The sequence below is a fragment of the Protopterus annectens genome, chromosome 17.part0 (genome assembly GCF_019279795.1).
Source record: "Protopterus annectens isolate FY-2018-M chromosome 17.part0, PAN1.0, whole genome shotgun sequence".
Taxonomy (NCBI): Eukaryota; Metazoa; Chordata; order Ceratodontiformes; family Protopteridae; genus Protopterus; species Protopterus annectens.
In genome coordinates, this window is record NC_056751.1 from 457,017,919 (window position 1) to 457,090,007 (window position 72,089).

Here is a 72,089-nt window from a genome sequence, read left to right on the forward strand (position 1 = left end):
AAGTTATTTGGGAAAAAACAGACTACCCCGAGCAAGCACATTTGCAGTTATCAGACAGGAAGATCCAACAATGAAGTTTTAAAAGGAACTGTACTTTTTTGAATAACTCAGTAAAAGGATTTTTTCAGAGGGAATGAAAAAGAACTGTTGGTTGAATACTCTCTTGTACAGATGTTTTATTTTTTATACCTAAGATTCACAGAGATATATCGCTGGTGCCAGAATGGCATATAATGTTAGTTAGGGGTTCATTAAGTGAACCCTCTTCAGGATTTCTTGAAAAATGCTTAAGACCTTTGTTAAAGCACATTCCTCTAAGACTGAAGGATACCAGTGATTTTCTTAAAAAACAAAAAAAAAAATCATTTCTAATATGAGGCTTATATGTGCATATTGGATGTAACAGCATTATATACCAGCATTCCCCATGAAGAGGGGCCAAGGGTAGTCAGTTACTTTCTAGATAAATCAAGTGCGTATGTTACGGAAATGTAGCTTGAGCACAGCATAATTTGTCATTAGATACCACAGTAGGGAGGGGGTTGGGGAAGTGGCAGGATTATATGAAATCGGGCAATGTGGTAGAGATAGTGTGGAGAGAGGGAAGTTAAGGGTTAAATGTTTAAAGGAAGGTATGCGGTAGGTAGGAAGTGAAGTAAGTGGTGGGGAGGAGTTATTTAATTTATTTAGTGCTTGTTAGTTGGGGAATCAGATTCTGGCATGGGTTTGCTGAGAACAGCAGGTTTACATCTATGATGACCAGTAGCAGATATTGTGGTACAGGCAGGCCTCAGCTTACTCAAGATGAGCGAGCTGCAGTGTGTGAGTTATAGCAGAATAGCCTTTTTGCTTGTTTGTTGATATGGGGTCGGTAGCTTGTTGCATTTGGGATGGGGCCTGTGGGTTTGCTGTATTGTATTGTGCTAGTGGTCTCTCTGAAGTTTGGGATGGTTTCCCCTTTTGGTCAAGTGGGTCTGTTGAAAGTTTTCAAAAAAAAAAAAAAAAAAAAAAAGTAACATTGGTGACTAAGGTGATTTTCGGCAGATGTGCCCAGGTGGTGTTGGGAAGGTAGGCTTCTGTTTGTTGGTGCGCTGGCTCACCTCAGGTTCATTAGTGGGGTTTGTGTTGCTCGAGAGCTTGTTTGCATGTGTAGTCTCTTGGAAATGTTCAGAATTTTGGCTGGACCATTTATTGGACTGTGTTGATGTGTGTGTCTTGTAAATGCATGCCTATGTTTGGTGGTCCAGTGGGAGTTGCTTGATCTGGCTGTTTGCATTGACACTGGTTGCAGCCATTCTCATGGCAACATGATGTGCTAGAAATCAGTCTATCTCTCTATTTAATTTCTATCTCTCTCTCTCTCTCTCTAGATATATATATATATATATATATATATATATATATATATATATATACACAGAAACACATACACACACACACACACACACACACACACATACACACACACACACACACACACACACACACACACACACAAACACACACACACACACACACACACACACACACACATATATGCACTATCTGTTTCTGGCTTTGGGTAAATGTGCTTAAATGCATGGCTGCTTCTATATTTGAATTTTGCTTTGCAGTTTTGGTTGGGTCCCAAAGCATGGTGTCCCTCCTATGCTGTTGCTGGTGGTTTATTAATAAAGGCTTAGACATTGTACTTGGTCATGGTTTTTAGGAAGGAAAATATTGTGGTCAGTGGGGGGATGATCTCCAGGCTTGGTATGTTGATTTGGATTGGACACACAAATTTGACTTGCATTTCAGCAAGCTTTTTTTCCTGGTGAAGAGAAATGCATGTGTATAAGAAGAAAGTTGGAGAAGAGCAAAGTGGTACAAGGGAGGGGCAAGAAACGGGAACATGTTGAGTTTATTCAGAGGCTTTTGTGCATGTTCATTTATTGCACATGCTAGTTATGGCCTGTTTGTCAAGCTATGTGGTTCTGCAGTTCAGTGGTGCTGGGGGTTAACGGTTAGGACTGCAGAGATGGAGTGTGGTGAACAAGTGGTTCTATCCAAATATGTTGCTGATACATATAATGCTATATGAATTGCAGAGGGAGTCAATCCTGAGCACATTGTGGGTGCTGTGAAGAGCACTTTTGCTTAACAGGGATTGACTGCATTATTAATTCTTGTAATAGCATATGAAATTTATTTTTAATTCTTAAACTTGATTTTATGAGGATATAGTTGAGTACGTCTTTGTAGCTTGCTTTCTAGGGGTGGCAATCCCTGTTTATACTGGAGACAGTATAAGTAAGTAGGTGTTAATCTGGTATTTTATGCAGTCATGCATCCTTGGGTATGCTAAGTTGGAATTCAGGTTCACTTCTAGGCGTACAATGGTGTTTGATAAATTATAAGAACTACCACACTCCCTTTGTTCTACCATCAGTTAATGAGAATTAAGATTGTTGGTATTGATCTTGCATGTTGGTTGGCATAAGACTTACGATATTTACTTCACAGACGAGAAGCACAGGCTTTAATTATCTGTAAGGGGAATTACCTTGTCTTAACCATAGTCTACAGGGGCAGCTTGAACTTCAACAATAATAGTTCTAGCCTACAGTTTTTTTTTTTTAATCATTTCAAGTCTTTTGTTTTGTTTTTCAGATGATGTCGAATTGTAGTTTGAAGAAGAGATGGGCAGCTATCGTGGCTCAGGTGGAGGAGTTATTCAAGGAAGTACTAGAGATTCCACATGCACCTTAGGTGTCCAATGTGACTAGAGGCAAGAGATGAGCAGAGTTAGACTTCGGCCACCAGAGGGAAGCTTGCCAAGAAATTGACGACTAACTCTGTCAATGAAGGTGTATCTGCAGAAGGACTGAATCTGGGAATAGCTGCAGATAATGATAATTCATTGACCACTCCTGGGAGTGGGGTGCTATTTAGAGAGGTTTAAGTAAGGTGCTGTAGGATTTGGTTGATGGGGATTGTGTTGTCAGTAAGGAGTCACTCGGGTTGGGAGAGCAGGTGCAGGATGATTTGTTTGGCTCAGAGCTTTTGGGGAATGAAGGCCTTTTTTCAGGGAGCTTAGGATCAGCTGTGGACTGTTTGGGTCAACTTCAGCAGGAGATGCATTTGGATTTTGGAGTTTACCCTGGGGATTGGTTAGCTTCAGGCATTGTCGATGGGTGAAAGAAGTTTTTTTTCTTACCCAGCACATTATGACTTCTGTGAAAGAGAAGATATGGAAATGGCACTGGGTCAGAGGAGAACAGGCAGATGTAGAGCCAGAACTTGGGAGAACTGGGTGCTAAATTTTGTTTATTATATGGTGGTCTGTCTCACGAAGGACTGCTCACAGGCTCTAGCACTGTTAGCTCATTTTTTTACAATTCATGAAGTGGAGAGGTTGCATTCCAGGAATGCGTGGTTGTGGTACAGTCCGTGGTTCTGCAAATGCAAGGCTGTTGATCAAATTCTGAAATGAGAGGTGATGCTTGTGGATACCTGACTGGCTATGATGGTGGACGGCATGAGTGAGAAGCTTAGAATAAATAGGTTTGGGGCTGAGAGGGGTGGCATTTGTTGGGTGATTAATTCTTTTAGTTGTGTTATGCCAGCATGCAGATTTTCTCATTGTTCGGTTTGTGCTGGGGGCATTCAGCTTTGCAATGTTGGCTCTGATTTAGAAGTAGTTGTGGGCTGGGAGGTTATTGGGCTCTTTTGAGTCTCATCTGTTTGTTAGTTTGAAGGTATCCCCTCTGAGGTTAGCTCCCAAGAAGTTACCTGGGGTGGTTATGATTCATCATTTGACCCTTCCACAGGGTAAGTCCATTAATAACTATATTCACAAAGATGATGTAATTTATTTTGTGTATCTGAATAAGAAGATGAGGATTGGGTATTTGTTTATGTAGTTTATTATACACAAACACATCAGGATGGATGCAGGAACATTAAACTTAAACAAACTAACTAACTGTTAAAACCAATAGCGCTAACCCAGGAAGCCAACACAACTAATACACAAAAAACTTCCAGTTGTGGTTCAATCCGAGGCATGCACTACGATCATAAAAACAAGCATACTATATTGAAGGTTACATTTATTTCATCTTGATTACATAAGGGATTTCTTCAAAACAAAACAATCTAAACAGCCCAATGCTTATAAGCACAACTGGTTAATCACATGACCCACTATTAACCATCCGTTCATTGTCATCTTTTGTAACAATCTAAAAAATACATCCATAGGAAAACACTGCTTTATTATAAAACAATTTAATTCTGAGTTAAATAAAATATAATGCATGTTCTAAATACATTTTTTTTCTTTTTTTTTTTTTAAAACCACCTTTGAATCTCAAAATAATAATAATAAGTTATAAAAATTTATGGCTGGAAACAGTAAAATAATTCATATACATTTGTCCACTTATGTGAACTCTAATGCAAAAAAAAAAAAAAAACGAAAAAAAACATGTATGTATGTGTGTGTATATATATATATATATATATATATATATATATATATATATATAGTTCCACTTCATATCATCAAATTATCATTTCATTGAATTTCCAATCATCGAGACCAAATCGTCGAAAACTCATTTCGCCAAAAACTCATATCATCGAATATCAAATCATTGAAAACTATAAAGCAGCTAGAAATAACACCCCAAACACTGTTTACTACATTTATGCAGGGGGCAAGTCCCGCTGCATCCCCACACCCCCCCAATAAATTAAATATTCCAACTCCAAGGTCGCACTACAGTGGGGTAGGAAATTACCTCTTTCCCCCACTGTAGTGCAACCTTGGAGTTGGTATATTTAAGTTACGGGGGTGTGGGGGGTGCAGGGGGGCTTGCCCCCCTGCATAAATGTAGTAGAAACTCTATGGGGTGTTATTTCTAGCTGCTTTATAGTTTTCAATGATTTGAGATTTGATGACATGAGTTTTCGGCGAAATGAGTTTTCGACGGTTTGATCACAATGATTTGAAATTCAATGACATGATAATTCAATGATATGAAGTGGAACCATATATATATATATATATATATATATATATATATATATATATATATATATATGTGTGTGTGTATGGGTCCACTTTTAAATCCCGAAATACCAAAAAAATCTTGGGTTTTGAGATACCGAACTCAAAACATCAAGATTTCGGTATCTCAAAATTTAAAACTGGAAAAAAAAATAAATTAACTAAAATAAAGTGTTTGCAGGGTGGAAAGCCTCCCTGCACCCCCCCCCACACCCCTCTGCTTAAATATGCCAAATCTGTGATCTCGCTACAGTGAAAAGAACGGCAAGTGCAACAGGAGCATTACCATTCTCTTCACTGTAGTGTGATCTCGGAGTTGGAATATTTAAGTGCGGGGTGTGGGGGGTGCAGGGAGGCTTGCCCCCCTGCAAACAGTTTATATTAGCTGTCTTTATTTAATTTTTTTTCCACTTTTAAATTTCAAGATACCGAAATCTCGATGTTTTGAGTTCGGTATCTCAAAACTTGAGATTTTGGTATTTCGGGATTTAAAAGTGGACCCATATTATCTATATGGGTCTACTTTAGTTGACCGAAACGCCAGTTCGCCGACACGCAAACACCGAGACCAAACAACCGAAAACACACAATACCGACAACTCACAAAACCGAACACCATTACACCGACACACAAAACGTAAACTACACATTACACACAATTACATATCCACTAACCTTAACCCAAACCCTAATCCTAAGGTCTGACACTACCGCACACTTACACTACCCACACCCTAACCCTAACTCATTTAACCCACCCCTAAACCTAAAGCCCATCACTATTGCACACTTACCCTACCTGCACCATAACCCTAACTCACTTAACCCACACTAAAACAAAAAGCCCGTCACTATCGCACACTCACCCTAACCGCACCCAAACCCTAACTCACTTAACCCGCCCCTAAACTACACTCCGTCACTATCACACACTTACCTTACCCGAACCCTAAGTCCGACACTACCGCACACTCACCTTTCCCGCACCCTAACCCTAAATTCCTCACTATCGCACGCTTACCTGTCCGCTCCCTAACCCTAAATCCCTCACTATCGCACACTTACTGAGTCACGCTCACACATTCCCCATGTCGGTCTTTCGGCTGTCTGGATATCACCTTGTCGATCACCTTCGGTTTTGGTCGTTTGGTCTCGGTCTTCTGTGTGTCGGCGAAGTGGCGTCTCGGTCAACTCAAGTAGACCCATCTATATCTATATATATATATATATATATATATATATATATATATATATATATATATATATTTATTCTCTGCCCATATTTTAAATGTAATGTAATTTAAGTGGGACTTCATATATCACATGCTCTTTTTTTCAAGGTTCTCTGATTCATTTAACCCTGGCAGTGTAGTTGCATTTAACCTAAGCTGCCAGTTTAACTCTGAAAGTGTCAATTCATTCTCCCAACCCCGGCTGTTCTTTACAAATTTTAGGATATCAAAATGAAACTTTTTAAAAGAGAGACAACTAATACTATGTTTGTACAGGGTGTTGTTCAGATTTTTATGTTGAATAGTGTAGTTGTGTTCGTAAATTCTCCTATGCAGACTTCTCTCCGTTTTCCATACATAATAATGTCTACTATTTGTAAACAGCCAAATACACTAATCCTGTACTTCCACAATTCCCTGTATCTAGTTTTATTTGTTGTGATGGTTGACCTACTGTCACACTCCCCCCTTCAAATATGAAACTGCAGTACTTACATGCACCGCATTTGTAAGTACCTTTCCTTTTGTGCGTTAGTGGGTTTTCTAACCAAAATTTTAAGTTGGGTTCAGTCTTGTATTCAAAAAGTGGTTCATCCCCCAAAGTGTTCTATATATCTGTGTTATTCTTAAACATAACCCAATTTCTAGTCATAATTTGTCTTACCTCTCCATAATAAATAACCATAGAGTTGATGGAATTGGGGTTCGAATCCTTGCGGTTATGGCAATGTTCCAATAACCCTCTACCTAAAAGTGTTATATGTTTTGTTCCCCATCCTTCCAACACATTTACTTTTTTATGCGAGTTAATGGGAAGGGTATCCTCTTTCTGAAAACCTTCTATAAAGTAAACCTAATTCATGTTTAACATTTTCTACATCTGAGCACATTCTTGCTGCTCTTATCATCTGGCCTTTAACTAAATTCTTTTTTATGTAGTGTGGATGATGATTTTGGAAATCTAAAAAAAGTATTGAAGAAAGTGGGTTTTCTGAATAATCTAGATCCAAAGTTTTTTTCTTAACAATTTTTAAACAACAATACATCTAAGTATTCAAACCTATCCATAGAACTTTTGTGTGTAAATTTAAAATATGGAAAGATTGTGTTAATATATTCAACAAAAGCTTCAATTTCACCACTCTTATTCTTCCACACTATAAACGCATCATCCTGGTAACTTAAATATACATGCCACTGCTCATTATATTTAGATTTTGTTACATACTTAGTTTCCCATGCATACATAGCAAGGTTAGCATACATTGGGGTGCAGCTTGCACCCATAGTAACATCCTTAGCTTGTTTAAAATACTCCACCTCAAAAAAAAAATAAATAAAATTGTTGTTCAATACACATTCCATAAGTTCCATAAGTAAATTCAGCATACTATATAAATGAGAAATGCTACCATTCAAAGGTCTCCAGCCGAAAAACCAAAAATATTCGAAAAAACAGCCAGATGGAGACCACCACGATATGAATAAAACTAATTTATTGTGTAACAAGTGCTTTCACGTGCATCCAAGCACGCTTCCTCAGGTTTATACAACTTTACTCCATTAGATAGCTTTTATATACTTCTAGACCATCTATTAATTAACTTTAATCTAATCAACTGATGAAATCAATTAATTAATTAAGCTGTTAAAACCAATAAGGCAGCTTAAGGTAAAACAAGCATAGATAAAGATATATATTAGTTATTTAAAGCACAAAACAGTATTATTAAAATATATTTATACATACATATATGTGTACATAACATCATAAGAACATCATAAAGCATCCTAATCAAAATTCAATAGAAATAAAATAAAATAAAAAATAAAATAAAAATAAAAGTAAAAATGAGTGTTATAATATATAAAGTAAAAATATATATACATATATATATATATATATATATATATATATATATAAATAAATGAATATATATATATGTATTATATGTGTTTGTATTGAAAAAATGAAATAGAGAAAAGAAAAATTAGAATACTCTAACAAAACTGCATGTAGAATATAATAAGTGTATTAAATGGATTATAATGAATCATAACCTAGAATTAATCTTAAATACTAATCACAAATTACAAATCACAAATACAAATTCAGCATACTATTGTCAAAATTACCTAGTGCTTGAATAGCTTCATAAAACAACTCCAGTCCTGTTTGATGGGGTATTGATGTGAATACATTAACTACATCAGTTGTGGAAAAATAACTTCTTCAGAAAAATATTCCTTTTTATTTTTTCCCAGAAAGTCCCATGAATCTATCAAAATATGCTCTACAGGACATAACAAATCTTTTAAAATTATACCTATAAAAATTCCTAATGTATAAGTAGAACTATTGTGAGCTGCTACTGTCATTCTCAAGGGGACATTTTCTATTCTCTTGTGAACTTTGAGTATTCCAAAGGCATTTGGTATCGAAGGATGATTGTTATTCCAAAAATTAAGTAACATTTAATTAACTACCCCCTGGAATAATGAGTTTTCAAGAAACAACAGAATCTTTCTATGTGCTATATTTATCTCGCTCATTGATACAATAACTTAAGTTCCTGTATCATGTAGCATGTCACTCATTACGTTAATATAAGCTGTCTGATTCATCAGTATCACCCCCCCCCCCCTTATCTGGTTTCATAACCCAGATGTCTCGATTAACTAACTAACTGACTAACTGTTACATACATTACTGCTCTCACTCTGGCTGCTCACTCAAAATGGCACTCTTGCTTGCACATGCTCAGTACTTATATGCAAATGCCCACTGACTGGAATGCTTCTTAAAGGTACATCACACACTCTGATCTACATCCTACCTCTTTACTGATCTGTCTCACATTGACACTTGAATAGGCATGCAAATTATACAGACAATAATAAACAAAACAACAGTCATATACATGTTGCCATGTATCTGAAACTAGTTCTGGAAATGCAACCTGATCTGGTAATGTAATAGTTAGGACTGGATTTAGCAATAGGGACAGTCACTGAGGAATGTTCTACTTCAGGACTTTCAGGGATGTTTTCAGGAACAGGGAATGCTGACAGAATGTCCTCTGGAACAGGAACATTGTATAGTCTCTCTAAGAATTAGAGTCTTTATTACTGGCAAGATGCTGTAACAATGGCTTGGATACCACTAGTAAATTCTTCTGATTGTGCCTAAATTCAATTCCTTGCAATTCCATGATGTACGATCTCAGCTCTTGATGCAAACTTTTCACAAATCCGATCCAATCAAAACCTTTTGTTGTCTGCATCCTCACCATCTCCCATTCTTTTAATGGATTGAGCAGTTTGCTGGTCTTATCATAGCAGGACTTCTTGGACAAATGCCTTTTTAAGAGTTGAGCTTTCACTGATTTGTTGTTCTTAGTACAGGGAACCAATAAATTGCTACTGATTGGTAATGGGGTTCTGGTTTGTCTCGACACAAGTATCCTGGTAGTCAAACCAAGATGATTTATTTATTTATTTATTTATTTCCAGTTTGATAACCGGGGAAGTCCACTGGGCCCGAAAGCCCATTTTCAGTGGAGGCCCGGGGAGAAAAGCTCCATGATAATACATTACACACAAAAACACAGCAGAACAGATCTAAACTAATACACGCAAAAACACACTCTGTTCTAATAGCATAATACTTTAACAATTTCCAAACAAGAAAGAGGTGCATTGGGCACTATACATAAGAAAAAGATATATTAGTGCAACTGTGAATGTTAGTAAAGTAGGAAAGGAAAGGAAAATATAGATAGAGTTTGAATGCAAGAGCAAGGATGCATGGGAGAAACGAATAAGAAGCAAAGAAATTAAAGGAGAGGTGTCAGAAGAGGATAGAAAAAGAACAGATAACTAATGTTCAAATTGTGGTTGAGTCCAGGAGACCACCTAGAGAAAAAAAAAAAAAAGTCAAAAGATTTAAGGTGAGAGTAAGCATAGCACTTGAAGGAAAATAAAGGGTTTATTCAGGGAGGAAGGAGGAGATAATGAAGAAGAGAGGGGAGCTAGGGAGAGAGTCAGAAAAAGGGGGAACCAAAGGGGTGGGATGGAACTAGGATAAATAGAGATCTAGGTAGGAAGTATACAATTACATTTCCAATTTTGGAAAAGGTGAGAATGAAGAAGAGATTTAAAGTGTTCATAGTTTGTAGTGGCTCTTAGAAGGGAAGGAAGTGAGTTCCATTTTTTTGCTGTAGTACAGGAAAGTAGGAGTTGGCCAGGGGGTCGTTTGGGTTTGTAAACTGAAATAAGATTTTGGTGGTTAGATCTTAGGGGCCTTGGAGGATTGTATATGGTGAAGGTATTAGATAATACTGGGCAAGCAGTGGGTTTAAAGATTGGTTTGTGTGCAGTAGTAAGTTGGAGGAAATTGAGTTGATTAGGATTATCATGAGCAATGTTTCTGAGGTTAAACAAGTTTAGAAAAACATAAGTATTGTCTCTCATGGATTTCTCTAATTGCTGTTTTGCACTTTTAACTGCACGTTCAGCCAAGCCGTTTGACTGCAGGCACACAGGACTACTCATAACATGAACAAAGTCCCATGTTTCAGCAAATTTTTTTGAACTGCTGACTTGTAAACTGTGCACCATTGTCAGAAATGACTGTGCAGACTACCATGGACAGAAACATTTCTCTTCAACTTAGTAATGACAGTATTGGATATTAGGTTAGGAAGTAGATCAATCTAGAAGCAATTTGAAAAAGAGTCTATTAATACCAAGTAGTGTTGACCATTCCACTCATAGATATCTGTGGCTACTGTCGACCAAGGTAGCTCTGGAATCTGGCTTAACTGTAGTCATTCATCTCGTTGGACTGGCCTCTTTGAGAGAAATCTTGATGAGTGGATGGGAAATAGAAAGTTCACCCCGGGGATCACGCCAGTGACTCTACTTGATAGAGGCACTGGGAACTAACATCAGGCAGAACAATGCCAGGGCACTTTTATGGACTAGACTTGTAAAGGTTCCAGGGCCATTAGCCTAGTACATGCCTGTGAATCTATGATGTGGTTTTGTACTATCAAAACAGAACTAGATGAAATTTCTTTCTCAATATCTTTTGACATAGGAGGTCAAAATACTGGTCCTCTTGCCATTCATTTGATAGAATCAATTCCTGGGTGGCCACAATGCAAGATCTTAACATACTCTTGTTGCAGGATTTATGAACAATCACTTTTGGACCTTTTGTGATGATACCATTGTCTGACAAAATCTCATCTCTGTATGGAAAATACTGCTGCACTTCTACTGGTAAACACGATAGTTTTGAAAGCCATCCTTGACTGATAAAGAGGATGAACTTCTGGGGAATTGGATCTGAAGTTATGTGAGTTCTAAGCTCATCAAGATGTGTGGAGGAAAAATGTCTCACTTCCTTGACTTCAAAATCAGATTGCTCATTCTCATGCTGTTCTGTGGTTTTGCAGGGTGATCGAGACAAAGTATCAGCAAGATAAAGAAGTTTGCCTTTTGTGTAAACAAGATTGAAATTGTACTTTTGCAACTTGAGCATCATGCATTACAGTCTATCAGGAATTGTATGCATAGGCTTTCTCAAAATAATGACTAGAGGTGGGTGGTTAGTTACTACCTGGATAGGTAGGCCATAAAAAATAATCACAGAACTTCAAACATGCAAACACAATTCCCAAGAGTTCTTTCTCAATCTGGCATATTGCATCTTGGTTTGGGTAAAAGTTCTCAAAGCATAGGCTACTGGTCTATCCTCTTGAAGAAGGACTGCACCAAGACCAAACTTAGAAGCATCACAGGAAAGAGTTACTGGTATGTAAAGATCAAAGTATCTTAAAGAAGGCGGATTGGCAATTTTCTGTTTTAGGACATCATATACTCTCTGGTGTTGTTCTGACCAGGACCAGATTACATATTTGCTTTTTAGCTCTGTTAGGAGTGCCAAAAGTTAGCTCAAATCCAGAATGAACTTTCCCCAAATAGTTGACCATGCCAAAAAAATGTTGTAAGGCTTGGACATTATCTGGACTAGGCATCTCAAGAATTGCTGTTTGCTTGGAAGTATCTGGTCATAAGCCTAAAATGGTAAACAAATGACCTACATAAGTAACTTCTCATAGCCTGAATTTAGACTTCTGTGGATTCAGCTTAAGATTCACGTCACAAGCTCTTTCCAGAACTTTCTTCAGGTTTCTTTCATGTTTGACTTCACCATTGCCTCCTACAAGGATATCATCCGCTATAACACCACATAGATAGCCAGAAAAAAATTGTTCCATTGCACATTGAAAGACTTCACTGGCAGAATTTATTCTAAATGGCATTTTCAGAAATCTGTACCTTCTGAATGGCATACTGAATGTGGTTAGCAATGAAGATTTTCGATCACGCATAATTTACCAAAATTTAATTTATGCATCTAAGGAAAAAACAGTGGCATTTGACATGAGGGCAGCAACTTTCTAGATTGTGTGCATAGGATAATAAGGCCGTTTTAGTGCTTTGTCCAAGTCTTGTGGATCAATACGTATTCTAATATCATCTGAGCTTTTCTTGTGAGGTACTACCATGGAAGATACTCATTCAGTTGGTTCTTCTACTGGATAAATTACTCCTAGCTGCACTATTTTGTCTAGCTCAGCTTTGACTCTATTCTGCATAGCTACTGGAACTTTCTGTGCTAGTCTAATAACTGGGCTGACCTCTGGGTCTAACTTCATGGAGTACACAACTGGGAGTTTGCCTAGTTTGTATGCAAAAATATCAGCATAGTCAGAACAAAATGCTATTGGCGAAATCTGAGTTGCTCTCATTCAAGCTTACATGATGAACTTCTTTATTAAATGAAATCAGTTCCATTTTCAAACTGTCTCTGAGGCTTAATAATGACTGTGCATGTCTCTTGACTACATAAAACTGCAAGTCATAGCTGTTCCCAGCAGAGTGACATGAAAGCTCTACGGAGCCTTCGGTTTGAATTTTTTCACCACTATAAGCAATAAGCTTAGCACACTTTGCCAAATCAAAGTTGTTCTTCAGCTGTTGCTCTAGCAAACATTTCTGCTGACATAACATTGCACTTTGAGCCAGTATCTACTTTAAACTCTATGGTTCGCCCATTAATCAGGACAGTGCAAAATATTTTACTTTTTGCCCATAAATCTACTGTATTGACTGTTTCACCAATCACAGATGCAACATCAATATAAAAAGTAGGGTTACGGCTTTCTAATTGATCATCTTGCCTCTTTGAATGCTCACTGTGAATAACATGCCTTATTTGATTTACAAAACCTTTTGAAATGATTCCACTTTTCCCAAGAATGACACGAAAACCTAAGCACTTTTCTTATTTGGACTCATGGATTCCACCACAATTGCGACAGTTTGCTATGAGGGCTGCTTCAGGTTCTGCTGAGTCACCCCTATGCTTCGCTGCATGCACCCTAGGCCTTGCTGAAGCTGCTCTGGGTTTTGCTGAAACTCAGCCTATAGTTGCCACACGCGTTGGCCTGTATCTTTTAACCTCATGCTGCATACTATCTACATTAGCTTTGGAAGGCACTGAAAGCATACTTTTCTCAATTGTAAGCATATCTGTGTTCTTTTCTGTGAGGTCATATATCTGACAAAGCTCAATGGCCTTGTTTAAAGTTAAATCACTGTAAATCAATATCTTTCAGCTTTTCCCAGTTAGGGATTGCCACTGTGGATCTCTGGTCTGCCGACTGATTGGTAGTGAAGTTGTTATGGTGTCAAGTTGCCAGCCCAGCACCCAACCTTTACTGAATGCACACACACACACACACACACACACACACACACACACACACACACACAAACACACACACACACACACACACACACACACACACACACACACACACACACACACACACACACACACACACACACAAACACACACCAACCTGCATGTTTTTAAAACTCACTCAACCGCAGGGAGGACATGCAGACTCTGCATAGAATTTGCTCGATCTGAGAATCAAACCAGATAACCTCTTGCAGTGAGGCGGCAACCCTAAGCACTGCACCACCGTGGCCAAAAGTGAAATCACTGTCTCAAAGCAAAATCTTTCTCACTGTGTCATTATTAGTACCACACACAAGCCTGTCTTTTATCTTCTCTTTTGTCTAATCACCAAATCTGCATGTTTTAGCCTTATTTCTCAGTTCGGTTATATATGCTTCAAAAGTTTCAACTGTTGTGCTGGTGCTGCGGTAGCGCTGTCGCCTCACAGTAAGATGTTGTCCTGTTCGATTCTCAGCTAAAGCGACTTCTGTGTGGAGACATGCGTGAATGGGCGTACCTTCGTTGAAGGTTGTGCGTCAGAGCTGGCAACTCGGCACGTAAATATCTACTGCCAATCATTAGCGGACCGGAGTTCCGCTGTGGCAACCCCTAACCGAGAAAAGCCGAAAGACACAACATGCTTCAAAAGTTTCACCAGGCTTTTGATCTCTAGTGTAAAATAAGTGTCTTTACATTGTAATATTTATTTGTGGGTTACACATTTCTCTAAATTTACATTTTAAGCACTCAGAGTCTTTCCAAGTTTCAGCTGGTACCACAATGTGGCAGTTTTCCCCTCCCCTGCAAACACAGCAGGTGCATACACAAATGCACTTTGCAAAATATTCTTTGCAGTGGCTGTACTTTGTGAAATAACTCTACTGTAATAACACACACTTGTCAACACTTTGCACACTTTGGATACTTTCAATAGCTTTAATTAATGCAAAAAAGTAGTACACTGTGAAAAAATATGGTCTTCTTCCTTTTCTTATACACTTTATGTGATTTGGATGTAATTTTAAACGCTTCATAATTATTTTGAATATTTTTATCAGTATGTTGCAGTTTTGAACATTTCATTTAATTAGAAATTCACTTTGAGCATTTGGAGTGCTTCACTTTATATTCCTTGTGAAAAAAATCATTTAAGTGAGTTTTATTATCTGGAATTTGTTTCTGACCTGTTTGTGAATTGTTTGAGCAGTAGGGGTGATCCACTCCTCTATATTCCTCCACTTCTAACTGTGAGCTTCAGGTTTTGACTCTAGATCCAATTCTGACACCATATTGCTCATCTTGTGTATCTGAATAAGGCAATGAGGCCTGGGTGTTCATTTAAGTAGTTTATTACACACAAATACATCAGGTTGGATGGCAGAAACATTAAACCTAAACAAACAAACTAACTGACTAACTGCTACATACATACATGCTCTCACTTTGGCTGATCACTCAAAATTAAACTCTTGCTTGCACGTGCTCAGTACATACATGCACATGCTCACTGACTGGAATGCTTCTTAAAGGTACATCACACACTCTGATCTATAGATACTCACAGGTCCAATATGCATCTTTGCATGATGTGGTGGAGGTGATTAAGAGGTTTGTTGATCCTTGGTTGGTGAAGGTTAATATATATTCAGCTTTTCATTTGTTGCCAGTACAGGAGGATGAATTGCCATTACTTGTTATGGTGGTTAACAAGAACTTTTACTTTGATAAGGCCATGCCCATGGGTTGTGAGGTGGTGTGTGCCACTTTTGAGAAATGTAGCTCTTCTCTTCACTGGATATGGCAGCAAAAGGTCAGTAGTCAAAGGGCTGTTCATTATTTTGATGATTTTCTTTTGGTAGGTGATGGAGCTGAGGAGCAGAAGCAGGGATTCATGCATATGTGCAAGGACTTGGGTGTTGCTCTTGTGGAGATGAGGCTTGTTTTGTCTCCCTAAAGATACTCTGCAGCATTTAAAGGGTGAGACTTGGTGGTTTCAGACTAAAGATTAGGTGTGAACTAAGGACATCATGGAGCTTATGGGTCTCTTGAATTTTGCATGCCATAAAATTAGTCCAGGCAGGGCATTCTGTAGATCAGTAGCATTTCTGCTAAAGAGAGGGAAAAGCAAACCCCATGGGTGCAAGTTATTAAGTTAGTACAAGCAGATTTGAGTTTGTGCATGACATTTCTTGATCGTTCCAATGGCATTTCCATTTGGCAGAGAGAATTGGTTACTCAATATTAGCTGCAGTTTTTCACAGATGCTATGGGAGGAGAAGGAATGGGGGCATATTTCAATGGGGAATGGTTTGTGTCATCATGGCCAGAAGACTGGGCAGAAGAATGGAGAAAAGATGTATTATTTCTGGAATTAATGCTCATTTGGATGTCTTCAGTGGTTTGGCAAGACCACTTGCAGGACACAAAGATTGTTTTCAGTTCTGACAACTTGGCAGTGGGACAGGTTTTAAGGGCAAAAAAAGCTACATCTATGTTGCTCCTGTCAGTTTTAAGGAAGCTTGTTTGTCTAAGTTTATTGTTCAGTTTTTCCTTTTCAGCTACACATGCACCAGGTGCAAGGAATTCAATAATTGACAGCCTTTCTCATTTTCAGCGTAACAGGTTTCGACAAATGGCTCTGCGGGATCCAGTCAAACCAGTGATACTTCTGTCAGAGGTGTGGTGTCTTGGTAAGATGTAGTAGGATGGCTTATTCAGCAACTGTGTGCAGTTTCCACACACAAAGCATATTATAGGACACTGGCTGTCTTTGGTGAATTTGTGGTGAAGCTGCTGGAAGAAGACAGATTATGGTCTTTTAAGTTATTGCAGCAGTATGTGTCTAGTGTATGGTTGGAGAGATGGGTGCTTAAATCAGTTAGACTACATTTATCAGCCCTTAATATATTTATTAAAGTAGTGGGGTTGGAGGACCTCACTAAATCATGGCTGATAGTTTGGATACTGAAAGGATGGGATTGCGTACATGGTAGAAGGAACGATTTGCGTCTAACTTTGACGAGGTCTGTTCTTAGGGTGTTGTTGTCCAGTTTGTGTTTATTAGTAGGGAATTCAGTAGATTACCCATTTTGGGCTTTGTTTGTGGTGTGGATGAGCTGTGGCGTTCTTTGAACATTTAGGGTGAATGAGCTGCTGGGGTCACTGTTCTGGAAGAATGTTATAATTTTTTTTCTTTCACAGTGTTGGTTTGGTTAGAGTGGTCTTAATCAGATCAGGTGGGCAGAGGTACTCAGCTCGTGCTTTGGGTGTGTGTTGAGGAGTTCCTTTGTCTAGTGGCCCGAGGTAAAAAACTACAGCATTCCCTTGGAAGTAGATCTCAAGAGTTTGTATTTCATACGCAAAGTGGTAACATGACAGATGGTGGGCCAATTATATGTCTGATGTGGAAGGTCTTTTAATGTTTAGCTTTCCAAGGTGACAGATTTTTCCACCCATTCATGTTGGATAGGGAAGGCATCTGTCTTGGCAAAAGAAGGGAGGTTGGGGAAGTTATAAATAGGGTGGGGTGCTCATTATCTGGGGCATTTATTATCATATATTAGGTAAGTGGGAGTTCAGTTGCATTGGGAATATTATTGTCTTATATTAGGTAGGTGGAACTTAAGTTTATTCATGCTTATTATTATTTTTTCTCTCTTGTCTCAGGCAGGGGTTGTTGTAATATAGGGTCATTCCTTTGTGCATTGGATAGTGAGGCATGCTGAGATTAGATCAGATTGAGTTGAGGTGGGGTTATCATAATATGGGTGGAATGTGATTTCATAAGGTTTACAGGTCTGAAGTGATGTCAACTCTTGGACAAGTTTGAAGGTATACAGCTTAAGATTAAAATACCATGGATTCTGGTCCTTCCTTTAGCAGGTAACAAAATAGGGGAAGTTTCAGACAGGCAATTAGTGGCTATGATCATGGGGGATTTGGTCAGTCTGAGGCATATGTTTCCATTTATGATTATAGATTATAGTTTGGTCAGAGATAGTACCACGATTAGTCTGGAGGCATGCTGTTAAGTTTACAGCTATTAAGTTGGCAACCCATTTTTTAATCATCAGCTTTCCAGAGTTTGGACTCAGCTTGGTGTTTATGTTATTAATGCACATCTTTCATTATTGATGAAGAATTCGGTTATGTCATTGTAGACTTTATAGAAGGGGGAATAGCTTGGCATCAGGCTGGTGGGCAGAGAACTGGGGCTGCAGTTATCCCTTCATCTGTTCCACCTTCTCATGTATTTCTATTTGAGTTGATATAATGGTTATTTGTGATAGAATTGAGTGGTATCACGCTGCTTCTAACAGGAGGTTGGGTTTAAGTGAACAGACTGGTTAACACTGCTTTGTGTTAATATGTGGATGAAGGTGAGTATCATTTGCTTCCATAGATACTGATATTTGTATGGGTTACATGGGGAGGTGGAGATGAGAAAGACTGTGAGCTCACTCTTCGGCCAGTATTATTTAGTAATATTTGATTGGTTTGGCAATGAAATATAAAGTAACTTAACTATTTGTTGATTTCTTTAAAGATCAAAAATCTGGAATACAGTTCACTGCAAGGTATGATTTTTTCTATATGGCTTTACTACAGATGAATATTAGTAAACTGATTGATGATGTTTTCAGTATGACTATACGTATTAATCAATTTAATAAAAAATCTTCATTGTTTTCCAAAAGTTGTCATACATGTATTACAGATATATCTAAATTGCAATTTATTAGCAGCAAAAAAATCTGCAGTAATGTTCCAGAGTTTGTTACATTAGGAGTGTTGATGGAACAGTGTTTTTTTAAAAAGGGAAAATAATTTAAACAGCATGACTTAGGCTAAGGTCTCAACATGAGGCACACCCAGAGTTAATACATTACAGCATAATATTGGAAGGAATAATGACACCTTTTCTCAGATTTGATTTATAACCATCCATTGTACCAACAGATGTTTATTTAAAAAATGTTAACAGACATTGGTATTTGTTAACAAATTATAGATTTTATATTAATGCAGTAGACAACAGGTGCTATTTTGGTTTTCAGAAAGACAAAGCTTTGGGACAATATTTTTCAAATTATAAAACATCTTTTATTTATTTTACATTTGTTGACTCGGTGTATTTGATTGAGCTAAGTAGCCCTTTTTCAGCGAAGGCCCGGGTAGAAAATCTCCACTTAAAAAGCAGTTACAACATAAACAGAAACATTATTATAACAATACAATATACATAAGAGGATCATTACAATATCTATAAGTCTTACTCATAATTAGAAAAAAAAATTGTGATCAGTAGTCTTTTCAAACTCATAAGTCCAACGATACTTTAATTGACTATTCTGTATGTGGTAATTGTGTCAATTATAACATGGTAGCAAGAAAACATTTCTCTTGGACCACAAAACAAATGAGATTTGCCATCTTTTCATTTATAATAGTGACTGGTTGGTCTACATGGTCATATGTGGCTATGGTTGTAACCATTTGAAATCATGTCATTTCCTTAACATTAAATCTCATCATCTGTTGTGTGGGGGGCTCCATTCAGTTCAACCCCTTAGCATTGCAAGGTAGTATACTGACAGAATCTCATGGATAATGTAGGGTGGATTAATGAGTTTGGTGCAGTGAGACCAGATGGCCTCCATCATCCTTCTCTCACTATGATAGGCTTTTGGAATCTGGCCCTTAATGAATTCAGGAATTATGTCACTCCATACCAAGTATTACATACAGAAAAACATTAAATTACTAGTTTGCAGGGAAATGTGTCCCTCTGTAACCCAAATTTTTGCATGATCTAACTGTGATGTCTCAAGTACCAAAACTGAAGTGCTTAATTTGTTTAGAAAATCATAGAAAAAACATTTCCTTCTCTGATAGTATACAACTTTGCAGCTAGAACACTTAAATAGTGTGGCTATATAGTAAGGCAAAATTGCTTGGCAATATGCTGTTTTAGTGGTTTGTGATCAGCAAATATTTTTTTTGTCCCTCTCTGCCTTCACTGCTTACTGATCATTAGCCTCCTACCAGGCAATTGGACTATTCATCTCCCTTATCACTAAAGATAAGGGTCATTTAGGCAGTCATTAGTAGTGGTACAGGAATTTTTGTTTTGCTCTATATCATGTGTTCACTCAGTCGTGTGGAGTGCAATGGGCATCAGTGATGAAATGTCCTTGACTTCTGTAAGGAGCTGACCTCAGAATTACTGCTCCACATAGCCACATCAAACACAGTCTGTCTCTTTTCTTGGTTTGCACCAGGGAAATCAGCTTACTTACATGTGCCCTCAGAGCATGTACCCTCCAATCAGCTGACTCATGTGTGCCCTCCAATCAGCTTGCTTATATGTGCCTCTGTGCATGTGCCCTCCAATCAGCTCACTCATGTGTGTCTCTGAGTGTGTCCTCCTCCTCCATTTCAACAGATTATAATACATTCTCTTACAATATAGTTATTGTGTCATAAAGAGTTAAAATCCTGACTGCAAAACTGAGAACTCAGGACTGTTCAATGAAATGGGCACTGGAAAACAATGCTAGGGTGTGAGAGGAAGCATCCAGTGATGGTTGAACAATTCATTGTGAGAGTGAAGTGGTCCTTCAGCTACATGCAGACAATCAACGGCAGACAGGTATACAGCATGCAGAATACAGGCAACAAAGTGTATCTGTCTTTAAGAGAAATAAAAACACCAAAACAGAAAAAGAAAAGTAAATCCATATATGTATGCATACAGCAAGGAAGTGTTATGCTGAACATTTATTTGCCTTGTCAGCCTGTATTTTTTTTTTTTTTTAGCAAATCTTCCCCATCACCAATACTGAAACCAAATTACAGTGTTATCTGTCAGTACTCAGCCATAGGCTCACCTGCATGACTTATGGTGTCATGTTCTGCTTTAGTATCAAGTAAACAAATACTCACAAGTGGGAAGATTTACAGAAGAATGAATGATAACCTGCGGTGAGGCTGAGTAGAAGCTCCCAACGTCTGGGGCACAAATTCTATATATCAGTTGTCTGCTGAAATTCAGAGGACCATTATTAGGATCAGGGGAACTGCAGAACTAAAATAATCAGTTAGGGGAAGTATAGAATTGTTATGAGGTTTTGATGCCCTGTGACATTTTCCCCTCACAAGGTGCCATGATTTTAGAGCTGATTATATAAGCAGCAGGAATACAGCAGTGCAAGTCCCAAAACTGATTCTGTTAGAGGTAAAGGCACCCTGGAAAATACGTGAATCACATAAAGCATTTCATTTATTTATCTTTTAAATCATAGTTTATGTATGTATGCATATATGTATAAAATCAAATATGTATATATTAGGACTCACAGCTTCAGGTCTTGCTTTTGACATAGGAAACAACATTTTAAAAAGATTCTGTTATGCACTGGACAAGTGAAAGACACACATTTAACAAATATGGACCCTAAAGTTGATAAACTATATGTGACAAAGATATGCTAAATGTAAAAATGTCCTCAAAATATGCCAAGGCTGTGATATAGCATATTACATCAGATGATAGCTGAAGCATTCATTTAGAATTCTCAGTGATCAAGCAAAGATAAGCCTTACATGTTTCTCTGGGTTACTATGTGTGCAACAAAGAGCCTGATGATGGGAATATTTAAACAGCTGTTGGGAACATTAATGTTACGAAAAAAAGGAAAAAAGTTCTAATAATATGAAATATAAACTAAAGGATGGACACATCAGAGCATGCTGTCATTACTAAAACAATATAAAAACAACCAATCAATCTTACACAGGTAAAAGATTATTTATATAAGCCAAACCAGCCTCAGAACTGTTACTACTAATTACCTGCTGTTAAACTCAGAAAGTTCCTTCATTAATGATAACATTACAGACCTTGCGGGCATTCTCAGGGGTATCATAGTCCTTGACAGGACACTGTAATATAGTTATTAATAGATTTACTGCTGCTGTAAATGGGACCCATAATACACTGCTTCAGAATAAGTGGTGCTTCAGATTACAGGGGAAGAATAGCATGAGAATGCTATAGTCCAACTACAAGAAACAGCAGAGAGGGGAAAGAAAGTGTTATAGATAAGAGACAAAGCATCAATACTTACACAGCTCAAGCAGGCATTTTGCTACAAAAGGAGAATGGGAGGTTATGGCATGTTGGTTAATGAAGTCTGTATTGAGCTTCAGAATTCCTTACAAAATGAATGCAGGAAGAAACACCAATAATAATGGGCCCCTTAAATTACAAACTGAGTGCAAACAAGGTAGTGTTTATAATATGAGCAATTAATATAAACTTTCTGACACACACAAAAATTGAGATGATTCAGATCATAATTAAATATCCCTTCATCAAGATATTTAGTTCTAGTACCTTAAATAAAACTTGTGATAATTCTGTAACATATATAGTTGGTTCTGTTTACCACAGCTTTAACTTCCACTTATAGTGATGATTAAAGGAAAGGTAAACTGATTTTTTTTTTTATATCCTCTACTTTAAAAGAAATTAGTGAGGATGACTAAAACTTTAAATGATTTTCCTATAAGACCCATATAATAATAATGCAGATCGATAAACATACAGTGTAACAGTGAATCTTCCTGCTTTAGTGTGATAGAGTGTAATTAAGGGAGACTCTTGGCATGTTGCAGTACCAACACAGGCTTAACATGGTACTCCTAGCAATCAGATGAACATGGCAAGGCAGTCATTTTAATTTGCTCATAGGCGCAGTAAAGTAGCATTTCATGGAGACCATTTATATTAATGAGCAATGGTCCCAAATAAATTAATGCAAATGAAGTAATAATGAGATGGTAATGAGAAATGATACTAACAACTTGTCTTCCCATCTGTTTGTGATTCACATTCATTATTTGACATGTTTCTGTATAGTCCAAAAATACAACCTAAAAGGCAGAATTGTGCCTTTTCTATCTACTTTGCAATCAGTGAAGATGCTTTCTCTTGCTTTTAGCTTTGCAATTTCCCAGTGTGAGTTGTTTGTCTTTACTGAGCCAAAACCACTTACACCCAGCATGGTTTACTGGCCAAGAAACTGGAGAAAGAGATTGAAAGTTACACGTTATAACTTTGATAATTAGGAAATCCTTGATCGATACAGAATGCATGGGGATATTGTAAGCGTCTTAGTGACCATGTTTGATTTCCAGTTGGATATTGTGGGGGTGTTTGGCCTTCCTATCTTTGCAGTTACTAAGGCATGTATAGCCCTCACTAAACGTCATAAGGGGACCTTCAGGAGAGGGAATGGGGACACACTGGGTAATTTGCAAGTTTCAGTCTCGAGGACACTTCAAAAGTTTCTGAACATACTCTTGGCACATGTGGATCAGTATATCTATTTCCCAGTTTCACCTGAGGACAAAGCCTACACTGTGCATGCCTTGTTTCTCCAAGGTGTTTGGTATTATAGATTGCACCCATGTTACAATTTGAGCCCCTTCTGAACAACAGGGTGAGCGGTACTGAAATAAGAAGATCTACCATTCCATCAACTACCAGGTACTGTGTGATGCATGGGTGTGCATCACCAACTTGTCTTCCCAGCATCCTGGCAGGAAATACAGTTCCCATATTTTGTATACTAGCTCACTTCCTGCCTATTATGATGTCCAGTGGTCATCTTGTTGGTAAGTGGAAATATGTGTGTGTGTGTGTGTGTGTGTGTGTGTGTGTGTGTGTGTGTGTGTGTGTGTGTGTGTGTGTGTGTGTGTGTGTGTGTGTAATACACACACACACACACACACACACACACACACACACACACACACACACACACACACACACACAAACACACACAGCTTATAATTTTTCAAGTGATGTAGCATATCCACAGGCACCATGGCTAATGACAGCAGTGAGAAAACCAAATGGAGCTGTGGAAGATAGCTCTAATATAGCCCTGTCCCAAACTCATATCATCAATGAGTGGGTCTTTGGTATGCTGAAAACCTATTTCATAGCCTGACTGTGTCTGGGGGCTCCCTTCAGTATGACCCAACTACTGTGTACAACAGACTTACTGCATGTTGCGTTCTGCACATTATATCATGATTATGTCAGTCGGGTGGCGATGTGACCTCTGCTGTCACTGCAGCTCCCAGTTACAGTCCTACTATGACTAATAATGACCAGCTGCCAACAGTAAGGGACATGTGACAGACTTATACTTGACATACAGCTGTGCAGATAAAGAGGGGTGTCTAGTCCAGATTTATTGACCATTGACCATGACATTCAGGATAGTGTTTCTTGTTTTTTTTTTTAATAAAAATGCACAAGAGTTAATTGATGCATGCAGTGCTGTGTGGCATGTGCTATACTGTCACTATTAAACAATCCATCTTATCTTATTTTTTTTCAGGACGGATAGCACTATAACTATTTATAAAATGTATGCCTGACTCTTCACTGACAGTACTTCAGTGATATCATAAGGCATCTTATAAGTGGCATTTATATTTAAGGTACACTTATAATTTTAAGTGATTTGCATTTAAGACAAGTTCATACCTTGCACTTGAAGGGAAACTGTATCACATTTCTTTTTATTGTGCAATGTTAACTCAGATTTATGTATGACATTACAAATATTTTATTTTTCTCATAAGTTACTGAGCGTCATATTATTTCATTATATCATACACACCAAGTTGTATTCTTAGAAATACAAGCCTATCGTTTATGCAATGCTGAGGGAGAAATAGCAGTAGTTCTAATGTAGATGGTCTAATACTCATACAATATTTGTTTTATCCAGGTGTGTATTATTATTCACTTTATAGTCTGTAATATTTGTTTTATGTTCTCTGTAATTTTCAGCCGTACCACTGCTGAACTGAAATTTTTGATAATGGAAGGTCACTTAATGGTGTTATATATCACAATTTGCATGTAATGCCCTACACCTTTCTGTTTCAGGAAATGTCTTTAATTGCAAACAATAACATTATTGAAATTAAATGCAAGGACATGCAAAGCCTCTTACTACTGGGTTATACTGTGTACACAATTATTCTGCATTCATTTTTAATTGAATTGTTTTGTTACTGCTTTGCATTAGAAATCAAGCATCAACATCAGTGTATTGAAAAACACGATAGTTAAATGATACATGTCACACAGGAAATGTCTAGCCTGAGTTACAATACGTGCATGTGATCTAGAGGAGGGGCTGTCATGTGAGCTGGATGGTGACCTGCTGTAATGGCGAGACTTACTTGATACAGGTGATCTTAAACATAGTAATTTCACAGTGCTGCAGGACTGATGGGTTTTATTCTCTGTACATGAACACTCATGTCAACTGTACTAATCCTGTTCCATTTGTTCAACCTTAGTGTTTCCTCAGCTTTGTTGAGAGGCACTTACAGTGTGATGTACTATAACGCTGCATGTTCATACAGTACCCAATATCAGTCTTCATCACTGTTTGTAGCTGACAATGATTTGAGTGTGCATAGGTACTGAATAGTGTTGCGTGAAGGTGGGGATGGCTGTTGTGATGGCCATCATACTACCCATGAGTGTGACCATGGAATTATTCCTGCTCTCTATAATTTGCATATTTTGCTCTAACTCATTACAGCAGAGTGTGCCTAAAAGCATTTCTGCAGTTACCTCCTAATGACACCTCTAGGCATCAAATACTGCTTGTTCATATTTGCAATAATAATTCCAAAACCATGCTACATGCAAGGTGTCAGAAGATTATATCTTAAAGCATACTTGATGGCGAACACAAATGTATTGATGTTTGACCTCTATCTAATGCAATTAAATGGATAATGAATATTATTTGAATACTGTTTATTTGTATTGTAGTAATTTTCCTATTTCTCTAAATATCTCAGTATTTAGGTAAGACAGACAGGACTGCATAACTTGTATGAAATCTCACAGATGTATGAAGAAATTCCTGCTGGCAGTAAGTGTCTTGCTTGAATGGTTACTGATATACCATGAGCTGTTTTAAACGACATTACAAAATGAATATTCACTGCCTTTATTTTGGCTTATAAAATCCTTCTAAAGCATCAAACTGAATGAATGCCACTAGTGTAAAGATTAATTTAGCCAGAGTCGTTTGCCATTTACACTTTTCTAGTAATACTTAGGTTCCAGAGGTATGAATATTTGTTTGAACTGTAACGTGACAACTTCATTTTAAAGGCTCAAGCCACAAACACTTGGAGTTTAAAGTATTCATTCACCAGAGGGAATGAGTTAAATTAGCCCTTATAAATTGCACTACTCTGACCATCTCTAGTGGACTCTCTGTGACTGTCGACTGATCCTAAACAATATCATGGCACATTTGCTGTTGTGCAGCCAGTGCTGTGTGTATTTACTGAGATAGCTGTGATTTATACCTGTACCTGGATCCCTTTCATTAGGCGTCAAAGTGGAAAATTCTACCTTGGAGTTTGTGCTGTAATCTAGATGGTATTCTTCTGGTTTTAGGGACACTGCTAATTTACAAGTTTTATATGCAGATTATGCTGAGGTAGACTTACTTACAGTAATATTTGAGAGTGTATGGCAACAGATTCATGTAACTAGTACTTGGGTAATTGAAGATGTGCTGTGCTGAACCAAACTGTCCTTGGGCAAACAAGCCCAAGATTTAACTTCTCAACACCATCCTGTAGATTTGTCTTATACGTCTGTGACTATGGACTTTCAGTCATTATATACAAAGATTCCAAACACTTATGGTCTGGAGGCATTGAAGAATTATCTATTACAGTAGAGCGATTATGATTATATATTTACAGATTTATGTTTGTTCATGGAAATGGTATTAGAGAATAACATGGTTCTAGTTCATAAATGGTATTACTTGCAGAATGATGGCATGGCTATGGGCACATCTAGTGCCAATAACAAAAGCAACATTGTTATGGTTAGTGAGAAAATGCAGCTATAATTAAAAGTGAATGGTTTAGCATCTATATTTTATTTTATCAATGATTTCTGGATGACCTTTTCCTGGTATGGAAAGGGAGTGATAGCAAGTTTCAAAAATGTTATGAGCATGTCAGCACTTCCCTCCCCTTCCTGGAATTTACTATTTTAAGCTCCTATGGCAGGATATTTTTTTTTAGATGTTGATATTACTAGGAATAAGGATGGTAGTATTACCACTGGTGTTTATAGGAAATCATGTCACAGAAATATCTATCTCCACAGGCAAAGCATGCATCACATACATGTCTTTCAAAATATAGTAAAAGGTCAGGGTTTGTGAACATCAAGGCTCCATGTGAATGATAAGGATTTCAATGAAAAACTTGTTATGCTGAAAGCCAGATTCCAAGACAGGGGTTATTATAATAATGGTATAACCCCTTATTTGAATGAGGTCATTATTTCAAGAGATAATTTAAATAAAACATATTTTTCTGAAAGGGTGGTCAATATTGATAGAGGTTGCGATCAGAGTAGGAATGGTATGGTGGGTTTCCCACTACATTTTAGTAGTGATCCTGGTGCTATCATAGGTATTATTAAGAAACACTGGCCACTCAACTCTTGAGCCTACAATCAGGGACATAGTAGATGGCTGCCCAAAATTTTGGTTTAAGGACAAGAAAAACAACCGTAGGATGATGTGTCACCCTGGAATATGAGATAATGATAGCGAATATTCATTCAATGGTATGAGACCTTGTACTTCATGTAATTACTGTTCTTTCATTAGCTTGGAATCTGAATTTTTGCATCCCAAACACTGGGCACCAGTTCTACTTTAAAGTTATGGCTGACTGTGGCACAAGTCATGTGGTTTATTTAGTTGTATGTTAACTGTGTAAGGCTTTTTATCTGGGTAAGACCCATAGAGTTTTATGGCAACGTATGAAAGAACATACCTACCATATTAAAATTGAGTCTCAGAAAAAAATATTGGTAAAACACATCAAGGATAAGGCTTGAGAACATACATTTAAGTTTATGATTGTAGATATTATTAGGGTAAGTAATAGGAAAGGTGATATTAGTACTTGTACATAATCTGTTGAGGCCAAATGGATTATAGAATGCAAGAAGATAGGGGTATTGTGTTAAACGGCAGTGTCTTTGAATCCTTTCTTGAAATTAAGGGAAATACGATGAGCTTAATTTTTATATTTTTATATATTCTTATATATATTTTTATATTGTTTTCAGTATACATATTATGTGACAATTTATGTTTTTTGTTTGTGAGATTTTATATTACTCTATTATGGTCTAATTCTGTCAAATGCTGCATCTGATTGGTTGTATATAATCACGATGTTTCAATTAGACAATTGATAATATGTATACAGCTTGTTACCTTGTTACTCAATGGTATGAAGAAGCAATGTGTTACATTGCAAAAGTGCCATCCGTGGGTCGCGACATCATCAACAACGCTGTTCTCATTGTACACTTTTCTTCAGCACCATAAAAGGCAAACTGCCTTTCATAACAAATAGTGTAATGACAGTGCCATTTTAAGTTAAGACAATTCTAAGACTGACATTGACACTTAGATACACTAATAATAAATTTTTAAAGTAATGGCCCTGCATTTAATTCAGCACACACATTAATCTGAGACTTGCAACATGGTTATCGCTCAAGTATACATAAATTCATAATAGTCACTATTTCTTTGTTATGACAGAAATTCTTTTTGTTTGACACATATTGCATCATACTTTTTTTTTTTCATAGTTCTTAGGGAAAAGATGAAAAAGTAAGTTTTTTAGAGGGCTGCAAAAGATTCTGCACTTGGATTGAAGACTTTTTTTTTTTCTGTTCCCCCTGGGCTGGTCAACCATGTAGCCTGTACTGTTACTGTGCATATACGACTTGTATTGCTGGGTTGAGCATTGGTCACATGTTCACACCAATAAGGCATTTTTTTATTATTATTATTTTAGCCCTAAACCCTCCACCACTGCAGAGGCACAGGCTCACAGATGTGAGGGCCTGCTCTGCCTTCCAATATGAGGGTAGTTGCTTCTGCACGTGCATAATGAAGGCTGCTGTTTAGAAGCAGCTTGGCTAATGTGCTGCATACCACAAACTTCCATCTTTGTCAGTTGCTTATATTTCAAAATGATGTATGACTTCCTTTACCACCCTAGTTGGGTATACCTGCATGGGCTGCACACCTGTACTCTCCTCTTTTGGCTACTACAGCACATGGCTTGCAAGTCAATCCTAGGTGATGTAGTTCAGAGGAAGGGCTTCAACCCTCTATGCCATAGATTCTACTGAAGATTCAACACTTCTTCTTTTGACTTTTCCCGGTTAGGGGTCACTACAGTGGATAACCTGTCCTATCATGATTGGCAGTGGAGTTTTTTTTTACAGTGTCGAGTTGCCAGCCCGGCACCCAACCTTTCACAGAAGGCACACACATGCATGCACTCACATCTAGGGCCAGTTTAGAGTGTCCACCTACAGCATGTCTTTTAGGATGTGGGCAGAAACTGGAGCACCCAAAGGAAACCTACGTGACCACAGGGAGAACATGCAGAATCTGCACAAAAGGCACCCCAGCCGAGGATCAAACCGGAGAACCTCTTGCTGTGAGGTGGCAATGCAATCACTGCACCACCATAGCTGCCCACTGAAGATTCAACACTGCACGTGTAAAATCAGTTTCACAGCTCAATATGAGCATTTTCAGTAAATTTCTTTATAATATAGACTAACTATAAATTCATGATGTACACCAATAAAAAAAAGTACTAGAAATTTGCAAAATTACTGCCCACATTTAGTCAGAACAGAATGAGCCCTTATTTTTTTGCATAACTGAAAAACCAACAGGATCAGAACTACTAGACCCAGGATGTAAACTTTGCTTGTGATTTATATAGGACTTGTTTGAGGGACAGGTATGTATCCTCAGAGAACTCCCATTCTCTGGAATTTGCTTCCCATCAGTCTGAAGCAGATTCCCTCCCTACCCCTATTCAAGCCTAACATGGACCAGATGGTAAATTAGAAAATCACCTGGTCTGACCCTTATATCTCTGAAGGATAGAGTCAGTACCTAAATTATGTCCTAACATACACCTGATAAAAAACTCTAAGGCAAAATAGCCCTTGGAATACTGTTAGGTTGCATAGCCAGGCTTATAAAGGCTCGAGTGGTTGTTAACCTTGTATATAACTATGATCCTATAAACCTATGGTGAAAGTAGCCTTGTAATATTTTTAATTTCATATATTTTAATCCTAAACTTCAAACACTGATTTACCTGACAGCATTTAGCGAATAAAGGAGTCATCATTTCTTAGTGCACAGGCATATATTTCTATTTTTTTCTTATGCTCAATGCTTGCTGATCATTTAGCCTTCACACAATTGGAGAGGGTCCAATTCATAATCTTATAGATTCATAGGTAAATACTAGGCTATCAGCCTGCAGACTATTACAAGCCTAGCCAGCAACCAGGTAAAGTCCTTAACCATTATGTCAACCTCTCCCTGCAAAGGAAATGTAGGAGCACAAAAGCAGTGGTCAAATTGGGATCCCCAACCCTGCATTCAAGAGGCAGACAGCTATGCACATTGACAAGCAGCAGTTATGATGTGAATTTCACCCAAGATCAGGGTGAGAACCTTATGTACTGATGCATCATTCAGGCAGCCATGTTGATGATCCAGAAAATTGTATAAGGGTATAATGTCCTATTTGCAAACCTGTGGAGGGGGTGCGTGTGTGATCCATATCACCACAGGGGCTCACATTGCCTTTGCTATGTGAGTGTACGCTTCTGTACAACCATGTTGAATTTTACCACTAAGTGGTAACTTAGTGGTCTTAACATCTGATCTTTGGTTACACATTTGTATTACTACCTTCCTCCTAATGATTTTGGCAATGTTAATTTGACTCTGCTACATGACTTCAGGAAGGGTCACCCATTTGCCCCTGCCAGCTACATCATTGGCCTTAGCTACTAGTCAAACTCAGATCATCTAAGACATGGTCAGGGCCTCATCCTTCTATGCCTCTCCAGGTGGTTATTACCTGTATTTTGAACTTCTCATTGAGGAGAAAACCTCTATCACATCTTTGAAATTCACTGTCCAGAGATAAAATAAAATCCAGACAGCTTTGTAGATGGCCAGTCAGAAGAACAGAGAAATGATCAAGCAATTCTCTTTTAATTGTATGATCAGACAAATATCGTGTGCTGCCATTCCTTTTATTTAGCTTTTGCATTTTGGTTTGATTCCTAACCCTTTAATGCCACTTTTAATGCGTCTGCTCTATGTTCACACAAATCAACTTATATCGATATCCTTAGAAGGGTCCAATGTTTGCCGTGAGCATGGGCTTACTGTATGAGCCTATTCTTACATGTCTGTTTACAGCCAAAAGTAAATTCAGGGTGCTCTGCAATAAGGACCAAGGCAGAAAGAAGCATGCACAGTTCTCATTCATTATTCTTCCCTTCCTGTAGAAATGTTACGTAAAGAATTTTGTACATTTTGACACCCTATCTTTATCTCATGTTACCCATGTTAGATTAAGAATGGTGATCTTATCTTAATTGTGGATAGTTTGATTTAAAACAATTAGTCATTTTTATCAATTTATCTAGATCTGAGGTATTATTACAGTTTCAAATGAGTCACATGGCTAAAGCACACCATCTTGTAGAAATATTCTGTGCTAGATGTAAATATAACAGCATTTCCCATACAGTGAACAAATTCTCTTTGTGTCTTGACTAGCCAGTATTAATAGCATTGTCATGTACTCAGAAGTGAAAATTTGTATCAGATTTCTTTTTTCATTGACATGTTTCATATTATGGTTCTGTCTGCTATTTTCCAACAATAAATTTTGGACAAACTCTGACCCTTAGTTACATTGGATAGAGCTTGTGAAATAACACATTCCCATCCAGCATCTGCAAAATAATATACCTCTATCAACTCAACAGTATCCTCAGATTCCTGAGCATTTGCTGATAAATCAAGTTTAAAAGTATTATTTCCATGCTAAACAAACACAGACATCTTATGAACAGAAAATGTTGTTATGATGCGCAATGCTGCCATTCAAAATGCCTTCCCTACAAATGGCAATAGTCAGTACATTCAAAGTATTTATATCTTTCCTGTGCTCTGTCATAATTAAATAATTAAAAATCTTGACTTATATGTGTCTACAAATTTTATTGCATAGCTTTTCATATTTTGAAGATGGTCAAAAATGGAAAGCAGCAGACTTTTTTTGTATTTTTTTTTCCGTAGACATACCCTATAATTCAGATACATGCCTAAGAAGCCTGAAAAAAGGCCTACCACTGTGATAGTTACATGGCAGAAATGAATTAAAATGATTAATTAAGAAGGTGGTATTTAGCACTTTGAGTATTAAGTAATTAAGAACTGTGTTCCAGTAAATGATAAGGATGACAAACACATGTATCACTCATGTAGTTACAGAAATCTTGAGCGGCAGTAGCATGAATGTTGTATGAGCATGAATAAGGGTGTCCATATGCACAATGTCTCAGCACTACATGAACTGCTGAAAGTTACAATATATGGTTCATAGCAAAGTCCCTATTATTAATTTGTGTGTGTGTGTGTGTGTGTGTGTGTGTGTGTGTGTGTGTGTGTGTGTGTGTGTGTGTGTGTGGACCTACATATATTTAGGTCAGTTACCTTTTGTTTTTACACAAAGCTTCGATGGACATGCATGTAAGGGTAAGTCAGGGGACTGGGAAGAGGGTGTATGTATTGAAGCAGGGGCACATGATCAAATATGAAAGAAAAACAAAAACCAAAAGGAGATATGGTAACACAAATGAGTTAAAAATAGATAAATATGCTAAGAGATGGAACATAAGCAGTAAAGGGACTACAACTGCGGAGGAAGGTGAGAAGGTGATGCACACAAGGAAGTGGTGTCCCATGACTGAGGACAGACCAGTATCACAGATCCTGCTCTTTCTGCATTAAGGAGATCCAGAGTGAGGTATATGACTACCCTCCCTACTGGCTACGCCATCAGGTGGCACACTAGGCAGTCCGGGGATAATCAGAAAATGATGGTCAGCAGGTTAATCTAGATAGCAAGGTGCTGGTCCACCACTTCTGCCATTAGCTCCTCCCACTACTTCCAACTAACAAAATTTGACCTACCAGCAATGACTCCAGATGGTGCAACAGCATCCCTTTTAAGTGACTCACCATCAAAGGCTACTAATACTCAACCTTAGAAATGGCAGATGCACCAGATTAACTTGGCAAACTGATTTAGGGAAAAGGGTAGTACAGCAGCAGTGATCCATTTAGTCGTTAAACATATTATTAAAGTGATCAGTATTTTCAGCTCAGAATTTTAACAATTCATTTTATGTGACCTCAGTCCATGAAAATAAAAACATTTTCTTTCAAGTGTACTGACAAACCATTCTCTACAAATGGAGTACAAAATTTTACTTTCTAAGTGGAAATAGAACACTAACATCCATCATATATAGGACACACTGATAATGATGATTCACGGAATACATAAGTGAGAGGAATTGACAGTATAGTGACTGCAAAATGAATGGCAAAAAATATAACATTAAGTAAAAAATGCAATATGTAAGCTTTCCAACTTGGGTATTTCAGTACAATGTTTTTGTTCCTTCTGTAAATATAAAAAGAATTTGGTTTTCTTTCAGAAATTGTTATGAGATGTTATAAAATTACATTATAAATTGTTACAAAAATAATGTCCACAAGATACACACAATTATATTTTCTGTCAAATGTAAAGTGCTACATGGCCAAAAATTCAACTGTGTTAAAGATGTCTTTGGCTTTTCCCAGTTAGGGGTCGCCTCAGCAGAACTCCAGTCTGCTAATGATTAGCAGTAGATATTTATGGTGCCGAGTTGCCAGCCTGACGTCCAACCTTTAGCGAAGGCACTCCCATTCACGCATGTCTTTCGGAGGCCACTCAACCGCGGGGAGGACATGCAGACGCCACACAGAAGGCTGTGTTAAAGAGGTCATTCATGAAAATATCTTAACAGATTTATGCTTGAGCTTCAGTTTAATTTTGAAGAGAAAGGATGTGTAGTACATCAGGATAAAAGTCTGGTTTAAACATGCTATGAATATAAAGAGTGAAGGCTGGAAGCTTAATCATTCTAAAGGAAAGGATCCCTCCAACAAAGATAACAAAGTTTCATTGCTTTGCAGCAAAAAGAAATTCATGTCTTCAGACATCATAAAACTGCATAGTAGGGCTACAAATGCATGCACTAAAATATAAAGCAAAGAGCTGGGATGTAGTTTGACAGCTTATGCATAAACTGGCATATATAATGCATCTGAAATAATTTCACAGTCTGTGAACAGGTCAGCGATATCCTGTCATAAACCAAATGTGTAAATGAAGATAATGAGGCGATGCTATGCATCATAAATCACAAAAATGATGCAATCATTTGAATTCTGAAGAACAAATTTACCTAAACAAAATAAGTTTAGTGATAATAACATCAAGGATGTAATGAGACCAGAATTGAAGAAGATGCATTACCCTAAATAATATGCTGCCAGATTAGCAGGAATACGTGCAGGCATATTATTAGTATTAAATGAACAAAATGAAAACAATGAAAAACAGGAAATGATAGCTTCTTCAGCACAGAAGGATATTAGATCCTAACAGTTCATGCAAGGTATTCACTGAATATTTATTTTACCGGTCCCTTAAATTTATCCTCTATCCATTTTCTCTTGTGTTCATATCTTTGACACGGATTGTAATGGACTAGCATGTATAAGCATTGGCTCATTATAAAGCTCTGTCATGCTTAGGCATTTCTTGATATAAGAGGCCTCCTAATCTTTGTCTTAAATGTGTAATTCCCTGATTGCTAAATTAATTCAAGGATCACTCCTGACTGGTATGCTGTAATTCCAAAGTCAGCTCACAAACTTCATGTCTTTGTTGGACAGTGGCTATTGCAATTAGACAAACCTCAGAATAGCAAAGGAGCCATATAATTATGCTATGTCTGATTATAGCAGGAGGGATGGTGTTTTATTAGTTGTTAAAATTGTCATTAACAATACTCCTCTGCAAACCTGAAGTAACCCCTTCTCTATCCCCAAAAAATGTATCACTCTGTTATAAATCGTGGTTTTTGAGTCCCACACACACTTTAATTGTCCAGGATGTTACAAAGGAGAGCAGAGAACTCAAAACATGTATTATCAGGTCAAAATACACATTGTATTAGCACCATGTCAATAAAATAGTAATTCCTGTCTACTTAGCAGTTTTACTAGCCCCTTCCTTTAACATGTGGCCTTCAGCTGAAAACTGGAATTAGTGTTCCCAATGTACCACTATTACATAGACACTTGGTAAGTTACTACAGCTGGGCCTGTTGCGACTGGGCTTCTAAAGTGCACATGCACACAGGAAAACAAACTCTCATTCACTCACAGTGTTCTTAAGGCCACTACTTGGGACTGATTGTCTTGATGTACACATTGATCTTGATGGAAATGGTACTGATAGTTGTCCTTCCACTTATATAAACACCACTGCCATTAACAATTATTTATAATTTAAAAGCGGGCATCCAATATACATTAAGAAGAACGCCATATAGGTGCAATCGTAATACTGGATTATGAGGTTTTTCTTAAGTCAACTAGATAAATGAATTAGCTTTTTTAAATTTATGATAACATTGTTGATATCCATTTGTGGAACCAGCTGAAATCTGTCTAGGCTAAGAAGTTCTTTATGATTTTAAGTAACAGTGGTTCAATGGCTATTAATTATGAGAGTGGTAATAACAAGAAAAATGATAATTTGAATACATCTGATGGTATTTACAATATAAAGAGAGTTTTTATTTACAGTTGCAAGAGCATCTTGAGAAGTAAGTAATCATCTGAAATTGTGGTTCCAGTCCCATTTTGTTAACATAACATCTTATAGTTTAAAAGCATTTGGTGAGCAGGACATTTAAATGTGTGAGTTAATTCAAAATGTATTTTTTTGTAAAAAATGCAGAGTAATTCATGAGTTCCATCTGTCCCTATTATTCCATACAAACGTCTATAGAGAGCAAAAGTTTTTCTCCTGCAATACCACCATGGAGATAAATCTAGCAGTGTGCACAGGATGCATGGCCTTGTGTGTGGATAAAAAGTAGACGACTTTCATTCTAAATATATAAACACATGAGTGACATCAAGATCTAGGCTACAATTAGTGCTTTACTTAGGCACAGGACAATATGCAAACATTTCAGAAGATTAACTTTTTGTGTTCTTTTTTCTGTACCACATGGACACGTAGATGTTATTTAAAATTAATTGAGGTGTCAAATGCATCTGAACTCTCATGTAGGTTCTGAAATTAAGGAGACTGTTAATATTTAATGCTTGTTAAGAACAAGACCTTGTTTGATTATGGTTGTTTTGACTGATTTCTGAATTTTTACTGACATTCTTTTAGTGTATCTTTTTTGTTGTTGTTGTTGCTATATATAGATATTTTTGGACCCCACCCTTTGTATATCATTTTACTGACCTGGTGCCAGTGCCCTCATCTATGTGAGATTTAATTATTTAGTGTCTTACCCTTATGACTTACTTCATAATTGCTGAAGTTGTTTATGGAACCTACCCTCACCCTGGGGTCTTGGCCATCTTTACTTTCATCCAGGAGGTTCTATCTTAAAAGCCCTACTTACTTTCCCTTTCCCAAGCCCCTTGCTCAACCTATGTCGAAGGGTAACTCCTTCATATGGACCATACCTCCCCTTATTAAGCATCGATGATTGCACTCTCCCAAAAAAGGTACAACCATTCCTCCTTTCCAGTCCATCAGATTCCCAAACAGCTAATCATACTTGTGTCAGCTGGGCCATAGTCAGTGTTTTATCTTTCTATGTCACTGGATTGGCTTTCTTTTCATGCATCAATAATAGTTTCATATTTATATCACTTGGTTTATTCCTTCTGTAACTCAAAGATTGTTTCATTTTGGAAATGAAGGAACTCAGCTGTTTTGGAATAAATCTGTCCACCATCAATCATTTGGTCTATTTTTGACTTTTTTTTTCATTTATTCTAGAGACGCATGTACTGCTGTTACCATTTATTTGCTGTATTTTGACCACTGAGGGGTTATAGATTTAAGGCATCTAGTTGAAAACCAATTCACGAAGCAGGACTAAATTAAGGTGTTCACTAACGGTATTCTTTGTTCTAGGTAGAAATCACTGTAAAGGTTCATAAAGAGGATATGGCACTGGAAATTGATATGCAGGATACATGAGAGGTATGTTTGACTTTGTCTGAGACTAAAGACTGTCTACAGATCTCCTAAGGGGCTGTACAGTTTATGTAAAGAAAAAGAGTTTGCTGTAGCAACTGTCCTTAGTAATCAGCTGGTGGTAAATAATGCTTTATTCCAGTTAAACCAGATACAGACTACTGTATGCCATATTGGCACATAAACTTAGCAATTCAGTATTACGATGGTTAAATATTTACAGCAGGAACACATGTCCTTATCTTTCTTGGGGAGGGGTACACGTTTGATTTTTTTCCACATGATTTTATTCTACTTAGAGTAGTATAATTTTGAAGATAATTTTTTTTTGTTTTGATAAGCCTATCAGTAGAGTACATTTAAAAAAGTTTTTATCACATGCTGTTTAAGCATATCACTCCATCATACTTGAAAGCATGGAACTATTTCAGCAGAAAAAGCAATACTTGTGTAACAGTATATATGGGGAAGCCTAACTTTACTAGACAATGTGCTGCCATGTAAATCAGGAAAGAGATGCATTGAAATCCTTAAAAAAAAGAATGATGTTCTTGAGTGCATTTTCACCCAAGTACTATATTAGAATTTGGAGATGGAGTAATAATATTGTGAGGAGGTTTTACAGGAAATGTTTTATACTAACAGAAAAAATTTAAATAAATCCTCAAAAAAGTGAACTAAATAAGACTAGATGGAAATAAAATATTATATCCTCACTGAAACCATGTTTTAAGTAAAGAAAAATCATTTAAAAAGCAAGGAAACTGAAATTACTAGCTGATATAACAAGTTCAAGTAAACTTGAAAAATCAAACTTAAGAAAAAAGTGCAACAACTGATTATACCAGTGCAGGAAATATCAATAAAAATAGATTTTTTTACAAGAAAACAGATAATCTACAGCAACACGGAATAAAACAAAATGTACTGTTAATCAATATAATATGTCAGCATCGCACACTAATAAACAATACAGAAATTCTATTAGATGAACTGAATAGATGAGTTAAGGAAGAGGAAGATGAAACAGAATTTCTGTTTAGTAAAAAAGTATGGCTAATGGAAAAGATGGATGACTTAAAAAACAGAGAGAGAACCCAAATAATAGGAAAAGATGGATGACTTAAAAAACAGAGAGAGAACCCAAATAATATAAGAATAATTGTCCCAGTCCCCTTCAATAAATACCTATCATACCGAATGACATTTGACGACCTTCATTAAATGTCCACAAATACAACTTTAGCCAATAATATTTATTAATCTCAACATAAACATCCATATAAGTGTTAACTAGGGCAGTGTGACCTCGCTCACCCTGACCAAATAAGCAGCACCCTTACCTCTGCTTGCTTATTTTACTTATAAAGCAGTGTCCTGTTGCTCACTTCCTTTACCACTTATTGAAATAAACATCCAACCAAATAAGCAGAGTCCTTACCTCCGCTCACTTATTTTTCTTATCAACCAACATTCAACTGCTCATTTTCCTTTTCCAACTCATTGAAATGAACATTCAACAACAGAGGGGGAACATTAGAGGGCAAGCCTGTCTTTCTTCTCCGCCCTACCCAAACTTACAAAATAACCACAATCCCCTACTAGTCCGCAAAAAAGGAAGGGAGGACAGGTAGCAAGTTCATGCCAAAATGTAATTCCTTACCCAGTACACTTGCATAAAACCTATAAAGCCCTCCCTACCCTTACCTCATTTCCTCCCAATCCTCCTAAATTCACATTTCACCCCCCCCCCCACTACCCTTCTTCCCCTACCCTCTTAATTCCCACTACTATTTCTGCCTAACCCCAATCTGAAGCGGTCCCTGGACAAATTGGTTTGTTACCAAACCTCATTTGTCCTGGTCCCCTTCAATAACCACATGTCACACTGAATGACATTTGATGACCTTTATTAAACTTCCACAAACATAACTTTAACCAGTATTATTTATTATTCACAACATAAACTTCTATATAAATGTTAACTAGGGCAACATGATCTCTCTCACCCTTGGCAAATAAGCAGTGACCTTACCTCTGGTCACTTATTTACTTATCAAGCAGCATCCCATCACTCACTGCCTTTACCACTTATTGACTTAAATGTCCAACCAAATAAGCAGTGACCTTACCTCTGGTCACTTATTTATTTATCAAGCAGCATCCAACTGCTCACTTCCTTTCCCACTTCATTGAAATGAACATCCAACAACGGAGGGGGAACAGAAGAGGGCAAGCCTGCCCCTCTTCTCCTTCTCACCAGCCTGACAAAGCTGTTCCCCCTCCCTCCTACCAAAACTTCCAACAACCTAACCGTACATTAAAAATGGGCTAAGCCGAACATCATTCGATGTACTCCATCCTCTTTAAACCAATCTGGATCCCTGTCATCAGCCTCCCAAGCCCTATCGTATAAATATTCAAAGCAGCTAATTGTGTAATTGGATCAAATAGACCAATGATCTTTCTCCAAAACTAAAGTAATAACCATAACACTGTATAACCTCTGTATATTAACTAAATTCTCAGTTATCCTAACAACCAGTAGTAGCCTCATAATGATTCCCAGGTCATTACCTGCCAAATTTACCAACAGAACACTACCTGCCAAATTTACCAACAGAACACTAAACCCAATACCACACGAAACCATGCAAGGGCAATTGCATACCATCATGCATAACTATAGCCCTATTTTACTACCCAATGTATATAATATTGATCAAAATGAGATTTCCTTTCCAAAATCAATTTAATAGCAATCCCTCTATCACACCAACTCTCCAGTATAAGCAAGAAAACATTTAACGACCATCCTAGCATTTTCTGACCAACAAACCATCCCTTGAATGAAATAAATACATCCATAACATAAATGCCACATGAACTGTAGCCCAATGAACCTCTATTTACCAATATCTACCCTCACAACAAAACCTATCTTGACAAAAGCCAATGTCCGTCAATCTTTACATTATCAAATATACCCCGACCCTTCAAACTAATGAATCACCCACCAAGACTTAGTAAGTTCACATAGCCTTGTCACTCGTGCAACTATGCTACTCACAGCTAAATCCTACTTGACCAACTGAACTGCCTTACCTGCTTCCCAAGCCTGACAAATAACTAAATCTTTACCACCAAACTCCTTCCCACAGCCAGCTGCAACATATATTTAACCAATTTGGCAATGCCTTACCATATGCCTTTCCTGTAAAATGTGCCACAAACTCCTGAAATACAAATGTAACCAATCTGGCAATGCCCTACTATAAAAGCCTTCCTTAAAAAAGGATGCCGTAAATTCCTGCAACAAACATTTAACCCTAACGCAACCTGACACACCTCCTCTAATAACATGAACAACACAAACCATACCATCCACAATATTAAACAGATGAAAATGATAATTCCCAAGAACTCCCGCTAAACCTTCTAAGCCAGATTAAACTGAAACACCAAATATTCAACATCCCCCAATCCTCCTTCCTTCCTGCTGTCCATCAAGCCACATATCAACTCCCCCCAAATTATGCCCCCAACCCAACACCTGTCACATTTGTAAACAAATGAATATCACCATGAATAACCCTATCCATCTGTCAAAAGGCCATCCCACTAAAACGCTCCATTAAAGCACCACAGTGGTAAAAACAATGCACCAACTTATTAACCAGTACCCAAAATGACCTGAGTAAACTAAGCAACATGCAACTTCAGTAGCACAAAAAGCTGAACAAGATCCTTAATCCGCTGCTTGTTCTCGACCTTCCCCTGAAAGCTTTTCTTCCATGTGTTATCTTTGTAAGTTTCAAGTGTGGTGCTTGTCATCAATGTTGTTATATAATTAACCGGGGGTCTCTATACATTCCGTCTAGGAGATTTAATATTCAGGCTTCCCAATATTTCAACTGTAGGACCAAGGGGGTAGTATTTTTTGGCATTTGTATGAAGTGCTCAAGTTTTTATGTAGGGAAAACAGAAAGGCATTTGAATAGGAGAGTTTACGAGCATATGTATGAAGTTAGTAAAGGTAAAGACACTAATGCCGTCTATAAACATACTCAAACCTGTATGAATATGGATATAAAATTTTTTGTACTGGAGCAGGTTTCTATGGACCCCCGAGGTGGTAGCTGGGAATCTAAACTGGAGTACAAGGAGTTGCTTTGGCAACTCAGACTAGATGCAGGGAGAGCCCTGGGGCTCAATGACAACATTAATATTAGCAGCGTTTTAAAATTAAGAGCAGCTAGATTATAAATTGCATTTACTTGTATTGTCTTATGTATATACACACATACATTTTTATACATTTTTTACATAGTTATATATTTATCCATTTTTACAGCTGTTGATATGAGCATGTATAGGCTTGTAATTATTCATTTCACTTTGCTTTTATAATTAACAAATACAAAAATTTGTTATGTGCATCATTTTTAAATGAGATGTATGTATTCACTTTATTGGTGGGGAAGGGTTGTCACATGATGCAATTGTGTTATTTAAACTGTTTGAATACAATGTTATTAGTTCTGATGAAGCCTGGTATTTAAACTGGGTGAAAGCGCTTAACTATACTGTGTACTACATTGTGTTCTGTGAAATTTTGAATCGTAGCCTTTATTAAAAGAATTTTTTACTCTGTGGCTGGAGATCGTTTGTGGATCCATTATCCTGTGGGTCAGTGTCTTTTAGGTTGTAAGAGTCCTAGAGCCATTAGCCTAGCAACTTCCTATGATACTATGATTGTTGTGACTCCACCCAACCTGTGCAAACCCCAGACTCCCCATAAACAATCCCCAAACTTGCTTTACCACCAACTGCGCCATGTCATAATGACCACCAAATAAGGTAAGATTACCTGTGACCTCCACCACTTCGGCAACCAGGACATCCACCCCAGCAGAATAAATTGCCTTTCAAATCCATTTCAACCAGGCCACTGACTGTTGCTCACTCTGCACTCCCCCATCTGTGACTTCATTGCACACCAGTCTAGTGAGCAGGATATCCACTGAAACAGCCTCCATCATCTTTTGAGACCGCTTCCTTCAGGTCACTGAATGATGCTTACTCAAATTCAGTACCTCCACAATCTGCAAAAGAAAAACAAATTAAGCACCAGGGAGGGAAGAAAAAAATATATATATACAGCTGCAATGTCTGTTGAAATAGATATGCCACCAATCCGCTATCCAACCCAAGCAGCTCACTTCATCTACCTTGTACCCTGCCACCTGTGCCAAACATTTCACCTGCTACACAACTGGAAATGTCACAACCCCGTGTCTATGAAACAAACACCATAACTATTAACCCACCGCGAGTCTAACTAGATACGGCTCTCAAAACTCTCAGCTCAAGAAATCTAAACAAGGCCAAATTGATGGGGAACAAAGGTGCAAGATTAGGGAGAGTTTGATATTGCTGTTGCACCCTAAAAAGATACTAGCGTAAGAAGTTTCATATTAACACCCTTTTCTGAAGGATCTGTAATCTAAATTGGATTCCAATCTTCACTAACCTGCCAAATATCACAAATTTTATGAAGATTAGATCAAAGTAAAATCAAAATATGCACATGCTGTGAAAATTTGTACAGCTGTGAAGTACAGATTCAGGCATCACCGCCAGTTCCACAATTAAGGACCACAGAAAAATGCCTCTCCCTCAAACCACACACTATCAATGAAACCCAAAAGTAGGGACAAGACTCATTGCTGAAATCCAAAACAATACCATAATAAGAAGTTCTGTGCTAGCAAACCCCTTTTAATGACATGCACTCTGAGCTCAACTACACAGTGATTCACCCAAAAACCATACCACACACCACGGTCAACAACCTCCACGATGACAGGCACTCCCACAAGAAAACCACTCAGCCACACCATGTCAGCCAATCCCATCCTCAATACAAGGGAAAAGCTCCTGAACTTCCCTCCAGCACACCCCACCAAAGATTTTTTTCGGTAATACATATTTGTTTTGATACATATTCAGTCACATGAAATAGTTGAAAGAATACTGCCTTCAGGAAGCATTGCATCAGAAACTGTACCAAAATATGACTTTTTGCATATAACACTGACATTTGAAGAAGAAGCCCAAGTGCTATTAGTTATCTTTCACACTATCTCCCCTCATATTGAAAAATATATACCTTCACATTTATTAACAGATATATACACAATCATAAGCAAATATATTCATGTATCCTCTGGCCATTACAAAATGCCTCCGATAGTGTCAGGCAATTAAGTTGAAATGTTTTAAAAGTTGAATTGTAATGTAATCCTAACTACATACTTATTATACTTCATTTTTTAATCACAGCAAACCTTTTGCAGATGATCACTACATATGGTATTTTATAGGAGACCTCATCACATTCTAATAGCCACAGCAACAAATATATGAGGTGCAAACCTTTCACCTTCTTAGAGCAAGAAATCTCGCCAAAGCCATAATCAAAATTGGTGAGCTAAACACAGAAAATGTAAACACAATTAAGTATTGTTACTTCACTTTGGGTATTCTAAAATAACATACTGACTCTAAAATTAAGCAAGGCTTCAGGTTTGCTGGTTAAGTGAAATAATTTAGGGAAAAAACATTTTTGAATTCAGCTTCATGGTTGATACTATGACTTTGAGCATAATATGCTACAGAATGCTTATTTTAGAAACAAGCACAATAAATACGAACTAGAAAACCTTGTAAAAGGCCAAAACGGAACACTATAAGAGCAGACTTGAATAAAACAGCTTTTATTATACAAGCAAAAGTGAGCGCTTTCGGCAAAATAAATATTAAGCCTTCATCAGACAAACAGCAAGATGTTGAAATAGGACTTATTTTAAACAAATGATGTCATTGCATTGTCCAATCCTAGAAGGTTGCATTATTTAATTAAATATTACCATGGCAACCTTAATAAAGTAATGCTTGTAAAGTCATTGTTACATAAAGCACTATATATACAATTAGTGGTTTCATAAAGGTCTAATACCCAGTTAGATGTACTTAACAAAATAAAATAAAACACATACATATTTGTATGTTTAACTATTAACAAGTACTTAGACATGTTAGTATTAAAACAATGACGTTCTCATAGGCATCAATCACTAACGCATCTGAAAAAACATAATATGATAATGTAGGACAAGTTGCGTAATAATAGCGAGCTATCCCGCTATTTGATCAACAGAACCTGTAAACTCCTACGCTCCTAAACCTGACTGCTTGTTGACTGACACGTGTCAAAAATAAATAATGTCAGTCAATTTGAAATTATTTTTTATCTTTTATTCTTTATATTTCATATTTATATAATAAAATAAAATAAAATAATACCTACCGGTTTTGTACCTGTCTTTAATTCAATTTAAACTAAATAAAAACAATACTAGTTGCATCATAGTAAAATGAACTGTTTTACCGGAAAATGTGTTTATGCCTAAGGTATCTGTTAGATTTTATAAATCACCAAGCTACCTGTTGTAAGAAAGCCACTTCAGAACACATTTTATGGAGAGTGCTTCATTTATACCTGGCATAACGTGCGCTCTAGTACGTATTTGCCATAGCAATTCGTCAATTTCAAGACGCATTTGCCATGGTCCTCCTCTTGTGTCAGGATTTCTTTGTTGTAGAAAAACAAAGCAAAACTCATGATCACTATTTTCCATAATGTGCCTTGCTAAGGCATTTGTGACATCCTTCTTTGCAATAGCATACTGGTGCTCATAAATTCTGGTCTTTAACTTGCGCTCGGTCTTGCCGATGTAAAATGCTTTGCAAAGATTACACAAAGCCGCATATGTGACAATTTTAGTTTCACAGTTAAAATGATAATTCACTTTGTATTCCTTGCCGTTAATACAAAAGTGGTTCCCAACTTTAATGTGCTTGCATTGTGCACATGAACCACACTTAAACATACCCTTTGGTCTATTTGAATGTTGCTTATTCTTGGACCTCTCTAATATAGTAATAATAGTCCTAATGTTTACCAAGATAGTTCCTGTACAAGTGGAGGTGTTATGGCTAAAGTGCATGCTAAGGACAACTATTGTACTAGCTTCTTGTATACATTTTCATTAGACTACAAGAAAATAAAAGAAATTATTAATAAGAATTGGGACATTATTAAAAATGATAGAAATTTAGTCGCTCTTTTAGGTGATAGGCCTAAAATAACTTACAGGAGAGGGGACAATCTTAAAACTATATTAGAGAGGTCCAAGAATAAGCAACATTCAAATAGACCAAAGGGTATGTTTAAGTGTGGTTCATGTGCACAATGCAAGCACATTAAAGTTGGGAACCACTTTTGTATTAACGGCAAGGAATACAAAGTGAATTATTACTTTAACTGTGAAACTAAAATTGTTACATATGCGGCTTTGTGTAATCTTTGCAAAGCATTTTACATCGGCAAGACCGAGCGTAAGTTAAAGACCAGAATTTATGAGCACCAGTATGCTATTGCAAAGAAGGATGTCACAAATGCCTTAGCAAGGCACATTATGGAAAATAGTGATCATGAGTTTTGCTTTGTTATTCTACAACAAAGAAATCCTGACACAAGAGGAGGACCATGGCAAATTCGTCTTGAAATTGACGAATTGCTATGGCAAATACGTACTAGAGCGCACGTTATGCCAGGTATAAACGAAGCACTCTCCATAAAATGTGTTCTGAAGTGGCTTTCTTACAACAGGTAGCTTGGTGATTTTTAAAATCTAACAGATACCTTAGGCATAAACACATTTTCCGGTAAAACAGTTCATTTTACTATGATGCAACTAGTATTGTATTTATTTAGTTTAAATTGAATTAAAGACAGGTACAAAACCGGTAGGTATTATTTTATTTTATTTTATTATATAAATATGAAATATAAAGAATAAAAGATAAAAAATAATTTCAAATTGACTGACATTATTTATTTTTGACACGTGTCAGTCAACAAGCAGTCAGGTTTAGGAGCGTAGGAGTTTACAGGTTCTGTTGATCAAATAGCGGGATAGCTCGCTATTATTACGCAACTTGTCCTACATTATCATATTATGTTTTTTCAGATGCGTTAGTGATTGATGCCTATGAGAACGTCATTGTTTTAATACTAACATGTCTAAGTACTTGTTAATAGTTAAACATACAAATATGTATGTGTTTTATTTTGTTAAGTACATCTAACTGGGTATTAGACCTTTATGAAACCACTAATTGTATATATAGTGCTTTATGTAACAATGACTTTACAAGCATTACTTTTTTAAGGTTGCCATGGTAATATTTAATTAAATAATGCAACCTTCTCGGATTGGACAATGCAATGACATCATTTGTTTAAAATAAGTCCTATTTCAACATCTTGCTGTTTGTCTGATGAAGGCTTAATATTTATTTTGCCGAAAGCGCTCACTCTTGCTTGTATAATAAAAGCTGTTTTATTCAAGTCTGCTCTTATAGTGTTCCGTTTTGGCCTTTTACAATGCTTATTTTAGAACTTCATCTTCACTAGTCCTCACAAGGACTGATAGTTGTTGTATAGCCTCACATGTTAACCTGAAATCACAGAAACCACAGTGGAATGAGGTCTGTGTCATGAGAAAGGCCTAAAAATAGGGACCATTTTAAACATTGCTGTTACAAATTTAGAAAGTTGATTAGCAGGCATCCTTTAAAAGCACGAAGCCTGAAATTCCAATGCCTGGCAGCCATTCGCCAACCCCAATCTCCAATGATTTGCAACTAGTTTGTCTGAAAAATCACAACCTTATGAACAATGGACCAAAACAGATGGCAAAGTCTGGACATTCTGCGAAAATCTGTGCCACTAAGTGGTATAATGAGGCGTACATACTATGGAATCATCTGTGCACTGTTTTGACAGTTTCTAAAATAAAAGTGATGCTTAATGTACTTGAGGAGATGATTAACACTGTAAATGTGTTAAATAAAAATGCACAAAGTCTATTGCACTTGTGCCATGCACAACATTATACTTGGCACCTTAAAGCCGAAGAAAAGGCAGCTGTAGCATTTTCTACACTGTGCAAAATCTCTACACACACTGCAAGAGTCCCAGAAGCCCACTTCCCAAAGCAATTCCCAAAACTATGGCTAGATGTCAAATATAGCTCTTATTAACTTCATAAATTTTTAGAACCACAGAAGTGACCTAGCAAGCATTTCCAAAAGAATATGATTTCTGAAACTGTATAAGTAACTTTCTTTCTGTACTTAAAGTATAATATCCAAGTATAATATCCATATACATATACTGACTGCCACCACATATTAAAAAGAATAACACCTGTGACCATGATATATCAGAGATTTTAGACATTGCACAGCCACTGGATACTTTTACAGGTATAGTAACAGACTTGCTCACTTCATATTTATTTTCTTATAAAATAATGAAACACAAATTAAATAACCCTTCACTTCCTTGAGGATACCAGTCACCAAACTTTAGACATTTTGCACATTGGTCCCGTTATTGTACCATTTGCCACAGCTGACAGGACAACAATCAGCTAAATATAAGTAAAACTTCATTCTTATTCAGCACTATTGTGATCTCAGCTCTATTTTTTTTCTTTTTGCCAACCTAACCCCCAGAGCACCACACCCACAACCATGCCACCCTTCTCTACCCAACATGTGCCTCCACAAGGAATGAAGAAAGAGAGTAAAAGAGTTAAAATAATTATTTTGCAAACAAAATATTTGCTTATGAAAGAATTGGCTTCAGAGACCAATGTAAGCCGCTCTAATATATTCACATACTGTGTAGTAATATGTTGACAAAGGTTTATAATTAAGTGATTACAACTTGTTTGAAATATAATTTGATAATATGATGCATAATGCATATCCACATAACAAAAGAAAAGGTGACATATCAAGATGGCTTTACATAGTCTCATGGCATACACAGATGCATTAGTGAACATATCCATGGGTACATGGCTGCCTGGTGAATATATGAGACAGAGATGCTTTTGCTATGTCTGTGATCTAAATGTGGCTGTTCTTGAAAGATGAAATGTAATAATTTTAACTCTGTTAGTATAATAACTGGAATGCTAATACATATTGCACATTCTGAGGCGAAACAAAAAAAAAAAAAAAAAACTTCCACAAAAATGTCCCTAATAGCTAGAATATTCCAAATAGAGCAATTGTGAAAAGAACACATTTTCTTGTAAGTTGCATTGTTTAAAAAAATAGGGAACAGAAAAACTGGAATGAAAAAAATGAGTTTGCCTTAATATAATACACAATGAAAGAGCAGTGGCGCCACACACACCTTCTGTTCTTGTTGAATATATTTAAAAGTATGTAGAAATAAACTGACATAACTCTACATAATTGATTCATATGTACATGAACTATAGGTTATACTCATGAAAAATCTGAATATCTAATCGATATTTATGATAGAAATGCTCAGGCAAAGATGGCTTTATATAATCTTACAGCTTACACAGACTCAGAGAATATATTCAAAATACATAACATGTAAATATACAAGGTTTGGCTAATTCGGCAGTGTTTAGCATACATCGTTACTTAGTTGTCATTTCATTAGAAATAAAAATCTTATATCACTAGACTTTTTTTGGATAAAACTAACACATGGCAAAATAACAATGGTCTAAATGAATTAATTAATCAATGGGGCGGCGAAAGCCGACACACTCTGGCTAGGCTTATAAATGCCTAGTACCTACCTATGAACCTATTAAACTTGAGAGGTCAAATTCAGCATTGAACGGCACTAAAACTCTAAATAAATGTGAGTTTTAGGTATATTTTGCAGGGAAACCCCCTGTTTATTTACCAGAAGTTTTATAATCAAATTTCCAAAAGGAAACTATGCCTTCTTAGTCATAGTCTAACATGTTTTTATTACACTCAGTTTTCATTGGGGTGTAGTACTGAGTTCTTTCTCAGTATGTACAACACAATAATTGTGTGGAATATACATTGCCTATGTTATCATTACATCAGATGTAGAAGTCATACACATTTCACCAGGAAAAACAAGAAATTGTATCTTTCACTTGCAGGATATAATGACTAAAATGTCAATATATAAAGCTGGAAGCAAAAGAAAATTTAGAAAAGTGGTGCACTAAAATTTGTAAGGTTATACAACTATCTTAGATGTAGTTTGTATCTGACTACCCTGTTCTTGCAGCATGAGAGCTGTTAAATTAAATCAAAGGAAGACTGAGCTATCTTCTTTCACACATAGATTCCAGATGTAGTCTCTCTGTATGCTTTTACAATAATGATTTGACATTTTGCCTTATATTCAATTTCTACTCAGGGTGTTGTATTTAACTTCTGTTCAATATGCAGAAAACTGTAATGTTATAGTATATAGCAGTCTGGTCAGAATTCAATACTCAGCTATAGTGGAATCCCAGGAAGATGAGAAGCTTGCTTAGCTGCATTTCGCAGTATAACAATATGTTACTACTCTGAAAGTTTAATACTAGAATTCAAAGAAGGACTCTGTTGTGACATTTTAAATATAGGTACCAAATGCAGGAGTTTATAGACCTTCACTCTCACAGTCTGAAATATTGCATTATACTCAGTTTCCAATGGACACATTGTATCTGACTTCTGCTCAGCATTCAAAATATAGCAAGGTGTCTGGAATGCATTTTAACTAAGCTACAATTATGGCAGTAAAATCATAAACAGTATATTTACTAATTTACAAATACATCAGAAGGTAAAAATCATATACATTAATGTACAGTAAGTCACAATGACATTGTATATGCTCCTTTCTAACTGTAATCACCAACCATGTTTATATGAGGGTCTTAAGACATTATTTTATGACATTTGTTACAATATTTGACATGCTTTCATAACTACAGTCCTATATTTCTAAATAGCAACATTAATCTTATATTGTCATTTGGGTGTTCTTTTTTTTTTTGGTATTTCAAGATGCTGATGTTGGTATTTGGTAAACCATAGAATTAATGTATTCGATGAAAGGCAAGTAAATATTATTTTTCAGAAAAGTGGTATTCTCTGTCATTTCATATGCCATGGCAATATAGTCCTATTTTACTTGTTGTAATGAACCACAAAAATATTGACATTTTTTCACAATTTCATAAACTGCATAAATTGTCAAATATGGTGAACGTCATGAAGAAAAAACTCTCAGTACACCCCAAATGGATGATACTTATATACCAACTCTCTATTACAGTTTTAAAACATTTTTTCAGGTCTGTAGCCCAAACACCCTCAACAAACTTCCACACCTCTGCTTCTTATATATTGAATCAAAAACCTCTGCAACCTGAAGTAGGGTAAATCATGTAAGATACAACAGCATCAGAATAAATATAAGTCAGCCATACATATCTAAATTCCCACTTTTTTGAAGATCACATTTGTGATGCTTGAACTGTCAATGAGTATTTGTTATCAAGACTTGCTATTACTGTGTTCAAAATACATCTAAATGAATGCCTGTCTTGACAAGTGTTGTCTGCAGAGACGTTATCACTGTGTTCAGAGTATCTTTTACCGTTTTGTATTTTTTAGTCATTGCTTGTCATCTCTTATGATTACTGCTTGACATTATTCATCTTGTATGCATTATTTGTCTTCAGTTTAAAACAATTTTCTCTCTGTGACTCCACTTAAAATGGATCTTCCCAAATGGACAATCCTTGTTAGTTAATAAATAAATAAATAACTACACGGATGAATGAATACAGAGATAAATACTGCATGTGTGCTATTAATGCTATTAATGCCATGATGCATATTATTTTACACATATCTTCCTCTGTACCGCATCCATCACAGGAATGTAATCCAAATGATGTGACATTATTTCATTTTTTTGTCTTTTCATATTATAGTATCAGTCATATGGTTTTCTGTATTTCACTTATAACTTACCTAAGACTGTGCAATGTCCTTTTTGAGGATACTCATAATACAGTATATTTTCTGTAATTCTAACTGTTCCTGTCATCTGCTGCATTTATATATGTACCTTAATATCTCAAGTTTTATTTCATTTTCTTGTTAATTACTAATTTAGTTGATTACGCGTCAATCACTTCTCTCTCAGACTTCATTGCCTGATTTATGAAAATGCTAAAGGATCTGATAACACCAAACAGATTGACTATTGTCATATTTGACCATCCACTGTTTTACTTTTTTTCATAACAGACAGCTCCAAAGATGTTTGAATATCATGCCAGATCAGAGAAACAGACTACTGGAAAAGAAAAGATTTAGTGCAGTTTTGAACTTGTGAAAGTTAAAGAAGAGAGTGACCTTTATTCCGCTCCTTACATGTCACCTGCTACATAACTTTATTTTCTGCATTGCAATATCTTTGTTGACATCTTAAAATTTAAATTTTATAGCTAGTGTCCTCAGCCTTGCAAACCTGTATCTAATCATTTTATTTATTTATTTATTTTTGTTCTGCATAAATCCAAGGTCTCAGAGAGATTGCCTCATTTGTCTGATATGTCCTCCAACACACCATTTGGTAATTAACTAAATTAGGGTAAAGCAAAGGGCAATGCTGCTTTTGCTGCAAGCTGTTACAGGGTGTGATCTGCAGTACTAAAGATTTGTTTTGTCAAGACTTAATACTGGGATTCATATCAGCAGCTGTGGCTGATATGGATGTATTTATCATTAGTAACTCTAGCAAGAAGCTTGCATAATGTTCTTTGTTACAGTTCTGTAGTTCAAAGGACTTCCTTGTTGGTCTTCATTTTGATCCCGTTAACCTAGCTGACGATTTGCCTTCATTACTGCTACTGATTTATATATACCATAACATATATTCATTTCACTGTCATGTGCAGCTATAAAACCTTTCCTCTATATCTTGTATCACATGCTTTAACTTTAAACTTGCCCACTTGTGTGTGTTATGTTTATCTTCCGTTTCTTTTATCTTCCTCCTTTTTATTATAGTCATTTATGAGCCACTTCAGAAAAGTCACGTACATTCTTTGGATTGCATTTTCACCTGCTGTTAATGTTATTTTTAAAGCAAGAAAAATGTAGCTGCAGCCATGTACAATATTAAAATGTATTTTCTCTTCTCAATTTACCTGTTTAAAATAAAATATATATATATATTTTTTTTTGTTAATCCATTTTCTTACTATTCTGTACAGAAACTCACATGAATTGGTGTAGCAGAGCAAATCCCTAAAAAATGGCAAGACTTACTATTGTAGCGTATGTTTCCCTGTACTGGAGGTATTTCATAGTTGAGCATACTTTTTTTTAAAGCTTGCAAACAGAATGCTAAGGCTGTGACAGATTAACACAGAAATGTTCCACTTTTTATATGACCAGAATAGTTATGAATAAAATATAATCATCTTGAGAAGTTAGTCAGTGAAACATTAAGCATCATAGAATTTTTGTGATGAAGCTCACTTGGGCTCTAGTACAGAATACAAAATTGCTAATGGGCAAATGTGTGAAAGTTGCATAAATCATCTTATGCATAATTAATTCCCTAATTCTTTATCTTTTCTTGCTGATTTTCAGTGATCAATTAACTGTCTTGCTGATTCTTTTATGAATCAATATTGTACTGCAAGAGGGAAAGGGTTTGAAGAGCTACTGTCAGTCTTTCTATGAAAGAAGCTGAGATGAATACTTGTCCATCTCACCTCTTGCCAGGAAAGTCCCAGTTATGAGATAACACTGCTAGATAACTTTCTAAGCAATTTTTAGCTTCAAATTTAATAAGACACAAGCCAGTAATATTGGCATACAGGGATAAAGTCATGACTGTTGCACAGGTGATCTGAGTTTGATTACTGGCTCAGACACCTAGTGGAACTAGCTAGGGAGGATGGAAGTGAGGGGCCACTGTATGTTCACCCATCCTAATGGGAGAGAAGTGCTCATGTTTCACCACTTGGGTGATACCTACTGGGAGCACTAGATGCTGCAGCCCTGGACTATGAGCCCTTGAGCATAAATGGTGGCTGTTCTTTTTCACATAGCCAAGGAATCATGAAGAATGATGTTGCCTACAGCCGAATGAGCATCAGTTATGAAGTGTCTGCTCCACATGACAGGATAGGCAGGTAGATGTGCAGGAACACCAAGCTGGCACACAAAATACCATTTGACTTTCAATGCAGAAAGTAAGAACGGAACAATTTGGCTACCCAGGGAAGAATGTATAGGCCATAGAGCTCCTGACCAGCCAAGCTTTTACACCTACAGATAAAGAGTATGAGTGGGTGAAGATAGAAGGGCTGATTCTGTGATGGTGAAAAATTAAATGAATCAGAAAACAGGTCATTTGGAAAAATTGTTTGGCCAGCAATGTGGACACTTTTACAATTCTTTGAAATATTACATGGTGGCATGTGATGAAAATAATCCAGGGTGAGCTGATAGAATGCTGGGATACATAAAAGAATAGCTTTACTGGAAGCAGACATAAGGGCATTGGAAAGGATACTGCTTGAGTACTCTCTAAAGTACTGCAGGTCGTAAAGAGCTAAGCATATCAAACTGGTACAGTCTAAGCAGAGTAGGGCCACACAAACGGGTAAAACAACAGAAGCGTACAGTAAACAAATAATGTAGATGCACTGGTCATGAGACTGATTTATTGTACTATCACTGCATACTGTTGAAAGAGTGTGGAGGGGAGAGTTCACAATTAGTATCTAAAAGGTATAAAATACAAGTAGGAATTATTTTATTTATTTATTTTTTTTTTACAGACAACTAGTCAGACTTGTACTAAACCAAAGCAAGCAGCAAGTGATCAGACAGACAAATTTAATGCAAATTTACATTGCTGAAGTATGAGGAGGAATTTGACCTTCATTTCTTTACTATTTCTGTTGTTACCCTCTTTCTCTGTTCCGTTACTTGCACTGCACAAGCCAACCTATATTTCTGTTGTACCTTCAGCCTCTAACAAACTATTCTTGGACCTGATCTCGGTATAATATCAATAAAAAAGGATTCAGCCTTGCTGTTTTTCACCCTCGTTCACATTAATATTTACCTTCCATACCCAAGATTGTAATAATAAAAGTAAAAATGTCTCCTGGTCCTACACCTTCTACTTTCCTTCACTATTAATAGTTCCATTGTGGACACTAAAAACATCCATGCAGAAGAGAGCGTCTGTAACATATTGCCCTTTTACCTGTTTTTTTACTGGGACTTTACAGTAAAAGGATTTTGTTTGTGGATTTTAGCAGTGTGGCTCATTTTTTCCATTTTTATATATTGCCCTTGAACTTTGATTTCTTTATATACATACTAAACAAAAAAAAATAATACAGAAATATACCTTTTTATGATCAGGGCATGTTTACTGACAAAAAACAGAGTGCTTTCATTCCGGGTAACAGCAGAACTTCTTCAGAATAGTACAGTGTAACTTCTTACCACTTAAATAATCATAAAATTAATATTCATTCACAAACTGACCAATTACATATCAACTATCAAAAATTAAAATAAATGTTGCTGCATAAAAAAAAACAATCATTGTTTTTAATTTCCTATTAATTAAAGTCATTGTAATATACTAAATACATTCTCTCAAAACATAAAGCATACCTTTTATACATGAAAAACAAACTACAAACAAAAATAAGCTTAAAGATGTGTTGAAACACCTGCTGTTGTTTTATTCAAAGCTTACCTGTTTCAAGTGTCAAAACACTGTTAATTGATACAATCCCATTTAAACATGGTGACTGGGTGGCGTTTCAAAGGCTCTCCCAATGTCATTCCCTAAATTCCAAATAAGATTCCCAATCCCCTCTCACATTATATTGAACCTTTTCAAGAACAAGAAACAAATAGTTGTTAAAGTTTAAACAACTCATAGAATGCTTTGCTAATGCACTGTTCATGTCCTTTCTCTTAACAGTATAGGAGTTTTAGAAAATCCTAAGTGTAAGTGATTTTTCAGTCTTGCCAGTGTAAAATGCTGGGCAGGAACGGCATGCAGCTACATATACAACTCCTACATACCATACCATACTATACCATACCATACCATACAGTACAATACCATAAAACAACGATTGTTAATAGTTTTTTTGCCCATGTAATGTAAAATGTATTTGCCAATATGAACAAATATGAATTTGTAACAGAGCATCTGAATATTACACTGCAATATTCCTTTTGACTTTATTAATTTTTCATTTCTATATTCCCATTCACTAAGTTCAACAGCATATACCATGACATTTTTATTAAGAAGGACCATATTTCATGTGACATCTGTAATGCATACACAGTTCTTTCAAACTGTCCAGCTTACATTTTAATCCTTATATCTCAAGCATGAACAATGTCTCCTTCTTAAACATCTAATCTTTAATTTGTATGTGACAATTTCCCTAAACTGCAGCCCTTGCTTTTATTTAAACCCAAACACTTTACTTTTAACTTCAGTTTCTTCTAAAGTTTTTAACAGTATGCCTAATAACTAAAAACAAATGTTCCTAATGATGATTATGACTCTTCATTTGTTACACTGCACTACACTGAGCTACTTATATTTCTCTGATGTCTGTATTCAAGCAGCATGCACCAAGTCATGAAACAGAGGTTAAATATTCAAATAAATAGGAAAATGAGGCTGCACAAACAAATGCCAGAGATTATTTATGAGATTCTTTGGAAACAAAAATTACTAAGTTTATTTATTTATTTGTGTCTGTTTATTTATTTATTTTGCAAAGAGAACTAAGAAATCTGTGAGTAAAACTACTGAATGAAAATCCAGAAGGTGTATTATAACTTCCAGTTATCCTGTATTTATGTATCTCTTAAATCTTTTTCAAAGGTTAATCTGGTTTACATATTTACAAATCCTTTTTGGTATAGCCTATCCATCACTGTTTCTGTTTCATCTCTGCCTAATATCTTTTTGACTCCTTGTACTATTACTGAACAAATGTCACTATTGACATTCCCTTCAGGATATCATCACTTATCCTGCCTCAGTCACAAAGCCCCCTGCTGTTCCTCCCAACAAGATGGCTCTTTTCTATTGAAAACTATCACTTTGTAGGAAAATACTTTATTTCTTCTAAAAAATGGAGCAAGGCCAGCACACAATATCCTGTACACTGCTACAAATTTTACTTTGTGATGGTTGATTTGCTCTTGACTAAGTCATCACAGAATAGAACTTTCCCTACTGATTGAAAAAATATGACAATCACCTAACAAAGTTTTGTAGACAGCTGACATGTCAATCTCCTGGTGCAACATCACTTCTTTGGCAGATACTTTGCAGACATTCATGCATTCTAAATAATTCCCTTTTCTTGGATGATAAGCACTTCTGTCCAACACCTAACAGAGATTTTAAAAAAGACATTTGAGATGCATGTTTTCCCCTGTGCTACATTTATAGCACCCAGCAATGCTACCTTCTTTGCACTCCTATCTCAGTACTGACATTCTGATGAAGGCAGAACAAGTTACACTTTGTAAGAAGATATAGCATATAGCACTTCCATTTGTAGGAAAGTGGTAATATAACTTTTACATGTAGCTTACTGTGCAGTCTTCTTCTTCTTTCAGCTGTTCCCGTTAGGGGTCACCACAGTGGATCATCTGTTTCCATTTCTTCCTGTCCTCTGCATTTTGCTCTGTCACACCCACCACCTGCATGTCCTCTCTTACCACATCCATAAACCTTATCTTAGGCCTTCTTCTTTTCCTCATACCTGGCAACTCGATCCTTATCTTCTTTTTCCCAATATACTCTGCATTCCTCCTCAGCACATGTCTAAACCAATGCAATCACACGTCTCAGGCTTTGTCTCCAAACTGTCCAACCTGAGCTGACTTTTTAATATATCAATTCGTAATCCTGTTCATCCTTGTCATACCCAATGCAAATCTTAACATCTTTAACGCTGCTACCTTCAGCTCTGACTCCTGCCTTTTTGTCAATGCCACCATCTCTAACCTATATAACATAGCTGGTCTCACTACTCTCTTGTAGACCTTCCCTTTCACTCTTACTGGTACCCATCTGCTACAAATCACTCTTAACACTTTTCTACCCACTCCACCCTGGTTTTACTCTCTTTTTCACTTTTCTTCTACATTCACCATTAACTGTTGATCCCGAGTATTTAAACTCATCCACTTTCGCCAACTCTACTCCTTGCATCCTCACCATACTTCTATCCTCCCTCTCATTCACACACATATATTCTGTCTTAGTCCTGCTGACCTTCATTCCTCTCCTCTCTAAAGCATATCTCCACCTCTCCAGGGTCTCCTCAACCTGTTCCCTTCTCTCACTACAGATAACAATGTCATCTCCAAACATCATAGTCCATGGGAACTCCTGTCTGATCTCATCTTTCAACCTGTCCATCACCATTGCAAATAAGAAAGGACTCAAATGCGATCCTTGATGTAATCCCACCTCCACCTTAAACGCATCCATCACTCCTACCGCAGACCTCACCATTGTCACACTATCCTCATATATATCCTGTACCAGTCTTAAATACTTCTCTGTCACTCCCGACTTCCTCATACAATACCATAACACCTATCTAGGAACCCTGCCATATGCTTTCTCTAAGTCTACAAAGACACAATGCAACTCCTTCTGACCTTCTCTACACTTCTCCATCAACACTCTCAGAGCAAACATCACATCTGTAGTGCTCTTTCCTGGCATGAAACCATACTGCTGCTCACTAATTATCACCTCCCTTCTTAACCTAGCTTCCACTACTCTTTCCCATAACTTCATGCTGCAACTGACAAATTGTACCCCTTTGTAGTTACATCAACTCTGCACATCACCCATATTCTTAAAAATCGCTACCAAAACACCTCTTCTCCATTCGTCAGGCATCCTCTCACTTTCCAGGATTTCATTAAATAATCTGGTTAAAACTCCACTGCCATCTCTCCTAAACACCACCATGCTTCCACAGGTATGTCATATGGACCGACAGCCTTTCCATACTTCATCCTCTTCAGAGCTGTCCTTACTTCTTCCTTGCTTATCTGATGCAGTTCCTGATTCACTATCCTTACCATCATCCAACCTTCTGTCCCTCTCATTCTCTTCATTCATCAACCCCTCAAAGTACTCTTTCCATCTGCTCAACACACTCTCCTCACTTGTATGTTTCCCTCACTATCTTTTATCACCCTTACCTGCTGCACATCTTTCCCAGCTCTGTCCCTCTGTCTAACCAATTGGTACAGGTCATTTTCTCCCTCCTTAGCGTCCATCTCTTCATACAACTCTCCATATGCCTTATTTTTTTCCTTCGCCACCTCTCTCTTTGCCATATGCCTCATCTCCTTATACTACTGTCTACTTTCTTCATCTCTCTGACAATCCCACTTCTTCTTCAACAACCTCTTTCTCTGTATATGCTCCTGAACTTCTTCATTCCACCACCAGGTCTCCTTGTCCTCCTTCCTATGTCCAAATATGACACCAAGCACCTGTCTAGCTGTCTCCCTTAACAGCTCTTCTGTAATTATGGAGTTATTCAGTAACTCTTCACTGTCACGCAGTGCCTGTCTTAACCCTTTTCCAACTTCAACCATCTGATCCTTGGCACTGGCATCACACTCCTCCTCTTCTAGATCACAACCGTCATCCTACAGACCAGCATCCTATGCTGCCTAACTACACTTTCCCAGTCACCACTTTACAGTCTCCTAAAGACTGGCCCTCCTACATATGATAAAATCCAGCTGTGTGCATCTTCCTCCACTCTTGTATGTCATACTATACAGTAGTTTTTTTGTTTTTTTTTAGTATTAGAGCTAGGCTTATTCCCCCTTCTATGCCATATACATGTTCTCCTCTTTTTATGCATCTATATTTACCCTAAACATGTCTTGTTTACATCTCCATTTAAAAAAAATACATGCATTCTGTAGTTATACATGGAAGCCAATCTCTTACGCTGTGTTACTTCTCCTTGCCATATCAGAGCCTTTATTCCCATATTATTTATTTATTTTTTCAGCTTGCTGTTGACTTGTGCAACTCTGCAGAGTGCTTATCTACTGTACAAGTCCCTCTGCTATACATAGCCCGTAACCTCTTATCTCCAGAATCAGGGACAAATCCATAAATAATCAGGGCCAATCAGCTACACCTTTTAAAGGATTACTACTTTAACTCGACAAGCTAAGAGAAAAAGAAATTGAGAATGGATATATATTTTCTGCAGTAGAACAAATTGATAATTGAAATTATTGCCATAATTTAGTAACAGCATTCCACTAAACATTCTTCCAAAATTACCAGTTTTTGTAGAGTTTCAAAACAAATTTTGAGCCAAAATCAAGGAAGTCCATGAAACTCAGATTCAGCTGAGAGGCATGCTGCTAGAGCATATAATATCAATATTCGGATGCATGGGATCATCTTTTAAAATGTACAGTCCAAGTTCCCCATAAAAAGTTGAATATTGCAGCTATAGTTTTGATGAGTAATTTTTTTGACAAGATATTTTTTTCTAAGATATCTGACTGATTCATTATATATTTCATATACACTGTTAGTAGTTGCATGGCAGAAATGCAAAAATATATTTCTCAAAAGGCTGCTGCTCAAAATTAATTGAAGTTTCATTTTCACGCACTAGGCTTTTTTTTTTTTAATTGGTCTGGATGTCCTGTTAATGTCTTGTGGACTCCATCAGTGCTAATTAAAACACATGCCAGGCAAGCAAACACAAAGCTTTCTTGGTAAGTGAGTGGATAAATAAGAAACAGTATTTAGCTTCAGACTGTAAACATCTGAATTCCATTTTGAACCAATGTTCCTTGTAATCATAATTCATGTTTTCATTCTGTTGCCATGGCTCCAGGAATTTTCATCTACTTACTTACTTTTTGATTATTAGATTCAACTCACTAGGCTTAGTGTTTCTTGTGCTGGGAAAACTGAGGCGGTATTATACAGATTACACGTGTAGAAAAAAATGGTAATCCTTTTGAGATTATGACTACTTCTGTCATCTGTGCAGGTTATTTCTTACTGCCATGAGGTCAGTACAGCATGTGTTGTTCATCAGTGTAGGAGCAAACCTGAACAAACAGTCAATAATGTTTTTGCTATCATGCAGACTGTTTAAAGTGATGTTTACATTAGGAAATCTACAGTTTGAAAATTTTATCTCTTAGCCACTGAGAAAAAAAAAAAAAAACAGAACACTGTTGTGGCTGACAAATAGTCTGAGGAGGAGGAGCACTTAAATTAATTAATTGTATATGTTAACCATGTGAGTGGACTGGTCCAAAGACTGTTTTCAAACAAAACCCAGGTCAGAGGCACAATAATTACCCCACATGAATCAATGTTGATTGTAACATACAAGAAATTATAGAATATCAATAAGTATAAAATTCTAAACCATTAAGGATTTTGCATTGATAATCTTCTTAAAATTCTCCAAAAGTCAAGTAATATACAAAGTGGCATAGTTAGGGTGGAGTGAATGTGCTTCTTTCTTGGGCTCAATGTGTTAGGGTAGTAATAATTTTTTTATCCATTTACTTTTCTTTAGCTCTCATGCGCCAGAGTGCTGCAGAGGTTAGCATTGTTGCCTCACAGCAAGCAGTTGTTCAGTTTGATTCTCAGGTGGAGCACCTTCTGTGTGGAGTCTGCATGTCCTCCCCACGGTCATATGACGTTTAAAGACATGCAGGTAGGTGCATGAGTGAGTGGGTGTGCCTTCTTCAAAGGCTAGGCGTCGGGCTGGCAACTCAGCATCATAAAACTCCACTGCCAATCATTAATGGGCCGGAGTTCCACTGTAGCGACCCTTAACTGGGAAAAGCCAAAAGACATTACTTTACTTTTCTTTAGCTCTCATGTAGAAACCATCATGAGGATGGGCTTTCTGAACTTGTGCTTTGCAAGAAGACTTTGTTTTTTTTTTTGCTCTCACACTGAGAACACGAGAATGCCCCTTACTAATATATGATAACGCTAATCCCGCCAATTAACATATAAAAACCTTTTCTTTAAAGCTACCTCTACAAAAAAAAGAGGCTCAGATACAAACAAATGGATCAGTAAACCCAGACTATACTAACGTTATCCCCATACCTACCCCTTACTCTAATACTAATCCATCAACACTTGTACAGACACCTTATCAGCCCTAATGCTAACCCACTCATGTCTGTCTATATTCTGACCTGTCCACATTTTAATACTGACCTCATAAGTGTCTGCATAATGAACTCTCTACATTCTGAACAGCAACAATAATTAGATCTGATGCAGCCCCACACTTAGAGTGAAAGCACCCAAGATGTGTGTGTTCTTTTTGATTTAATGACTTGATTGTTGATACTAGTACACCTGAATTAGTAAGCCTTTTTTTTAAGTTAAGAAGTACATGGGACTCCATATGTTTTACCATTACTGTTTTCTCATAGGAATTACTTGAGTTTTTCTCTGTCTTAAGAGTTTTGATATTTAAAGTTCAGAACTAGGCAGCTTGCACACTGCAGGGACTGGATCCCAATTTATATACAGCTGTGATATATATAATTTTAACTGAACTAGGTTGTAACATATCAAATTAATTATATGGTCCTGTGCTTTGTAGCAGGGATCAGAATACAAATTCAGATGAGGTTGTTAGAGACATGATTGGACACCTTGTTCTTTACTTGAGATGTACTCTCACTAGGGAATGCACATTTATTTCAGTTAAATCATATAATGCATGTCATGTAAAGTGGAGTTAGATTTGATGAAGTTCTGTTAAGGATGAAAATGTTCATCTATTTAATATCTTTTATTTTTCAATAAAGAAGTATTGATTCCTAAAACAAGTTGTACGTGCTTGATTACTTTGAAGTCTCAACTGAGACTGGTCACAGTTCACTGTTCTTTTTGCCTGATTCTAAGAAAGTTTATTCAGCAACCTTGATGTTTATGAAGTAACAGTTTTGCCCGTGGTTTAGTATATGTAAGTATATATTTTTAGAAGATGTTTGCTTATATGTATGAACATGTAATGGGATCATCATTTGGGGTACAGATCCATTTATTGAAATCAAAATTAACCATATCCCTTACATTTAAACAAATGCTTTTTTTTAAGATTTACAGAACAAGACAATGATGTTTACATAAAAGCATAGGTTAATTTCCTTTCCTTTTTTATTATATAGAGTTGTCATGATAAAACGTAGTGACTATTTCAGTTTCTACATTGTTTATCTATCTCACTCCCTGTAAACAACTGGCAATATCCTGAATCAACCTAATCATTATTCCCTATTGCTGATACTGAAAATCAACAAGAAAAAGAGGCAAAGGGTCAAAGACAGCAGCCATCATTTTGTGAGATGTCAGTTTTTTCCTTATACTCCCACCTAACTCACCTGCATATGTCAGCCAACAGTGACACAGCAAAATGTGGCTATGCAGAACTGATTGTGAGTGTGCTTGCTTCCAAGCCTGCAGTCACTGACAGGGAAATCCACCACACACACACACACACACACACACACACACACACACACACACACACACACACACACATCCTGATACAGTAGAACAAAGTACTTGTCTTTTGACAGGAAATTCCTTCTCATTGCATCGTATAAGCTGACCTCTGCTTCCAACTCTTCAAATACATCAGCCAGCTCTACCAGTGCTCAGCCCACCATCATAACCCAGAACATCTTGACCTACATCAGGAGTTCATCATTATTCATCATGGAGATTGAGCTGGCTTAATGCTAATGACCTCTTTTTTATCTAATTTAAAAATATTTTCTCAGTTTTTTGCATTTGGAAAAAAAGGTAATGTTTCTTTAAATTGTGACAGAATGTTCTTTTTTTGGTCAATAGCTTTTTGGCAGTATATTAAAAAATGATACTGAATTAGAGATGACTAGGATTCAAATGTCCAGCTGACCAATGTGGCTTGAATGTCCTTACTGTAAATCAAGTTTTCATGCAGCAACAACTTTTTATGATCCCTTATATTTTCAAGTGTATGGGTAATGAATCAGAGACTCCTCTGGTACAAAAATTAATAATCTGAAACCCCTAAAACACAAACCATCCAAATTAACCAGCAATTTACACTTAAATACCTCAAACAAAATATTCTTAACCACTCACATCTTCATGCTTTCTTCTAGTGTTATAATGTCTGCATTTCCCGTACTATAGTATTCCTATCAGGTCACTTCGCCTGACTTTGCCAGAAGGCACAACAGTGGTATCTGTGCAAATCAAAATTGATCTGAGGCTCATTCCAGAAAATCAGTAATGTCCCATTTATTTTTCTCCCATGTCAGCTACATGTAGCTGCATGCTGTTTCCTGCAAAACAATGTTTAAACCTACAGCTATGATAATACAGTTTCATTAAATGAAAGGTTATGGATTTCTAGGATTTTGCTTCTGGCAGATGTGTGTGTGTGTGTGTGTGTGTGTGTGTGTGTGTGTGTGTGTGTGTGTGTGTGTGTGTGTGTGTGTGTATATATATATATATATATATATATATATATATTATTTACATAATGAGCAAGAAGGCTAATATGAAATTAGTATTCTGATTCTAAATTCAACCCATGTACATCTCAACAATGTTTTTTTTCTGAAAAGGCTAAAGTCAGTAATGAAATATAATTTATCATTTTTAAGTAAGAGACCTAAGTATTATAGAAGTCAGAGAAGGCTCTAGTATTCTATGTTTTTCTAGGTATCTAGGCTGAATGCAGTAGAAAAATTGAGTAAATTATTCAAAATAATTCAGCAGTACCAAACATTACGAGATACTGCAATGCTTGCCAGAGTATTTACGATTTAAGTAAGAGCTATACAATGTACAGCATAAGGAATTACAAATGCATGATGATTTTGTACAGCAAATGCTGGCTGGAATTCATTATATAAATGTGTGGAATTTTGTCATACGCTTCTTTCTAAGTCAATAAAATTAAATTTAGAAAATTAGCCTGAATAGTTCATTTTCATAAATGAATTAATATAAGAAATTATCATAGTTTGTCACTTCTTATAATAGTTATTTATGTCTATAATCTTGAAGATTAATTATGATATTTTTATACATGTACAAGTATGTGTGCAATACATGGCTCATCCAATGTTTACACTAGCAGCTATTGGCCTATGTGAGTAACCTACATATCCTTTTTGGGATATATAGCCATTTATTGAAAACAAAGCTAATCATGTGCATTGCCTTTAAACAAATGCTTTTTGTTTTTCAGAATTATGGAAACAGACAACGATCTTTACACATAAAGCTTAATTTCCTTTTTATATTCATTATTATAAATGTTGAAATGTTATGAGTCATCTGTTTCTTCATGCCTCCATCAAAGCATCTACCTCATCTGCATAGATCATATGATTGCCTTTTTTTCTTTCCTTCAGTTTAAAATTCACAAAACATTTATTAATGATTGCATCTCTTAGTATCTTTTAGAGTAACACAGCTGAATTGAGTCATATGCAGGTGGTTATTGCACACACACACACTTTCAATAGTCTAAGCAAACACTCAAACATTTTAACGTTTTCACCACATGTATGAGTGTACAGTAAGTGAAAAATTACATTTGCAGGCAAATGTTAGTAGAATTTTGTGCATTGTATTAAGGAAAAGTTTTTTTGCATTGTAGTAGGGACAGGGTTTTAGCATTGCATTACAGGCAAGTTTTTAAAGTAGACTTTGATTAAATATTGAAAGAGGAAGAAGTTACATTTCTAAAATCTGAAAAAAATTATTAATGAATTTGACATTATTTCCAGTGTTGTATCATATTTCCTAAATCAATAATTTTGTAAAAAATAATTATTTTCATCTTAGCATATTCAGTAGGCAGTATGACCAACAACATGGTATTGTGACACATTACTGGACTGATAATTTTTTGTTTCATTCTGGCAACTAGGACTTTTCCAAGCAGCACTCGGAATATGTTTTAAATCCAACAGCCACTTTAATGACAAGTCTGTTCGACATCCTAAAGTATGTTTACCCCTTGGTGGACACTCGTACTAGGGCTGAGATATCTTGAGTTCCATAGGCAGATGAAGCATTTTGGTCCTGGAAAAGGATGTGCTTGGCCTACCTTTCCTCAGTCTCAGCATCTGAAAATAATAGTGTTGCTAAAACTCCTTTAATTGTATTAGAAAAGTAGGTATGCATTTATGGCATACATATCATTGGTTGAAACTTCACTGCAATGAAGTGACAAATGCTGATATGTTTGATAGAAAATCAGTTGATCACAGATACCATTTTTTTAAGAGACTGCACTACACTGGAGATTGGGGAACATGTTTCAAAGTTGTTTTTCTTTTCTATTTTTTTTTCCTGACATGTCACACTCACTGTGACTGAGGACTAGAAACAGAACACGATGTCTACCTTATACTAATGAAATTACATTGACCATTCAATTTCATCTCTCATATGTGCCTCTTCCAATACCTAAAGTTTGGTCACAGAGGTTGCAATCAAGGCTGTTTTACTCAGTGTCATGAAACTGGTTGTCAGTCCTAACTAGAACAGAAATTAGTAAAATTGTGCCAGAGTAAAAAATGCTATACTTTTCTGTTTAGTGACGTGTCAGTTAACAAAATAAAAAAAGAAATCTAAATTTTGTGGTATTAAACTATACATCTATAGAACATAATATTACAATGTAATTACATTTTTAGTGTGGAACATGTTAAATGACATTACAAGGGATCTCTTTTTCTAAATCTGACTGCAATTTCTTTAAGGATTAGATAACCAGTTAATGTAGAATATGTGATATGAAAGCCAACTTACAAATGGAAAGTGTCTGGAAATATTGTAGAAACTCATTGCTGTTGTAACAGAGGTCTTTTAAGAGATGAATTAGAAGCAGGCAGCATTATAGTTAATGGGAAAAAAGAGGCAGGTAAATAGATACATACAGTCATACATACATACACACATAGGTGTGTGTGTGTGTGTGTGCATATTGTGACTAGCTTCCATATGAACGATCAAGTGCCAATTGATCGGCATCTAAATGACCAGTCACATCTGTTCAAATGCGTCCTTACTAACCTTGTAATGTAGCATATGTATAACCAATGTTTGTAAAACTGTTGAGTGCTATGCTGGAAAGTTTTACCTTTTCCACTTGTAGTCCAACTGTGAAGCTAATATGGGTGTGTTTAGGTATGTGGGTGGGCTTTACTCCCCACAAAGGAGGTAAAGGTGGACAGTTTTTGAAGTGTGTGTGTGTGTGTGTGTGTGTGTGTGTGTGTGTGTGTGTGTGTGTGTGTGTGTGTGTGTGTGCATGTACCTGTTATTATTATGGAATTTTATTTATTTATTTTTATTTTATTTATCCAGTTTTGATCAGGATATTCCCACTATAGGATAAAAGGAAGCTACTAGTCTATTGCCCCTGATGCCCTTACAAGCCTAGCTAAGAATTTAGCCCATGTTCCGGCAAGTCAACATCTGATGCGCCTGTCCAGCAGGGCCACAGGTGGAATTCCAGGGGTGTATTTTCTGTTCCCCACCAAGTTGCTCTTAAAAAGGGCTAATAAGCTACCCTGTTTGACATGCAGAGGTAGCCTATTCTATAGAAGGGGGAGTCTCTGGGACACAAATCTGAACTGCCAACAAGTCCTATTGATGTCACAGACCAGGTTGAGGTCACACGTGGGAGTTACTCGAGTGGAGCTTGACTTGTGGATATGCAGCAGTCCCATCAAGGTGGGGTCTGAGTTTGCTTTGTTATGCCAGACAGAGATCACCTCTGAGGAGTCCACATAAGCATGAGTAGAGGGACAGGGCCTTTTTATTGTAGATGTTTGAGGCCTTGTATTCTCCTGGTGAGGAACCTGTGTTGTCTCTCCAGCTCCTGCATGTGCTTTGTGATGTACATGCAAAAAGGGGCATTGTACTCAATAATAGGTCTTATAAGGGAAGAATACAGGGATGGTATAACCTTCTTGTCCTTGGATGAGGTACTTTTACTTATGAGGTGAATCATGTAGAAAGCTTTCAGTACAGCAGAGGCAATATGGTGGTCAACCTGGGTGCCCAAGTCCCTCACAACTGGTTGCATGCTTAGGACCTTGTTATTAATGTGATAATTTGTGGGGAAGTCACTCTCCCCAATGGGGATGATGATGCAATTTTTGGCATTCAGTTTGAGGACATGTTTCTGGCACTAGTCATTTGTTTGGGTGACACCCTCTTGGAGGAATTGATGACAGCACCCAGCTTGCAGTTACTGCAAACTCAGTCAGCCATAGCTCACTGGTTTTGTCCTGCACCTCAGAAAACTATAACCCAAACAACAGAGGCCCCAAGACCAATCCCTCGGGTAAACTGCTTGTTACAGGTCTACTGCTTGAGTTAGCTTCCCCTATTTTGACTAGGTGGATTCTATCAGTGAGCTAGCTTGCTACCCATCTGGTAACAGGGACATTGATGCCTAGTTGTGAGAGTTTATGTATTACACCTGAGTTGGAAATAGTATCAAAGGCTTTGATCAGGTCAAGGTAGGTGGTGTGCACCATCTTCCCCTCGCCTATCTTTGGTGACTGTCTCAAAGATGTCGACCAAATATAACAGGCTTGGCCTCCACTTGATGAAACCAAACTATGTGGTATTGAGTGTTTGGAGGTTGCCAATGTCATTATTAATGCGGTCCATGATAATCTGCTCCATGGTCTTCCAGATCAGGCTAGTTATGTTGATTGGTCGACAATTTCCTGCATCAGTGGATACTCCACCTTTGTGCAAAGGGATGACAGTGGCTGTCCTCCACTTGGCTGGAATGAAGTCAGTACTCAAGCTTTGGTTGAATAGGGTGCCTAATGGTGCTGCAAGTTCCTCCTTGAGTTCATGGAGGATGCAGCCTGGGATGTTATCAGATCCCATGGAGGCTGTATTTTTTGCCTTTGAGAGGGTAGTGATGATTTGCTCCCTAGAGATAAGGGTAAGGGAGCAGGTGCTAGGGATGTCCTGATTTACTGATGGGGGCAGAGGGGAAAAGTTTTCACTGAACCTGTCTGCCAGCAGGTTGGCTATATCTACAGTATTTGTGTACATGGTGTCCTTGACCACCAGTTCTGAGAAGATCTGAGTGCTTCCTTTGAGACTGAGGATATATGTGTGAAGAAGGCCACTTTCCAGGAGAGAACTGAGGTGGTATTTATACTACTAGAGGAATTTGGCAAGAGTATTGGGGAACCTCCTTACTCTTTGGAGCAGCTAGGAAGTGTGAGAAGGCTACTACAGTAGCAGTGAAGAAACCTAAGGGAAGCAGAACCGTAGAGGAGGAGAGAAAAGCTATGGAGAATTTAAAGAAAAATTTGCTCACTATGGACCTTCAAAATGTTAATACAAATTCTTGTGTGGTAGATGTTATAAATAAGCAGTGCTTACCAGTCTCCATGGAGAAAGAAGTAAGTGAGTCTGTTGAAGTGGTGCCATATAATAGAACTGGCATCAGAAGGGCTTGCAGATGATGTCCTGTTAAAAATAATCAACCAAAATGATCCAGGTGACAGTTCTGCATTTCATGGGGAAGGATGACAGATTGCCATCCTCAGCATTTCCGAAAAAAGTATGTGTGAAAGGGACCATGAGATCTGGCAGCAACGAATGTTACAACTTATGAAGAAGAGACAGAAAGTAAAAGAGGAATGCAGCAACAAACTAGGAAGTGTCTTGTTTTGTGGCAGCAGATAATACAATAACTAGACATGTAAAGCAGTGGCAACAGGTACAAAAGAGCAGCGAAAGACATTGAATTAAACTGTTTTTAAAAAAGGAGAGAAAACCAGCTGTGAGGATAAGAACAAAAATTACACTGTAATACCCATATATTATGTATGGGACAATTTGGTAACTGTTGTGGGTTTTAAAAATCAAGAAATTTGGTCTTATAAAGATCATCATCATCTTCTTTCAGCTGTTCCCGTTAGGGGTCGCCACAGCGGATCACCTGTTTCCATTTCTTCCTGTCCTCTGCATCTTGCTCTGTCACACCAACCACCTGCATGTCCTCTCTCACCACATCCATAAACCTTATCTTAGGCCTTCCTCTTTTCCTGTTACCTGGTAGCTTCATCCTTAGCATCTTTTTCCCAATAGACTCCACATCCCTTCTCAGCACATGTTCAAACCAACGTAATCTTGCCTGTCTGGCTTTGTCTCCAAACCTTCCAAACTGGGCTGACCCTCTAATATAGTTATTCCTAATCCTGTCTACCCTTGTCACACCCAGTGCAAATCTTAACATCTTTAACTCTGCCACATCCAGCTCAAACTCCTGCCTTTTTGTCAATGCCACTGTCCCCAATCCATATAACATAGCTGGTCTCACTAGCCTCTTGTAGACCTTCCCTTTCACTCTTACAGGTACTCGTCTGTCACAAATCACTCCTGACACTCTTCTCCACCCACTCCATCCTGCCTGTACTCTCTTCTTCACCTCTCTTCCACACTCATCGTTACTCTGAACTATTGACCCCAAGTATTTAAACTCATCCACCTTCACCACCTATACTCCTTGCATCCTCACCATTCCTCTATCCTCTCTCTCATTCACACACATATATTCTGTCTTAGTCCTACTGACCTTCATTCCTCTTCTATCTAGAGCATATCTCCATCTCTCCAGGGTCTCCTCCACCTTTTCCCTACTCTCACTACACATCACAATGTCATCTGCAAACATCATAGTCCATGGGGACTCCTGTCTGATCTCATCTGTCAATTTGTCCATCACCATTGCAAATAAGAAAGGGCTCAGAGCTGATCCTTGATGTAACCCCACCTCCACCTTAAACGCATCTGTCACTCTCATTGCAGACCTCACCGCTGTCACACTACCCTCATACATATCCTGTACCACTCTTACATACTTCTCTGACACTCCTGACTTCCTCATACAATACCACAACTCCTCTCTAGGCACCCTGTCATATGCTTTCTGCAAGTCTACAAAAACACAATGCAACTCCTTCTGACATTCTCTGTACTTCTCCATCAACACTCTCAGAGCAAACATCGCATCTGTTGTGCTCTTTCCCGACATGAAACCATACTGCTGATCACTAATCATCAAGTCCCTTCTTAACCTAGCTTCCACTACTCTTTCCCATAACTTCATACTTTGACTGATCAGTTTAATCCCTCTGTAGTTACTACAGCTCTGCACATCACCCTTATTCTTAAAAATCAGTACCAAAACACTTTTTCTCCATTCCTCAGGCATCCTCTCACTTTCCAAGATTTCATTAAACAATCTGGTTAAAAACTCCACTGCCATTTCACCTAAACACCTCCATGCTTCCACAGGTATGTCATCTGGGCCAACAGCCTTTACATTCTTCATTCTCTTCATAGCTATCCTTACTTCCTCCTTGCTAATCCATTGTACTTCATGATTCACTATCCCTACATCATCCAATCTTCTCTCCCTCTCATTCTCTTCATTCATCAACCCCTCAAAGTACTCTTTCCATCTCCTCAACACACTCTCCTCACTTGTGAGTATGTTTCCCTCATTATCCTTTATCACCTTTACCTGCTGCACATCTTTCCTAGCTCAGTCCCTCTGTCTAGCCAATTGGTACAGGTCCTTTTCTCCCTCCTTAGTGTCCAACCTTTCATACAACTCTTCATATGCCTTATCCTTAGCCATCGCCACCTCTCTCTTTGCCATGTACCTCATCTCCTTATACTCCTGTCTACTTTCTTCATCTCTCTGACAATCCCACTCCTTCTTTGCCAACCTCTTTGCCTGTATACTCTTCTGTACTTCCTCATTCCACCACCGTGTCTCCTTGTCGTCCTTCCTCTGACCCGATGTGATACCAAGCACTTTTCTAGCCATCTCCCTTACTAGCTCTGCTGTAGTTACCCAGCTATTTGTTAACTTTTCACTGCCACCCAGTGCCTGCCTTAACTCATCCCTGAACTCCACCTCACAATTACCCTTTTTCAATTTCCACCATTTGATCCTTGGTGCTGCCCTCACACTCCTCCTCCTCTTCTTGATCACCAACGTCATCCTACAAACCACCATCCTATGCTGCCTAACTACACTTTCTCCGGGTACCACTTCACAGTCTCTAATCTCCTTCAAACTGGCCTTCCTACATAAGATATAATCCACCTGTGTGCATCTTCCTCCACTCTTATATAGATTCATAGGTTCATACTAGGCTATCTGCCCTAGGCATTTGTAAGCCTAGCCAGAGTGTGTTTGGCTTTCGCCACCCATTTAAATGAATTTTACTATGCCCTTTTTTGAGGTTTAGTTTACTGTGCCTCTGTCTAACAGTGACACAGAAGTGATACCCGGGGTAACCCTATGATCTCCCATCCACTCATCAAGATTCCTCTTGAAGAGAGTCAGTGAGGGACACTGCCTAACCTGGACTGGGATTTTATTCCAGAGTGAAGGGAGCCTCTGGGTTATGAATCTGTCCCTCCAGCATGTCCTATTTATTTCTGTGCTGAGGTTCAAGTCCC